The sequence below is a fragment of the Papaver somniferum genome, unplaced genomic scaffold (genome assembly GCF_003573695.1).
Source record: "Papaver somniferum cultivar HN1 unplaced genomic scaffold, ASM357369v1 unplaced-scaffold_10, whole genome shotgun sequence".
In the NCBI taxonomy this organism is placed as follows: domain Eukaryota; kingdom Viridiplantae; phylum Streptophyta; class Magnoliopsida; order Ranunculales; family Papaveraceae; genus Papaver; species Papaver somniferum.
The window spans coordinates 7,043,718-7,115,806 of NW_020618825.1; the positions used below are offsets into that span (position 1 = coordinate 7,043,718).

The 72,089-nt window shown below is 35.7% G+C and overlaps 2 protein-coding genes, 4 long non-coding RNA genes and 1 pseudogene across 7 annotated transcripts; 3 read left to right on the forward strand and 4 right to left on the reverse strand.

Moving 5' to 3' along the window:
• The first annotated feature begins 3,503 nt into the window (after positions 1-3,503).
• On the forward strand, positions 3,504-11,732 carry LOC113326246 (annotated as a pseudogene).
• Positions 11,733-14,663: 2,931 nt separating this feature from the next.
• Positions 14,664-15,082, reverse strand: LOC113326790. Its single transcript, XR_003348532.1, has 3 exons — positions 14,994-15,082; positions 14,817-14,918; positions 14,664-14,712 (listed from the first exon to the last, which is right to left on the reverse strand). It is a non-coding gene; the product is annotated as an uncharacterized LOC113326790 (long non-coding RNA).
• A 1,945-nt stretch (positions 15,083-17,027) lies between these two features.
• LOC113326247 lies at positions 17,028-18,517 on the reverse strand. Its single transcript, XM_026574010.1, has 3 exons — positions 18,421-18,517; positions 17,680-18,029; positions 17,028-17,222 (listed from the first exon to the last, which is right to left on the reverse strand). Exons 1-3 carry the CDS (start codon positions 18,515-18,517, stop codon positions 17,028-17,030), a joined length of 642 nt encoding a protein of 213 aa, XP_026429795.1.
• A 3,474-nt stretch (positions 18,518-21,991) lies between these two features.
• Positions 21,992-23,224, forward strand: LOC113326248. Its single transcript, XM_026574011.1, has 2 exons — positions 21,992-22,442; positions 22,686-23,224. The coding sequence occupies exons 1-2, from the start codon at positions 21,992-21,994 to the stop codon at positions 23,222-23,224; spliced, it is 990 nt and encodes a 329-aa protein (XP_026429796.1).
• Positions 23,225-28,063: 4,839 nt separating this feature from the next.
• LOC113326667 lies at positions 28,064-29,219 on the reverse strand. The gene is made up of 3 exons (XR_003348464.1): positions 29,147-29,219; positions 28,982-29,059; positions 28,064-28,277 (listed from the first exon to the last, which is right to left on the reverse strand). It is a non-coding gene; the product is annotated as an uncharacterized LOC113326667 (long non-coding RNA).
• A 4,872-nt stretch (positions 29,220-34,091) lies between these two features.
• Positions 34,092-37,252, forward strand: LOC113326010. 2 transcript variants are annotated; one of them, XR_003348227.1, is made up of 5 exons: positions 34,092-34,313; positions 35,066-35,182; positions 35,433-35,521; positions 36,288-36,360; positions 37,083-37,252. It is a non-coding gene; the product is annotated as an uncharacterized LOC113326010 (long non-coding RNA). The 2 variants fall into 2 exon arrangements; XR_003348226.1 differs by lacking the exons at positions 36,288-36,360; positions 37,083-37,252 and having other exon boundaries at positions 35,433-35,631.
• A 9,550-nt stretch (positions 37,253-46,802) lies between these two features.
• On the reverse strand, positions 46,803-48,097 carry LOC113326557. The gene is made up of 3 exons (XR_003348397.1): positions 47,889-48,097; positions 47,724-47,801; positions 46,803-47,016 (listed from the first exon to the last, which is right to left on the reverse strand). It is a non-coding gene; the product is annotated as an uncharacterized LOC113326557 (long non-coding RNA).
• Positions 48,098-72,089: the final 23,992 nt, after the last annotated feature.

Here is a 72,089-nt window from a genome sequence, read left to right on the forward strand (position 1 = left end):
ATGTATGAAAAAATTCTCGTCCCAACCAATATCCCAGCACCCAATATTGGTTCAAAGACTCGCACTGAACACGAGAAACATGTCATCCATTCCTATAAACGAGCACTACAACCTTTTTATGTTACGAGAAAAAAATACTTGAGCCACAGCCACAAGTGTACTACATTCTTTACAAGAGTACTCGACTATTTATCAAGCATCAAAAGTCTATTACTTGCCAAAGATTCTTACCTATCACATGAGAAAATTTATCGCAAATTACCACAGTTGGGGGCGTCTTTGTGATGTCTCTACAAACAATGGGGGAGTTACGTTTTACTAATACATCAAATACTCACAATTGAGGGCGAGTTACGTTATCAGCGGTCAATGCAGAAGGTACAACAACCTTCTTAGCCCCCAAAAAGTTGGAGGTTAAGAGGGGGCGATGTTTATAAATTTGTACCATTTATAAAATAGATGGAAAGCCTTCCTAGCTAAGCCCGTATAAAAGATTTCAGGAGTTTCTATTAGTCTTACTTCCCATGTAACTTGATACACAAGTCTACAAAACTATATAAATATACGAATCTGAAACCCTAAGGAGATATGGAATTTTAGGATAGCTAACCATATAAGAATTATTGAATCCACGTATCAATATGATATTTCTCCCTAAGGGACTCCTCCGTGGATTTAGGCACAACTCGATAAACCACGTTAGATTCTTGTCTCCTCTATTTATCTTTAATTCGTTTTCTAATCATATTCTACATCATCATCATCATCAAATCAACTGTATTTTTTTTGCCTGGAAATAATTCCTGGTACAAACAAATTTAACAACAAAATTAGTTTTAATTTTAATTGTGCAATTGCTAGGCACGTCAAACAACCAGAGATACACTTATCAACTAATTAATGTCTCTGTTAATTACGCGAAGCCACAAAATGTGGTAACCTTTTATTTATTTATTATATTTTTTTTTTCTTTCTTTTCTTCTTCTTTTTTTGTCTCCAGTAACGATTTGGTACAATCGATAGAAAAAATAATTAGTTGTATCAGTAAAGTTTAAAGAAGTATGTATCCTTCTTTCCTTTCCTCTTCTCCCAAGGAAAAAACCTTAGTCTCAATTCATCTAATTGCTCATATTTGGTCTTTTTTGGACCAGATCTGAGCAAGATTTTTTTTTTTTTTTACTTTTAATCGAATAAAGGTATTTTTATTTTTGTTTTTGATGTCATTTGACATATTTCTTCGCTAGTTGGTGCGATTTTTCTTTGCCATTTGGGACGAGTTTCTCTTTGCTTTGAGGGTGATTATTCAAACCTTGATCGCTGGTTCATGACTTGCTATTCTTGATTCAAGAACATCAACAATCCAACACGGTATTGCTTAGAATCCATATTCAATCAAAGGGATTTAGGGCATCCGGGTTCGTTTTGATTTATAAGATTTTTGAAAATAACTCATTTCTTATAGGAGTATGTCTTAGTGAAGAAGAAAAAAATCAAATTGAATGATCGGAATCGATTCCAAATTATACCATAATGCATCGCTACTACATTTATAAAAATTGGGTATCTTTAGGGTATATGGCTTTTTCTCTACTCGATTCACCTGTAATTGATATCTTCAATTGTATTAGTGTTCTTATTATCTTTTAGTTTGATGTTTTTATTATTTTTGTCAATGATCATGTAATCACATTTTGATTTTAAATAAATTAAAATTGTTAATTGACAAAAAAAAAAATGTATCGCGCCTCGCACGAACACTTTCGTGTTATTTCAACTTGGTCATTCAGTTGTATTCTAAACAGCAACCCGCCGGAGACAATTAGGGGTGAGCATGGGTTGGTATGGACCGGTTTTTACCTCATCGCATCCAATCCAATTCACTACGGATTTCAAATTTGGCATCCGCATCCAATCCAACATCCAACGAATTTGCATCCAATGGATGCACGGATGAACGGATTGGGTGCGGATAATCCAATGGATTTGTGTTAGTTAAAATTTGTAATGAAAAAAGTAAAACCAATATAGATGAATTCTTATAGAACCTACACATTTTATATATGTATATAAATATAGAAGTGTCATGGACAACACTCCAAGCAAACACCTTAAAAATTCCAAAACTATCTATATATTTTCTAGAAACTATATAGATGCCCTTAATCTAACTGATATGGATGTCCAACGGATTTTCAAGGTTGCATGCATGCCCAATCTGTAATCCGTTGGATTTTAAAAATCTCATCCGCGTCCAACCCATTAGCGAACGGTCCGGACATTCATCCACAACAATACGATTGGTCCCGATTAAATCCGCGAATTACGGGTAAAATGCTCACCCCTAGAGACAATAGGGGTGGGTTATGGCCCCACCAGAATTTGTCTTAGTCAAGATTTATGGTCGGGACAAAAAATCGGTAGGGGTATCATTTTCGTATTGAAAACATATCATGTGAATCATGCACTAGACATTCAGAAATGATAAATGATTAGCTTACCGCAACTTTCTCCCGATAGAATATCCCGTGTGAGATAAAGAACGGCCCCCACTTTAACCCTTTCTAATTCCAGTGTAGACAAGCGCTGTCTTAACCGCAGGATCCCTTCGCGGGATTTATTCTCGGTAGCTTTGTCAGTGAGTCTATCATTCCCCTAGACATACTAGATGACTTCTCGGTGGGGCCGGAGACATAAATATATAACGACTTTCAGTGTATTAGGCGATGTTGACTGGTTTCATTAGGTGAACGAAGGAATATGCATAAACTTGTAGGTCTTCTATATTTTCATCAACTTGTCGGTCATCATTTGAAGCAATTCTAGTGAGGGAAAAACAAATAACCGTGATTTTATGGCAAGTTGAAGGATATCATCAGAAGTATGAAGAAAATTTGATTGACCTTGGAAGATATTAGCAATTATAAAGTAAATTGAAGAAAATTAGAGATCGACATTATATATTGAATAGTTTTATGAAAATGTTTGAACAACTATGTACAGTAATCTTGAAATTTCAAAGAAATTTGGTATCAAAATATTATATTTGATCGGGTTTGGTAGAAATTGATTCAGTTGAAAACACATATATAGTTGTATGTTGAGGGAGTGAGAAGCGTTTAAGGTTTTACTGTCATATAGTCACAGGAAAAAGAGTCTTTATTCAACAGCTGCCTTGCTTCAAAAAAATAAAAATAAAACCAGCTGCCCTGCAGAGCATAGGCACACCCCTTGTTAACGTAGCCCCACCAAGTACATGATTCCCATTTCAAGACGATAATTTAATATTTTTGCGTTGTCCTCAGAGCGTAGATATTATATATTTAGCACATATCCCTGCGAAGAATGAGTATATACATATATTGATCATCATTTATGCTTCAGAAAAAAAAGAAAAAAATATTGATCATCATCGACCACTACATGTGTTTATATTTCGTTCTGTTAATAAAATATATGATCATCCCCCTTTCCACTTTCAGCAAGAAAATCTAATTCAAGCAGTTATGTGGAAACTAAAATTTGCTGATAATGGAGGTCCTTTTTGTGAATGGCTTTTCAGCACTAATAATTTTGTGGGAAGACGGACTTGGGAGTTCGATCCAGAGGCTGGAACTTCAGAAGAACGAGCTGAAGTCGAAAAAGCTCGTCAGGAATTCTATGAAAATCGTTTCAAAGTCCGAGCTTGTGGGGATGTTTTGTTACGCTTGCAGGTAATGTGATTAGAAAGATTAAGCAGAATTTAAAATTTTGGCGTTGTATTTAAACGGTCTGTAATTGTATATGATTGCAGCAATTAGGAAAAAACAAAGATGAATTTGATCTTAGGATACCACAAGTGGCGAAGAGTGGGGACGACGATGAAGTAACTATTGAAGCAACGACAAAAACGTTGAGGAGAGCCATTCGATTTTTTTGTGTCATGCAAGGAGATGATGGCCATTGGGCTGCTAATATTGATGCACCTTTATTTCTGATGCCACCTTTGGTTAGATTTTTTCCTTTCTCTGTGTTGTATATAGTCGAACTTCTAGGTGTATACGCTTACCTAGATACGTCCACGGAAAAAATATGCAGGTTTTCACCTTATACATAACAGGAACAATTAATACCATTTTATCGCATGAACATAAAAAGGAGACACTGCGGTATATGATTGCCATCAGGTATGTATATGTTGGGCTATGCGTGTACATTTGTCATCCTAATTGTACAAAAATAGTCCACATATTAAATAATTACGTAATTATATTTTCCCAATTAATTATCAATGGGAAAAACAAAAAACTTGTTTTCTTAGAATGAAGACGGAGGTTTCGGGTTTCATATAGAGGGACACAGTATTATGTTCAGCACTGCGCTAAACTATATTTGTATGCGCATACTTGGAGAAGGACCAGATGGTGGTGACGACAATGCTTGTGCTAGAGCACGAAAATGGATCCTTGATCATGGTGGTGTAACATCCATACCTACATGGGGAAAGGCTTGGCTTTCTGTAAGATAAATAAATCATTCAAATTTGTTAACTGTAAATATTTTAAACAGTTCAAGATTATTATTTTAAATCTTCATCCTTTTTCATTGATACGGTGTATATGTGCAGATACTTGGAGTTTATGACTGGTCAGGTTGCATTCCCATGGTTCCAGAGTTTTGGTTTCTTCCTTCGTTTCTGCCTATGAATCCTGGTTCGTGCCAAGATGTTTAGCATATCTTTGACCAAGATTTCATTTCAGATCGACTATCATATACCCTTTTTTACTACTGATGTATATGATTCTCTATGTGTTGAATATTACAGCTAAGATGTGGTGTTTCTGTCGGTTGGTCTACATGCCGATGTCATATCTATTTGGTAAAAGATTTGTCGCACCCATTACGGATCTCACAATATCGTTAAGAGAGGAACTTCATGTGCAACCTTACGATAAAATCAACTGGGGGCAAATGCGCCATCTTTGTTGCAAGGTGATCTTTTTTTTTATCGTAATAAAAAAAGATGATTTTATTGTTGCAAATCTTTTTTTGTTGCAAGGTAACCGCAATAAAATATAAGCATATGCACCAATGCGCAATCTAATTAACTGTTTTTTATTTGAAACTGCTTTCATCTCTTTCAGGAAGATCTCTATTACCCACGTTCTTTTGCTCAGAATCTGCTTTGGGACTCTGTCTACATGTTTATGGAGCCTCTTTTAAAACGGTGGCCATTTTCCAAGTTGGTCAGAGATAGGGCTCTGAATCTAACGATGAAACACATCCATTATGAAGATGAAAACAGTCGCTACATCACTATGGCTGCCGAAGAAAAGGTATGCAGATTATTAGACTAAATGGATGCAAGCTTTTGAAGACGCCCAGTCGCCCACAAAAAAAACTGGAAGTTCCTGTTTTACTAAACTGATCATATTCAACACAGGTCCTCAAAACGTCCACTTTCAAAAGAAAAAAGAGAGTCCAATACCGCTCAAATACTGGATTAGTCCTAACCCCATGCACCGGTGCATAATTATTTTAAAAAAAAGATCTATCTAGTAGTTTATTTTTAGAAAAGTTTATATGGGAAGTGTATCGGGTGAATCTTTTTGTTTTTAGTGACATATAGGATTTTAGATCTTGGTTTGGTATAAGAGCATCTTTAATATAGGGTGAATTTTTTTATAGGGACACATAGAATAAACTCACGTTTAAAATTTTCACTATTGGAGATGATTTTTTAGATATGAGGTTATATATTTACTCTATGTCTAGACCACATAAATAAAAGGACTACATTAAATCCACGTAGGATTTTTTGCACCTTCTATTGGAGATGCTCTAAATCCATCTCCAATAATAGGGTTCTACAAATTAGGAGGGACCAATTCCAAAATATGAAGGTGTTCAAGAAAGTGTTATCAACACATCCGACTTCACCTTCACGTCTTATTTTTCACTAATCCTTTGTTGCAGATGGTTATTTAGATATAAGGTCCTATATTTACTATGTGTAGATGCCATAAATAAAAGGACTAAACAAAAAAGCCACGTAAGAATCTTTGCACCTTCTGTTGGAGATGCTCTAAACTTGGTCAAAATTACCGTTAAGGTTTCAACCCGAAAAAATTGAAACTGATTTACAATTGCATTCTCTTTTTTATCTATAAATATACTATATACCAAACTAGCAAATTCATTCATAACAAAAAAAGTTTACATGGCCTTCAATATAAAGAAAAGAAAAAAAAATTTACATAGTTACTTTTAAGAGCAAATATATCAAATAACAAGAAACTCGAAAACCAATTACAAAGAAAAATAAGTAATCCATAAGAGAAAGATTAAAATATCACGACTATACTAAAATTTTCTTTGGAAGGTAGAGATAAAGAATGGTGCTAGGAAATAAATCCAACCAGAGTATAACTTCTTTAAAGTAATACTCGATAATATAATATTTTCGTTAAAATAATAAAAATTCCTGGTCCCGAGTCGGGCCCTTAATTCTAAAATAATAAATCCGATAAAATCATAAAATAATACATTTCAAAAATGATTATTAGGTCCTAAATAATATATAAAATAATAATGCTACTAGAAAAATAAAAAATTAATTTCTACATATTAAAATTTTCCAAAATATGATTTAATATTGGTTTGTTTTTCTTTAAAATTCAAATAAAGTTGTATTTCATCCCCAATAATTCGTAACGCAATCAAAGTACCCAGGGCCACGTTGTTATACTGCAACAGGAAGTAATTTTGAAGTGTCATTAATACTTGGAGTGCTGGTAATTCTATTGCGATTAGTCAATAATATAATACTTTTACAAAATTAGTTGATATTTTACTTAAGCTATAGGTATTATTCAACCTCCAAGCTAGGAATTGCTTTTTAAAATAATTATATATTATCTAATTATAAAAAGTAATAGTTTATTATATTATCAGTAAAACAATATTTTTTGAAAATAATGTTAGTGGATATTTTACTTAAGCTACAAGTATAATTCAACCTCCAACCTAGGAACTTTTTAAAATAATTATATATTATTTAATTATAAAAAAATAATAGTTTATTATATTATCGCTAGGCCACCCACAATTTCTTGTAACATTGATCTTTCCTTTTAATAAATAAATTTTTTAATAAAAAATAGTCATTATTATAAAACAATGATTGTTATATTATCGATAAATAATATTTTTTTAAAATATTGATTTTTCTTGGTCACTGATCTATTATTTTATAGATGTTATACTGCATTTTGAATGTGTTCTTTCTGAGGAACAAATGCTCTTGTGAAATAGGAGCAATTTTCCCAACAAGTTGATGTATTACATAGTGTAATTAAGAGGAATCTTGTCAATTTCCACTGTAGTTGAATCCAAATCGGAAACCATGAGCAAAACTTCAACCATAAAAAGAATCCTACAAACAAGGAAGGATAAAATTGCACAAAAGCGAAAACTTAATTAAATAAAACAGCTACCATTACTAAATCTAATTTAACTCAAAAAACTAGAAGTCCTAACCATCAGTCCCAAATACTCTAGATTTGAGCAACAGGTCAAAAGGAGCTAGGATATGGTTCTATTTTGTATTTACGAAGGAGAGGGGAGAGAAATTAATCTACAATTCTAGTGTTCAAAACTAAAGGATGAAAATAGTACAGAACCCAGGAAATACATCAATCATTTAGTGGTCCAAGGCTAATCAAATCTAGCTAGTTCCGGTTAGCTATGCATTACACAATTTTTAAAAGAAAATATTGAGCACCGGGGTTCAACTTTTTTTTTATTCCTTTCACAATCAATCATCAGGATCCTGGTTCTTTTAGTAAACGTTTGTTTTTGTCGAGGGCAGTGAAAGCACCGACACACCAATATTGTCGCTGTGTCCGTGTCAGATGCACGGTGAACAGATGACGCACGTGGGACACCAACACGACACATACGTAGAAATTTATACTTCATTTTAATAGTTTGGAGACCTAGTTTGTCAAAGAAATCAGTATAATAGTTAATTTTTTTACATGTGAGCTAACTAATTAGCAGCATAAAATTGAGTTTATTCTATGTATTTGCGCGATTAATGTATTTGATATAATATAACACTATGATCTTAGTATATAAAAACCATTTTATTGATGTATATATATATATATAGTCGTGTCCATGTCCTGATGATTTTGGATTTTTGCCGGTCCTTATATCCGTGTCCCGTATCAATGTCTGCGCTTCCCAAATCGAGGATCATAGAACTAATCAAGTGATCTGATGGTTCTCAAACTTTCTCCAATAAAGAAGATTGGGGATTGAACCCATATATAATAGAATAAACATAAATAGGAGCTAAAGTGCTTAGTTGTAGTTCCAGATGCCACAGTTCTATCGTATCAAAGGAAAAAAATTGTCAAGGGCCAATGGGTCCGGAAAAGTCAAACACGGCATTGCGTTCTGAGTACCCTGTAGTGAATGCTCACTTTAGTAGGATCCAAACTCAAAATTACCTAAATCTCTTTTATTGATAATCACATCTCCGGTTTGATCCAAACTCAAAATTACATCTCCCGTTTGAAGCGTTAATGTTCACCACAAGGTTAATGTCACTTTTCACATGTCGACAGTTCGATTTTCTTTTCTTTTTCTTTTGGGGCCGACATTATTTATGTATGCTTGTTGCGGCACCACAGTCTTTATGCATGCTTTCTTGCTGGGTGGAGGATCCAAATTCAGATACTTTTAAGAGACATCTTGCCAGAGTACAGGATTACATCTGGGTTGCTGAAGATGGACTTCGCATGCAGGTTGTATATACGGGTTCATAGTCCAGAGTTGTAATTTACAATTAAATGAGATTTAGATGTAATATGAATCTTTTGATGAAGTGGCTAACTAGATATCAGTCCCATTTTTATCAATATTTTTCCTTCAGAATATCGGAAGTCAGACATGGGATGCTAGTTTAGCACTTCATGCGCTTCTAACAAGTGATGATCTTATTGGCGAAATAGGTCCTACCCTCAAGAAAGGACACTATTTCTTGAAAGTGTCACAGGTTTGACCTTAATTCTCTCTTTGATAACAAAATTTATATAACTGCAATGTAAAGACATCATCATTGTCCAGAAACAACTCTTAAATCAATTCAAAGCTAGTCTTCTTCTTTTCATCAGCCTCATACACAGGCACGAAATTTATAATTTATCTCTGATTACTCCGCCTTTACATGAATGAAGGTTAAAGATAATCCATCTGGTGATTTCCGAAGTATGTACCGTCACATAAGTAAAGGAGCTTGGACCTTCTCTGATCAGGATCATGGCTGGCAAGTATCAGACTGTACGTCTGAATCCCTAATGGTAATTTTCTATGCCGCTACTTCACTAAAAGGTTACAGGCAAATTATTTATTAGTTTATAACTTCACAGTTGTCAGTTCTTTTTTCACTGCTATATCTGTCATAATTGAGAGCAATAAGTCGATATTAACTCATCCACAAAAGAAACCTCAAATATGGTAACGATGTTGAGTCGGGTAAATGTTGCACCACAACTACAACAAATTGAAGCTAAAGTAATTTGAAAAAGAAAAATTACATACATTTGGGTAGCTGCGACTAAGTATATGCAACGAACACCTCCACCATCTCTAACTACGCTACAAAAAGTTGAATCTTAAATAGTTTAGAGCAAAATTTTCTCAGCTTCAATTAAATTCATCTTATTTTCCACATTAGTAAGTGTGGCATATATACAGCTTTCCTGCCGCATTTGATCCCCGGCCGGATTTCTCAATTTATCCTATTTTGAAATCTTATCGCCAATAATATTAACATTCACACTTGCTATCAGCAAGAGAGAAACACTTCATTTCCTTGCGATGTTCTGCTGCAATATTAAGTTAATTACATTTACAGGCTTACAGCATTTCATGATTTCGTTTACACAGCAACAAAAACTGTCATTTGGTAATCGGAAAAAGTACACAACCAATGATATGAAGTCATATGTTATTGCAGGGGTGTCTCATATTTTCCCAAATGCCATCACAAATTGTTGGAGATAAATTGCCAGTGAAACAGTTTTATGACGCTATTGAGGTCATTCTTTCGCTTCAAGTAAGGATCAATTTTGTCTAATATATTGAGATGCAAAATTATAGTATACAACAAGTATAATCGCCTAAAATGCTTCTTTATTTTAGGGTGCGGATGGTGGATTCGCTGCGTGGGAGCCTGCAACGTCACATGCATGGTTGGAGGTAATGTTCATTCGAAAAAAAATCACAAAACTAAATCGATTTCTTTTTGGGGAATTAATTCGTTCTTGTTTTCCAACGGTTTAAGCTTACTTATCTGATAGAGATGTTCCGATTTTACAAAAATAGGTTTTCAATCCAACGGAAATATTTGAGGATGTCTTGGTGGAGCATGAGTAAGATACTCAAACGCGTTGCTAAAAGTATATTCGCCGGAGTTATTTTCATATTACCAACAAACTAAGCATGCTTCATGATATACTACTACCTCTGGTGGTTTAGTGAAATTCTTTAAGCAGAAACGTTATTTTGAATCAAGATTAACAAAATAGGACCGAAATTATTTGCCTGTTTCCCAAGTGTTTAATTTTCAGAGCATTATTATTTAACGTCATACTTACAATTATATGTTAAGTCCAGATATGTGGAGTGCACTTCATCAGCAATTGAAGCCCTAGTTATGTTCAAGAAGATGTATCCTCATCATCGTACCAAAGAAATTGAAACCTGCATCGGAAAAGCAGTAAATTATTTAGAGTGCAAACAAGAGCCTAATGGTTAATGGTACGTTAAAAATTACTTCTCTTTGTGTAATCAACAATTTTACACAGTAACAAATGTCTTACTTATATACAAATGTACAGGTATGGAAACTGGGGAATATGCTATATCTATGGCACATGGTTCGCTCTGCGAGCCCTATCAGCAGTAGGGAAGAACTACTCCAACAGCTTGACTGTTCGTAAGGCTTGCAACTTTCTACTCTCAACCCAAAAATCAATAGGCGGTTGGGGAGAGAGTTATCTTTCATGCATGAAGAAGGTATATACATAGATACATAAAACATGACGAGTTCTTTAAGATCTTCGAATTTTCAATCTAACCTCTTGAACAAAATCAAAACAGGAATTTGTTCCTCTAGAAGAAAACCATTTAGTGCACACATCATGGGCTCTGATGGGTCTTATTCATGCTGGCCAGGTGATTCTTCATCTTTGAATTAACCTTTCCAATGTTTAAGTACTCTTCATCCGTTTGCAAAGTTAGAGACCAAACTAGCCAACAAATCTGTTGTCATTCATTGCTTAGCCATCGCTACATTACTACTAAGCTGTTGAATATCCATGTGGTATGCCAAAATAATTAATTTCTACATGATTCATTTATCTTTTAATTAACTCTTTGAGTTTTTAGGCAGAGAGGGATCCAAATCCTCTGCATCGTGCAGCTAGGGTACTGATAAATAACCAGATGGAAAATGGCGATTTTCCCCAACAGGTAAAATTCTTAAACTGATATTGCAATATTTATAAGCCGTATAAGAGAAATTGAAATTGAAAGATGACATTTATATGATTTTGCAGGAAATAACAGGAGCATCATTGAAGACATGTATGCTACACTATTCACTTTTTAGAAACACTTTTCCAATTTGGGCTCTTGGTGAATATCGTCGAAGAGTACTAAAAATTCCCTCTCGCGGAAAATAAATTAAGTCACTGCTTCATTATCATGATCAAATCTTGTTGGTTCAAAGAAAAAAAAAAGATCAAATCCTGTTGGTTAATTACATGGTAATTTTATTTACTATTCGAAAGAACGTCACAATATGTATTTCAAAATAATATTAATCTTCTATCTATTTATAAAATAGAAGTGTTTGGTGTTTCATTCAACGGTCTAGGTATATGTTGTCGGTCTTACTAGCGATTAGGATTGTGCTTTCCCGTCGCGTTGTAATCCCATAAAACAATGGCTAGGCGTAATGGTGTAAAACCAATGGCTAGGTGTAAAACGTGCCCACCCAGCACAATCATCCCACAAAGTCACGTGCTTAACGTGTTGTGTGCCATGTTAAGCTCTGCCGGAGATTAAGGCGTGTTGTGATGTGCCGTGTTAGACGGGATGTTGTGATGTGCCGGAAATATAAACGTGTTCTGTTGTGTTGTGCTGTACCGGCCACATTTATTTTATTTTTTCCAATATAAATACTTTTTAAATATTTAGGTGTTATAAGTGTTGTTATAAAAATAAGTCCAGATAAGGATGATAAAATGTCAAGAATTGGCTAGAACAAAGCCTCTTTTGTGAATATACATGACATGTGATGTATTGTACCATGTTATGTAGTTTTTTATGCATATTATGACGTGTTTTCTTAACGTTCGATGCTATGTTGTGTCACGTGCTTATACGTTTCGTGTGCTATGCTGGACTACTGTGCTGATTAGTCTAGCCCAATCCAACCCACGAAACTAACGTGTTGTGTCGTGCATATGCTTATGCATACTCACACTCTTATCATATGCTTATGCATACTCCCACTAAACAATAATTTGATGGTAGGAAGTAGTCTTTAGTGTGCCAACTTAAATCATTCAGTTGCACAAAATTTATTAATCAACAAGAGTGAACAAATAACGATATCATAATGCTACCAACAACATATTAACATCCAAGCTAATTAAGTGGATAAGCATCAAACCGACAACCGCCGATCTCCTTTGGGAAAAAGATTTGACGCACATAACATTCAATTCTATTGCCACTCAATTAACTTTAATTGTCAATGCGACATACACTCTCAAGACTAAAACGTCTTAACATACAGTATTTGATTGTCAAGGCCATATGGATAACATATACTAATCATTTCACATAGTGAATTTCTTTGGACAGATCACTAATATCATAGTTAATTAGGATATGGAGTTGAAAACTCACTAACCACGTCTCTTACTAAGTTCACTATTCTTCAAAAGATACTTTAGTAACCCAAATAACTGGTTAAAGTCGATGCTTTCAGATGACATCAACATGCAACTAATATGCCTACATTATGCACAAAAAAAATTAAATGTAACCAATACAGTGACAACACAAATGTCAGCTTGTCATATACATATTCTGTTTTGTCCATGCTATGAGCTTGACACTTTAGGGTATCAAAATCATCCTTAACATGGTTTTTTCAATGAAAAATATCGTCACAAATATTTGATTTACTGTCACAAATATATTTTTCTGACGTTTTTCTACTGTCGGGCGGTGTGTTATAAAAAAAGGTGTTGCAAATAATCCAACCAACCTAAAAGCGTCACTTATGTCGAAGGTTTTTTCAGTAGTTTTTTGTGTCACAAATAGCTTATGCGTCACAAATACTGTTTTTTTCATTTATACTGAAAAATCCTTTATGTGACATTCGTGTGTGTAACAAAAAGTTTGTATTTATAACGATTGAAAATGCCACAAACAATCCTTATTTTCAACGCATTAATGCGTATAAAATTGGCACATACGCAACGAATACACCCGTAGGTAATAAATGTTATGTATAACGGTTGAAGATGTCACAAACAATCCTTATTTTCAACGCATTAATGCGTTATAAAATTGGCGCATACGCAGCGGATACATCCGTCGGTAATAAATCTTATATATAACGGTTGAAGATGTCAGAAACAATCCTTATTTTCAACGCATTAATGCGTTATAAAATTGACACATAAGCTGCGGATACACCCGTCGTTAGTATATGTTATTTTCAACACGTAATAGCATCGTGAATAATAATTATATGCTACGTATTATTATGTCATATAAAGAATTATATTTGCCACGCGTAATTTTGTAGATACAAACATAATATGGGCCACGTTTATAATCGTGGAATATATATACACATTTGCAACGCAGAGCTTCAAATTTTTTCTGTCATGTAAGGGTCTCATTTGCAACGCGTTTTTTGATGTTAGAGTGGGAAGGAATTATCCATCGTATTACAAATTTATAAAAGTAGGTTTCATATTTTTCATATTTACTTAGAAATTGTAATTCATCAAAGTTAGACTACTAAATTTTTTCGAAAAGAAGCAAGTCATTAATAGAAAAGATCTACATTGTTCATTAAATGACACCACTAATTAAGAAACTTAACATTCTAAACTGAAGAAAAGAAACGATACCACTACAAATTTCAAAAGTGAAACATAAAGCTAATTATAAACTAAAGAAAAAAAATGATACCACTTGTTGAAACATAAAGCTAAAAAAAGAAACAGAGATGCACATCTCAACTATTGGTCCCTCAACAATCATCTCATGAGGTGGTTTGACGGTTCTCAGGAGTGCTTTGACGGTTCTCAGGAGTGCTTTGACGGTTTCCCTGCATTTCAAGCAACATTCTTCTTATATCCATTGTGTCAGTTACCAGCCCCTGTATTGTGAGATTTTTCTCATCAACTCTTTCTTCTAGTTCCTTATTCGCTTCTCTGCTTCATCTTCCCTCCTAAAAGCTTCGCCTAACTCCGCATTATATTCGATGCTAGACGAGCTAGGTTTTTCATACCCATGACCAAGACCCTTGACATAACCGGATGTTACACCTAGCACTTCCTCACATATTTGAACATCGGTAAAGAGTGTTGAACCTTCAGGTGTAGGCGCAGCTCGGAGTTCAAGCATTTTACCCTACACAATAATTAACAATAAATAGCAGAACATATGCTAAAACTAAATAATAACTCTCAGACAAAAAACTTAAAAGAAAATCACAACGAAAATCCTTGTATTACATAGTTTTCCTCCGCCGTATGACAGGTCCAAACATAATTTTTGCAGTGGGTTAACTTGTAGAATTCAATTTGTTCAACAACTTCACCTGTTTCTGGATCACACTACAGGTTTCCCCACAAAAAAAAAATAGATACAGTATTAACCATAAACTTGTATAACAGAGACAACACAATTACCATTTCCTCTCTATAGCGGGCAAAAGGTTTTGACCCCGTACAATGAATGGTTGTATTCGCTTCTCGACTTTTTTTACCTTGAATGCTACTTTTCTGCATTAAAATACAAAGAAGATGGTTCAATGCAGATAAATACTACATAGATATCATAAATACGACTAGTACTGAAGTCTGAATACCATCAATATGACTACCCAAAATCTTATAAATACAATAAGGATCGAACACCAATATTACCTGAAACTCATCAGACTCAAACCAAGTGCAAAGTTTCTCCCAATCGTCCTGCTTAACCTGATAATGCGGGTTTTCCCGTTCTGTTCCATCTTGTTTGTACTGCAGGTAGTGTTTGTGAAGTGTGCATATGAACTGTCTGTACTCATTTTCTAGCATTGTGTTGACCGCCTTCTGAATGCGTACTACATGTAGATCAATAGTGAATTTTTCCTAAGTTCATAATCACCAAACAAATTTCTGTTAGCACCAGCAACAAAGAAACTACGCAAAGAGAGTTCTAATTAATAAAGCCGTAGTCTGTGCAAGAAGAACATAACAGTAGGGACGTTAGAAGAACAGAGTAGTAGGGACACTAAAATGATTCAAAAATAAGTATATGATTACCAATATGAGATCATAAAATTTCTTCAGATCTGATTTTCCAATTGGCTTCCATTTGGGGCAAGTCGACCACGGTGCAAACTTTCTGACTATGATTCCTATTTCAGTTTGGAATTCAGTGGCCCAATCCCATGTTAGAATCTTTTTACCTGGTTTGATCGTTATTGTAGGCTTTTCGTTATTTTTCCTTATGTGATCATTAAGCTTTGCATTAAGAGCATCTCATCTTCCTCCTATGTTAATCTTTGGAAGATCTATTTGTAAAGAGATATGGGAGTTAGATAATACTGCGTCTGCCGAAAATGAACATAATAATTCCAAGAAAATAATTTGTAGGTATGTGATTAACTCAATTACCAGTACGTGACAACTGAGAGGCTGCATGTGATGTGCGAGGGGGTCTAACTCCACCTGGTGCCATTTTCCCTTGATTAAAATTGGTAGTACTCCTGATAATGAAACACAAAAAGTAGATGATCAACAAAATGTAAGGAAAATAAATCAAAAGCATCAAGGTTAACAAGAAAGAACAGTAGACACTCAAAAATCAAATTAATAAAAGAACCAAAAATAACAAAAAAGAAAACCAGAGACTAAAAATCAAAAAGTGAGAAATTAGTTCAAGGAAAAACTTTGATAAATCACCACAAGATTTTTTTTTCTCAAGTTTTCATCACAAAAAATTCTCCCAAATACCAGTTTTGAGTCACTAACCACAAACCCAAAACAGATCTCTGTTTTGGTATGAGAGATTAGGTATACTGATAGTTAGTATGAGAGATTAGAGATACTGATTTGCACTTACAATAATTAAGATGAAGATAAATAATTGAAGATCAAAATCAAAGGTCAAGACGGTTACCTCTTTCAAGTTCAGATTTAGGGTTTTGTACTTAAGTTTTTTTTTGTGATACATGAAAAGAGGTTTTGTTTCAGTATAAAAGGGAAACGTGATCATCCGAAGTTTATGGCCACAATCTAGACTAAATAAAAATTTTGGCGGACTTTTTGAAATATCATGAAAATTTTGGCGAAATATCTTTTTCTTTGGCGGACTAGTAAAAGACTTTTTCCACGATTAAAAAGATTTTATGCCCAATATTTAGGAAGTAAAATAAAATCATTAAACACAATCTGCATATATTTCCAGTATATACAATCTAAATATAGCTAAATATTTAGTGCACATCTAACAAAGTGCAGTAGGAGGGCGCATCTTTGACTTAAAAAATTCATCTCATCTTTACTAATTAGCACTTTTGGGGAAAACAAAAATCAACATAATAATTTTCAGAATATGAAACAAAAATTCATCGCATCTTTGCCATCTTCTGGTGGATCACTACCTGGTATTTTATTCTAACGAAAAAGTAGAAATAAAATCATGTTGTTCAGTCCTGATAGACCACCTTGCATTTATTGGGTCACATCGATCCCTACCTTCGAGATCAGAGTGTCTTCCTCCATCAAAATGCTTTCTTTCTGTAGATGACTAACTGGTCCTGCATCAGTCTGAAAGCACCGTGCCACATTGATCCTTTCATTTGAGGCTGGAGTGTTTTCCTCCATCACATTGCTATCTTTATGTGGATGATTAACTGATCCAGCATCCTATTGAACAAGTACATACAAATGAAGTCAAGCCTTGAAAGGGAGCTAACAAATTGCAGACAGCTCAGTTTGATCCTAATAGACCAACCAATCTACTTAATATTCATTCACTACATGAGCACTATAGAAGCCAAATAAACTCTAGACAGCTCAGTTTTATTAGAGAACGTGCTAAAGAAGCCAAATACTTAGTTCCAACACTCAGTGTAACATTAGAGTGGGCCAGTGTAGTAAACTGCATATATCCTGACTTTAAGAACTGTGCACCTATTAATATGTCCCTAGAAAAGAAACCCAATCACATGAATGAACAGGAATTATTACCATTAACACACGGAATACAACTTTCCAACTACGTAAAGTCTAGATGACACCACACGTTATCATGCAACTCAGCTGGATTTACATCTTTTCTCGGCACTTCTATGTAATAGTATTGGGTTGACGGCAAAATTACCTCCTGCGCCACTGACTTCCTCGCCACCTCTTTCAGTTTTAATTTTGACCTTGTGTTGTATATGGCACTTCCACTGGTACTCGCAAGACTTTCTTTGTTCTTCTCCTTCAATGCCTCAAGTACCTGTTGGGGACGAACACCACTTGCAGTCAATTTAACCCCTAGCTGCTCCTCATCCCGATTAAATAGTGGAACTGATGTGTTTTCAGCTTCGTGATTATGTCCTCCACAAAGAACCCGAAGTCTCCATTTATTTTCAGGAAGACAAGTACCTCTCACTTTAAAAGGGGAATCACACTTCTTGCTTTCTCCTCTGACGTTTTCTGGTATCTGGTGTGCAACTAGTGTACCTGTGAACACCACTTCGGTCACAAACAAACAGAACAAATATAACAGATGACATTGGAGAATAACAGCAAAGAATTCAAAATATGCGTCTAAAAATCAAAATCAATTGATTTTTACAGATGGAATGCATCCCAAAAGGCACTTACATCTCTGTCAAGCCAATGGTCTGATGCATTTGTGCAAAAGCCTTATTCGATTAGATGGCCCTTGGGCACAGCAAGCTATCTTTGACGTAACAAACCTTACACAAAAATAAAAATTATGCATTAATTTACCAATATCAGAAAATGTTGAGATCTTGTGATGGGCACACAAAGCACAAAACTGTCTCACTAATTATGGCAATTGATGAAGGGTGTACGATACTAAAAGAAGCTTTAGCTAGGCCTCTACCAGCTTCACTATCGAGTTCATTCAACATCCATTCTAGGACAGACATGCCCCTGATTGAGCTCAGAGTGACTGCAGGTAATACAAATCCAGACCCCATTAAACGATATCTGTCACTAAACGAGGATACCATTCATGTATGTGCTATCCTCCGTGTTCATCAAATCCAGACCCCACTCAACGATATTCGTCAGTCAATGATATCCGTGTCTGCCCGTCGTGTTCGTCCGTTCATGTGTCCTTATTTGCGTATATCATTATTTGTGTATCGTTTACACTTGCATATGCCATTCATGTATGTGTTATCCTCCGTTTCCATCAAAGGCATACCACACTCAACGAGTATACAATTCATGTATGTACTATCCTTCGTGTTCATCAAAGTCATACCCCACTCAACTATATCCGTCACTCAGCGAGTATACCATTCATGTATGGTATTGCTTAGAATCCATATTCAATCAAAGGGATTTAGGGCATCCGGGTTCGTTTTGATTTATAAGATTTTTGAAAATAACTCATTTCTTATAGGAGTATCTCTTAGTGAAGAAGAAAAAAATCAGATTGAATGGTCGGAATCGATTCCAAATTATACCATAATGCATCGCTACTACATTTATAAAAATTGGGTATCTTTAGGGTATATGGCTTTTTCTCTACTCGATTCACCTGTAATTGATATCTTCAATTGTATTAGTGTTCTTATTATCTTTTATTTTGATGTTTTTATTATTTTTGTAAATGATCATGTAATCACATTTTGATTTTAAATAAATTAAAATTGTTAATTGACAAAAAAAAAAATGTATCGCGCCTCGCACGAACACTATCGTGTTATTTCAACTTGGTCATTCAGTTGTATTCTAAACAGCAACCCGCCGGAGACAATTAGGGGTGAGCATGGGTTGGTATGGACCGGTTTTTACCTCATCGCATCCAATCCAATTCACTACGGATTTCAAATTTGGCATCCGCATCCAATCCAACATCCAACGAATTTGCATCCAATGGATGCACGGATGAACGGATTGGGTGCGGATAATCCAATGGATTTGTGTTAGTTAAAATTTGTAATGAAAAAAATAAAACCAATATAGATGAATTCTTATAGAACCTACACATTTTATATATGTATATAAATATAAAAGTGTCATGGACAACACTCCAAGCAAACACCTTAAAAATTCCAAAACTATCTATATATTTTCTAGAAACTATATAGATTCCCTTAATCTAACTGATATGGTTGTCCAACGGATTTTCAAGGTTGCATGCATGCCCAATCTGTAATCCGTTGGATTTTAAAAATCTCATCCGCGTCCAACCCATTAGCGAACGGTCCGGACATTCATCCACAACAATACGATTGGTCCCGATTAAATCCGCGAATTACGGGTAAAATGCTCACCCCTAGAGACAATAGGGGGTGGGTTATGGCCCCACCAGAATTTGTCTTGGTCAAGATTTGTGGTCGGGACAAAAAATCGGTAGGGGTATCATTTTCGTATTGAAAACATATCATGTGAATCATGCACTAGACATTCAGAAATGATAAATGATTAGCTTACCGCAACTTTCTCCCGATAGAATATCCGGTGTGAGATAAAGAACGGCCCCCACTTTAACCCTTTCTAATTCCAGTGTAGACAAGCGCTGTCTTAACCGCAGGATCCCTTCGCGGGATTTATTCTCGGTAGCTTTGTCAGTGAGTCTATCATTCCCCAAGACATACTAGATGACTTCTCGGTGGGGCCGGAGACATAAATATATAACGACTTTCAGTGTATTAGGCGATGTTGACTGGTTTCATTAGGTGAACGAAGGAATATGCATAAACTTGTAGGTCTTCTATATTTTCATCAACTTGTCGGTCATCATTTGAAGCAATTCTAGTGAGGGAAAAACAAATAACCGTGATTTTATGGCAAGTTGAAGGATATCATCAGAAGTATGAAGAAAATTTGATTGACCTTGGAAGATATTAGCAATTATAAAGTAAATTGAAGAAAATTAGAGATCGACATATGTTCACTGCACACATTCAAGTTACAGGAAAATCTTCATCATCTTCCTGCAATTACCTAATCTCACCTCCTGTGAATAAGGAAGCTGCATTCAATGGGATACCCATTGTACCTGATTTAGTGGAAACCAGTAGGGTCAAGAAAAGAAAATTTCCTCACAATACCTACAATGTAGCTGGCACATGCAAATCAACTGATATTGCAGCTGATATTCCGTCGATATCTACATCATTTTTAAAAGGAATTTTACCTCAATAGTTACGGTCAAAGAAGAAGAATAGGAAATCCAGAAAGAAGAGAAAGAATAAGTCCAAGCCCGTAACACAGGTATGGCAGAAACTAAACCCAAGTCTTCTGACTCGTATGTCTTCTCTTTCCGTTACACCTATGAATATCACAGATACAGTGGCATCTGACACATCATCTGAAATGGAAATAGAGATACTGACTCAGCAGCCTGGTGCATTCAGAATTTCGGTCCCAACATGTCTGGAGTTTGACAGTAACAGTGATGAACCCATACAGAACCCTGAAATCATATAGAACCCTGTAGTTCCACTAAACCCTAAAACCCCACAAAACCCAGAAATTCCACTAAACCAAAAAACCCCGCAGAACCCTAAAAATCCGTTGTCAAAACCACCTTCCATTAAACATATTTCAATCTCACTTTAAATCCCACAGAACCCAGTCTCTCAATATATCTCAATCCCACTTGAACTTATTACTGTTTCCACACCTGCATCCATCAATACACCTGCACCTACATCTGTAACCCTTGCAGTTCCAGAAAATATCCTAGCTGTGCACAGTAACAACCCAAAAATCCATATATCTACCCAGTCCAACAAGGCAAACCTACAGCCTATATATTTCCAAAAAAAATAACAACTTCATTGTACCGTCTTGGGTATTCAAAGAAGTGAACATGTTTTTTGATCTTGGTGTTAATCTGGGCATCAGTTTTTCAACAATGCCAAACCATACATTGAAATTCTTAATCTCTAAGGTTTCTACTTCAGGACCCATCCTCAAACCCATTCCCATTCTCCCAACAAAAAAACCAGCATCTAAGGATTTTGCAGTTCAAAACATTGTATGTGTTGATGACAAAGATAACATCTCTGTGCATGAGAAACATCAAACAGTACTGCCTTTAATGGGTCTAGAAGACTCATTCTTTGTGAATATGGATAATGCTCAAAGTACCAGCTGTGCTGAAATTGAATATCCCCTGGTTTTGAACCAACAGCATAAGTTAATGCAGATGATATCAGTCCAAATATATGTACTGACAGTAACACACAGCAAGTTATACCTCTAAGACTGCGGAATGAATTAAGAAGGCTTGGTCTCTCAGTTGAGGTTATCACCTTACCTTCTTCAAGAACTAGAAGATCAGTCACATCCAGGGGTAAGTATTTTTCCAAATGAGTTTGAAGATCCTAACTTGGAATGTTAGAGGTCTTAACTCTAGCAGCAGAAGAACAATAGTACATCAAATGATTCATATGATCAGGGCACCAATTATACTCCTTCAAGAAACAAAAATGATGCATTGCTCTTCTTGGGATATTAAGCATATTTGTGGATATAAGAACGTGGGTTGGACTTCACAACAATCTGTGGGAAGCTCTGGTGGTATGTTAACCATCTGGGACAGAGATTATGTGGAGGTTAGTGACTCTTTAGTTGGTGATTATAGTCTGTCGATTCTTTGCACAATTAAGATTGACAACTTCCAGTGGGTTCTAACAAATGTTTATGGGCCAGATAATCCTGTCGATAGAACAGATTTTTGGATTGAGCTTGACAATGTTTGTAGATACTGGACTAATACTTCTTGGTGTATTGCTGGTGACTTCAACACAATCACCAAGTGTGCTGAGAAGAAGAATTGCAGGAAAATAACTAGGAGCATGACAAAATTCAATGAGTTTATTTTGGAGCATGATCTTATTGACTTACCCCTGAAAGGGGCAAGATACACCTGGTCAGATGGTCAAGCTAACCCAGTTATGTGCAGATTAGATAGGTTCCTCATCTCCCTATCCTTTGAACAACACTACCCATTTGTTACACAATTATCCAAAGCTAGACCTACCTCTGATCACATACCACTCCTTTTAGATATTTCCGATCCATCCTGAGGACCTAGTCCTTTCAGGTTTGAAGTTATGTGGTTCATGGAGAATGGATTCTTATAAATTCTAGAAGATTGGTGGCTCTCTTTTTGTTTTGCAGGTACCCCAAGTAGTGTGCTTTGGCAAAAATTACAAGCACTTAAAGAGAAGCTAAAGGTTTGGAACAAAGATGTTTTTGGTCATACCAAAACTAAGTTGAATGCAATTCTCTCGGACATACAAGCACTTGACGGATTTGCGGAAGATAATACTCTTACTGAAGAGGAGCGGAGTGTGCAACTCCAAAATAAGATTGAGTTTGAGAAGATTTCAAAGATGGAGGAGACCTCATGGAGGATCAAATCAAATATCAAATGGATGCAAGAAGGTGACCGGAATACCTCTTTCTTCATCAGTAATGCTTCGGCAAGAAGAAGATACAACAGAATCCAACAACTTTACATAGGTAATGAGTTAGTTTCTGATAGAGGAAGGCTACAAGATCATATTGTGGAGTACTACAAAACTCTTTTTATTGAAGAAGAAATGGTAAGACCTCTTTTGGAGGGAATTGAGTTCGATACCATTACCTATACAGAGTCCACTATTTTAGAATCTGATTTTTCTGAAGAGAGGTTTTTCAAGCTATCAAAGATTTAGCTATGGATAAAGCCCCGGGTCCAGATGGCTTCCCAATCATGTTTTTTCAGAAGTGTTTCATCAAAGAATATTTTATGAGTACTGTGAATGAATTTTTCACTACAGGTATTATCAATTCTAAACATAACTCTACTTTCATCACTCTTGTGCAAAAGAAGGATCATATTGAAACAATAAAAGATTGTAGACCTATTTGCCTTCTTACTAGCGTTTACAAAATCATAGCAAAAGTGCTAGCTACAAGGATGAAACTTGTTATGGATAAACTTATTTCGCCAATGCAAAGTGCATATATTGAAGGCAGACAGATGATTGATGGTACTTTAATTGCTAATGAATTGGTAGATTCTAGACTTAGGTCTGGAAAAGCTGGTATCGTGTGCAAAATTGATCTTGAGAAGGCGTTTGACAGAATTAATTGGAATATCTCGAATTTATGCTTCTTCAAATGGGTTTTGGTAGGAAATGGTGTAATTGGTTAAGGTTTTGTTATTCTACTTCTTCCTTCTCGGTTCTTATCAATGGTTCTTTTTTTGGTTATTTCACAAGTACTAGAGGTGTTAGGCAAGTTTGTCCGGTTTCTCCACTTTTATTCAATATTGCTATGGAGGGTTTTTCTAGATTCATGGACAGAGTGGCTAATCAAGGCTTATTCAGTGGCTTCTCCGTTACACCCATTAGTATCATAGTTAATCACCTACATTATGCGGATGATACTATTTTCTTTGTCGATAACAAAAAGGAGGAGTTACACAATTTGTTTTCTGCTCTGCAATGTTTTGAGTTTATTGCCGGCCTTAAGGTAAACACTTCTAAAAATCCCCTAATTGCTGTTGGAGATGTTCCGTACCTAGCGACTTGGGCAGCAGAATTCAATTGTATAACTGATTGTTTGCCTTTTATGTATTTGGGAATGCCACTTGGTGCTAAGTCGGGTTCGAAAATAATTTGGGATCCAATAATAGAGAAGTTTGATGCTAGATTATTTGTTTGGAGAAGAATTTCTTTGTCCAGAGGAGGTAAACTTGCTCTTTTAAAATGTATATTATCTTCTCTTACCACTTATTACTTTTCGTTGTTCAAGGCTCCTATTTCAGTTATTAAGACTTTGGAAAAAAAGATGCGCAACTTTCTGTGGGAATACAAGGAGGGTGCAAAGACTTCACATTTGGTTAACTGGGAACTTGTTCAAGCAACATTATAATGTGGTGTCTTCTTCATGGGAAGCTTAATACAATTGATGTGCTACAACGTAAAGGTATGGATCTTTATAACTCATGTGTTTTATGTGGAGTTGGGGTGGAGACGCAAGACCATCTTTTTCTTCATTGTAGAATTACATACAAGATTTGGTCTGGCATATTACCTAATACATGTTGGTCTTGGGTTTTGCCAAGCTCGATGATAAGTCTTGCAAATATGTGGCATCACAATAACTTTTCAAGTTGGAATTTTATTTGGGGCTTAATCCCTGCGGGAATGATCAACACCATTTGGAAAGAAAGGAATTGCAGACGTTTTGAAGAGAATTATCTTTATAAAACGGATGACGACCTGATTCAAGAAGTTAAAACCTCTGTGTTATCTTGGGCAGCAGCGGCAGGTCGCCGTGTCCATCAAAACTTTTCACATTCTGTGCTCTCTTCATGGGATTCAATCCTTTTGTAATCTTTTGTTTTGTTTTTTGGTATTTCTTCTACTTCTTGTAGATTTGATGTAAATTCTATTTCCTTTAATAAATCTTCTCTTCTAATCAAAAAAAAAAAAAAAAAAAAAAAACAAATGGTCATTGGAACAACTATTGACGTGTAAAGGGCCTTTGGCTACTGACAATGCATTTTTTCTACACAAAGAAACTCTTGTTGTTTAAGGTCTACATGTTCAGCAAGTAAAAGCGACTTAAATGAGTTAGAACACTGATTAGCGACTTAATTGAGTTAGAACACTGATTAGCGACTTAATTGAGTTAGAACACTGATTAGCAAGTTCGATATGAATATGAAATTCAAACTAGAAAAGATATCTTCTTAGGTAGAATCCATAGAGAACTGAGGTGCCATACCCATCACCATCGATATCAATCAAAATGGAGGTTTCTGATATATTTTTCAGCTTGCTTGAAATCATTACAAACCAGAGGAAAGCCCAGTTGAAACCTACACTTAAGAAGCCACTACATCATAATACGAAACTACAGGTTTTGTTCTTGTGGTTTAGTTGTTTGCAACGATTAAAAAATCAAATAAAGAGGTATATGTGTCCCACGTGTAACAACATCGAATAAACTTCCATTTATCGGTGAAATTCTTGCACTCACATCCCCTTGATTAGTGTTTGTGACAATAATAGTCTTACGAGTCAGCATAATAACCCGGCGGAGAGTGCTGCAAAATTCCTCCGGGTTCAACATCAATCTGTACGCATGCTCATCATCTAGTCACGCACTCCTTAATACTAAGTATGTCCTGCTGCTGACAAAATAAAACAACAAACAAAACTTAGCTCATATGCTTAACAAAATAAAAAATAAAAAAATTGAGCTCAACAAATTAATAGAGCAACAACTTTGCGACTGAAAATATAGAAGAAAGGACACCAACGACAAGAAACCATTACCCAGTAAACCCCACTAAGCATCGAAATCAATCTACAAGTTTCTACAACCCAAATCAATGTATATCCCGTGGTATATACTGGTGTTATCCTTGATGGTAAGTGGTATAATATGTGAGAACTTGCACAAGCAAATAAATCAAGTCGATCGGATAATAGTGAGAAACTAAACTATCAGAAATTGCTCCTTGGATCCACTGGTATATTTCTAGTCAGTAAAATCTAACAAACATGATCAATCATGTTGAATAAAGTAGTGTCGCACACATCAAAAACATCCTTAACCAATTTTCTTAATAATGGTCTACGGGTGCTAGACAGAATCTAAAATCAGACTCGGAGCCTGAAATGAGTCGGAACATTTGGTAATGTTAAAGACCTTGTTTGCCAAGAAGAAAAGACTAATCAAACAACAACCAAATCTAGAACAACAAACTTGGCAAGGCAACAAACTTGTGGGTGACAAAACTAGAAACAAGAAAAGAATACCGTACCTATTTTTCAAGGTAAATCCTCTCAGTGTCGTAGTTAATCTTGGATGAAACTTTGGAAACAACTCCCAAGTTTGAAGTTTCAAATATGTTATCTCTGACAGTTTGGGTTTCTGGGTCATCATACAATAACCCAAACTCTCATATACGGGACATACGGAAGAGCCAGCTGTATTATCTGGTTCATCTCCCTCCGCAAATCTCCCTACGCAAACATAAAAATGAAAATTCATGAGCTTAAAATCAAACAATTGAAACAGTAATGAAAAATAAAAAATATGATAGAAAAGAAATTACATAAGGACACATTAAAATGGAACAAGCTTGACTTTTGAGAGAAGAAATCGTCAACAACAAGATTAAGAAGGTCTCGTCTTCTTCTTCTGGCTGTTTCAGATAATGTATGATGATATAATTATTATTCATAATAGTAGAAATGGTTATTGGTTCGGTAAAAGTGAAAAGAAATCTAAATGGAAAGTTTGTTTTATAGATGTTTCAACGCTAACGGCTAAAGATACCTTTAAGAGAGATAGATCCAATCCAATGGTCGGAGAAGTTTTTGAGGGTAATGGATGCCCTAACAGATACAGATATTTTTATGGGCCATAAAGTCTGATCGGATCCGAATTACTTTGGTTTAGCCCGTCCTTGTTATGCCTGTTAGTCTTTGTTACCATCTAATATCTGTACGAGTGTCAGTGTCAAACGTTGATCGGCCAGTTAATACTTTGTCTAAATGTTTTTTACTTGTAAATAAATTACATTTCCTATAATTTTTGAATCATCCCAATTACCGGATGTTTGTTCCCCTAAGTTGTAAACCAAACACACAAGTTTGATGAATCGTTTTTGTCGGTATCCCACCGTAAAATGGTCATCTATCTAATAAACTAGTGGGATTGAACTCACTAATTTGTGGACGTATTCAAACAAAACCTCAGTGGTCATAGATTTTCCTAATTCATCAGGTAAAACACTGCTGTGAATTGTTGAGGTAATGTAGTATTACCATGCATTAACGGAAGTCTTTCACCGACGACAAAACCAAAAAGAATATCGTAGCAAGAGGTGTAGCAAAAACTGAAACAACAGATAAGCTAGAAAAGTATATACCACGGAAATATGTTGTTATGAATATAAGTTGCATCCATATATAGAAAAAAAAAGAGCTCACAATGTTATAGAGATCGATACATGCTATGTGACTATCACTACTTCGTGAAAAGCTCACGTGCTTTCGTGAAGTCTGTCATTCGAACCATTTGAGTATACACCTGAACACGAAGGAGTAAATGAAGCAACAGCTAGTCATCAAAATAGCTATTGATGTTTAAAGTGCCTTGGCTAGCTAGTGAAGCTGCATCTATTGGGACATCATCTGACTGACTTAAACCAGCAGGAACAGATGTGGTGTATAACCAAAAATATGCTAGGATAAAATGCGACTGTTGGAGGGGCAAAAGAAGCTAAGATTCACAAAGGCATAAATGCATGTCTGGGATTTTCCAGGGACTTCCTCTGCAAATATTAGACTGCATACAACATGGATGGTAAAATGCATGCTTGGGATTTCCGGGGACTTTCTCTGTAAATATTAGATGGATAGTAAATGGTACATCAGCAATTTGGCAAGTAATAAAATAAAGTTGATCAGATTAATAAAAAAAATCAGCTTTCTGATTTTCTTTTTAATTTGAATTTGTTACAAGCAAAGGGAAAACACCCACACGATAGAAACATATGCCTGGAATGTCACTACATATCAAATACAAAACTGCAGGTCTTCTTTCAATGATTTAAGTTGATTGAAAAACCTACAAATCAAATAACTATAAGCGATCACATCGGGCTGCAGTTCCATTTCACCTTTTGCATCTCCAACATGTAGCAACATCGAGTTGAATTTCCTTTCTCATCTAAATTCTTGACATGATGAGATCATAACCCTATAGAGACCTGAAAAATTAAGTGGATGTGCTATGCCAACAAGAATAACATTGCTCCAACGTCAGTGCTAAAGAGCTATGAGAATTGTATATAAACACTCACAATACGTGAAAATCATCTTACTGCACTCATGAATCTATCTTAATTTCTTGCAAAAATTTCACAGGCCTGGCAGACTAGCAAAGTTCCAAAAGGATGATCCATTGATAAGAAGAAAAAATGCTCCAGAAAATACGTCTTAATCCAGAAACTAACGTTTTCTCCAAGTTTATTTGTAGCTTGCTAGAAGTATTTGCATCATTTATTCATTTAACAAAAAAGCCTAGCCAAGAACACGCAAACAAGAGAATAAGGATGAGAATGCCAATCCTTTTCTATGTATGGACTTTGCCTGCAGTCCCCATACCGATTTACCACTTGCTTCAACTACACGCTGATTAAAATATCTTAAAAACGAAGTAAGGACCTTTACAGCACAATTTACTTTTATTCAAGATATGCTACTCCATATGAAAATAAAGATGCTTTTAACGGTAAATTAGATTAGGCAAAGACGCAACAGGTAAGCTAAAAAGAAAATATATAGGAAACTGAAAGATCTAGTATTCTCTCTAAAGATTCGGAAGCTAAAAAGAACCGGCAACCAAATTAATCGTCAACTAGAAAAAGGAATAAATCTTGCGTTCAACAAGAGTTTGCTTACATCGCCAAATGGCAGTCCATGGTTAAACAAGAGTTTGCTCACATAATGTAGCAGTGCAAGAGCAAATTCCCAAATACCCTGCACAAAAAAAAACATTCATAAGCTTAAACTCAAACAATTGAAACAGCGATAAATACTAAACACCGTACAAAAATAAGAACTTACCTAAAGAAACCAAAAAATGGGCAAATCTTGAGTTTTGAAAGGAGAAATCATTGTGCTGCTAGTGAATCATCAAAACAAGATTAAGGTTTCATCATCTCCATCTTCTGGGTCTTTCAGATAATGTATTATGATAGTAAAAATGGTTATCATATCAGTAAGAGAGAAAACATGTTGAAGAATCCATATCGTGTGAGAAGAAATTTGAGATCTGAATCTGAACGATGAGAGAAATGAACCAGGAAAGCTTTTTATAGGTCTTCCTGACGGCTAAAGATACGATTTAGGGTGAGATAAATAGATCCAATGGCTGGGGATGTTCTTGAGGGTAATGGATACCCTAATGGATATCTTCTTCATGGGCCGCCCTTATTCTCTCAAGTGTTACGTTGTCGGCCCGTGGGTCTTTGTTTCCATCTGACAATTTGAGTGTCACTATCAAATATTGACCGGTCAGTGAAATAAGAACCTTTTATATTGAATCGTAAACCAAAATTGTTATTTACATGAGTAGATTTCAACTTGTAAAATTGAATACGACGCAAAAACTCAATCTAAAAACTTACGGAGGATGAATCACCGGTAGATCATGTTCATTTCCCTAAGTTCTAAATGAGGTTGAATATCTGGAAACACACAAGTTTGATGAGCCATGCATGAGTCCTTGCAACGTATGTGCACCATACCGAGAGCATAGCTAAAACGAATTCACTGATATACTATCTTTATGCATGGGTCAATCCTGCATATGATACAAACTCCTCTGCAACTTGAGCCCAATTTGCCTCAGGGTATAGAACAAGATGAGTGCTGTAATTATCAGAAGGGCAAATAGATAAAATGCCCCAAAATAGGGTGCCACCTTGTTAAAAAAGGCCCGGACGTTTAGAAATAAGTCAAAATGCCCCAATCTGTTAGTTTAAACGTTAAAGACAGTTAAATGGTCAAATTTCCAAGCGTGCGAAATCTCACGTGTGAAATAATTACGTAATTAACCCTTCAGACTTAGATTAAATTCACACGCGCCACGTGTACTTGAATCTAACAGCTACAACAAAAAGACTGATGCATGTGATGTGCACGTGCGACATATTATATTACGGAGTTAACCTTGTCTTCATCTAAAATGACTGACGTGTCCAAAGTAGGGAGATTGCAACACGTGTCTAGTTCAACAGATGTACGGTGAGATTTTTTAATCCATCTTTTTACAAAAATTCCCTTTTCATCAGTAAAAATGACCAGTCTCAGGGCTGTACATGGTACAGACCAGAACCAAAACCGTCATATATAGTTTCTGAAAATTCCATTAAACCACGGTTTGGTAAAAAGCAACAGTTTACCACTGTCATCTGTTACTTCCTTCATGCTTTAGAATTCAAAATTGTGAAAGAGTGTCAAAAATGTAAAAGTGTAAAAGTGAGTGGCACATTCACTTGTATTTCAAAAAGAGAGTAATATTTCTTTAAGTCATGGACAAAATCCGTATGAAAATGATACAGCAATGATTATTAAAAAAAAAATGCATAACAAGCATCGAACAAGCATCTCCTAGCTCTCATAAAATAAGAACAGTTGCACCCTTTGGCCTTCTGTAATCTAGTATCCAGCATCTCCCCTCACAACATAACCTCGCATCCTCATGGTACCTGCAACGCTAAGCCGTAAAATGAACAGCAAAGTCCACAAAATAAAGCTAATAATACATAAAAAGCATCACCAGAAAGAGATGGATGTTTCAAGTTCAGTAATCTCAAGTACAAAAAGTTCAGTAAGCACCACCAGAAAGGGATGGACATTTCATTTCCATTTCACTACAGGTTGATAAAACCCACATCAAAGTACCTCCAAATACACATCCCCTACTACACTAAATAACCAAACATCCTTCCCAATAGAAAAACAATCCCGGCAAAAGAACCCCCTAATCCTAAACATTTAATCTCCCCCATAATGCCATCAAATTTCATTACTAACTACAGGAAAGACTAAATTTCTCACACATTTAAGACTTTTCTACTCCACACTTAATCAAAGAACACCTAAACCTTTAGAATCGGAAGATGCATTATACAAGAAAGACAGCCAATATATTAAGTTCAAGCGTCAAAAATTCAAGTCAGTTTCATTTGGATTCTCTACAAGCTTGTAAAAATGACAACACAAACTCAAACATCAAGATTCAAGTATCCCTAGCACACCAACTCCAATTAAATCCATTTTTGTTTCATTTCCGCCGGATACAAAATGGTAGTACAATGTCGCAAATGGAAGTAACCTCTAGACTAAAATCTACAACATACTTATATTCAGACCCCAAAACTGATTCCCAAAACAGTAACCTAGCAACGTCCATGAAAGTGAATTTCCAAAATTATGATCCCCCACACACCATAACCTCAATCAAGGTTCATTTTAGCTTTGATTTATTCTGCTATACCGCAAGCTCATATAACTCATACTAAATTACCCCCAAATACCTAATCCTTTGACATATAATCTCCAACCACCCTACTCACCAAAAGAAACTAACCCGAGAAAGGACCCCCCTGATCCTAAACACTCAATCCTTCAGATGAAGTCATCAAATTTCATATATCTCATATTTAACCACACAACATACCAAGTTCTGACCATTCTAATAAAAAATTAATCAAATAACCCCAAGAATGAACGCAACAAGAATTTCAACAGAGAGATAGGGAGAAGTAAATACATAAGTTTAAGGGTTTGAAAAACGAGAGCGAAAGTTGCTTTCTTGTTTCTTAACATCTCCTTGGAATACACCTTTCAATACTTTTGTTGCTTCTCTTCTACCAAGTGTACTATGACATGATTCCCTGAGCCAGCCAAGGGCAGCCACAAGAGCACAGGTGAGGACAAGAAGCGAGAAAGTGTCTGCATGAAAAAACAAAGACAATAATGAACAACATTACCGGTTACCCCTTGAATCAATATACTTAAAACATAACAAAAGACATGGTATGTAGCATGGCTGCAATCTTTAAATTTAATTCCTCAAATGTTATTGCTCATCCCAAAGCCGAAGAGACGAGCACAAACATATGACAAATAATGTTTGTTTCTGTCTGCCAACAACAGGTTGGACAACCTAAAATATGGAACTGCAGCAAGCTAACTGAATTTTCTCTAATGCTCAAATAGGTGATAAAGAATTTTGTGGTTAGGTTCATTGCACATTTATACTCACTTCCTTTGGCAAGAGAGAAAGTATGCGTTACTGGTCTAGAAAACATACGGGAAGGATAAACATAAAGACTGCAAAGGAAATGATACACATAAGGGAAAACTTTGCGTAGCTGAGATATTATTTTTTTATGACATGCATCAGTATGATAGAGGTTTATCGTAATTAAGTATGAAAGAGATTCTGCCATTCATGTTTCTTCTCAATCTCAGATGAGACAGGTATAGTAGTGAATCGTGTCAATGTTGCATTAGAGTTTCTCCTCTTTTCACGCATATTTATGGATGTTGGTGATGGTCAGTTGTTCATTGTATGTCCAGAATCCTTGCAGTAATTGCATTGATATGGGGACGGATCTTGTGATGTGCCTGATGATATTGTTGAGGTAGGTTGTTGAGTACAATTTCTGGCAATATGTCCATGCTGTTTGCAATTGTGACATTGAAACTGGGACATGTCACGACTTGTTGAATTTGTCTGGCTCTTATAAGTATTATGATTTGATTGTGAAGAAGCAGCAAACACAACTGAGATATCTGGTTTAATCATTTTCCTTGTTTCTTCATTGATAAGTTCTGACAGTTTGAATTCTACTGTAGGAAGAGGTGTAGTGTGCAGAATAGATGCTCTAATAGATTCATACTCATCTTTCAAAGCCATAAGAAGTTGAACTAACCTTGATTCTTCTCGATATTTCTCCCACAAGTGTGCATCAGTAGTCCATTTTAGCTCCGTCAATGCCAGCTGATTCCACACAACAGACATCTCAGAGTGGAAATCTGATATTGTCTGATCATTTTGTTGTTTCAGGGATCTGATGTCTTGTTCGAGTTTGTAACGTTGAGAAAAGTTAATTTGCGTATACCTGTTGGAGAGAAAATCCCATGCTTCTTTGGAAATTTCAAATTGGTCAAGTTACATGCTGATGGATGTAATCACAGTGTTTCCAATACATGTAATTATCTTATGGTTATTGATCTCCCCATCATTGAGACGATCACTGATTGAAGATTCAACCTTATCTGTTTTCTATGGCACAGTCTCAATAGGGAACTTTTCAGTACCATCAACATATTTCCATAAGCCTTTACCTTTGAGAAAACTTCTCATGAGAAAGGACCAGTGATTGTAGTTGGTTCCATCGAACTTCGTTGTAATGGGTTGATAATATTCTCGAGACATGGTGGCTGAAAGACAAAGACAGTAAAGGGAATTAAGATTTCGAGAAACAACAGGAAGGTTAATAGGATTTCAGTTTCTTGACAAGGGATCTGTTTATTCATTGTTTGCAGCGAAAGTTTGGATCTTGGTTGGCTCCGATGCCATGACAAGAGTAGTCATGGAATCGACAGTTTTTATATTGATCAATGTGTTTATTACAATGGAACACAGTTCCTACTTATACAAAGGGTAAGAAACTAGAAAGTAAATGAGAATATTACCCAATATGTTACATGGAGGGAAACTAATATGTACACGTAGAGGTATGTTCTCTGTTAGTTCTTGTTATGCTTGGCTTATGCATGATCAAGGACAAATCACACCTCCAAAATTTCCATCTAAATACATTTGGAACAAGACAATCCCTCCTATGGTTAGTTTCTTGGTTTGGGCTGCTGCAAATAGAGTTGTTCCCACTCTTTCTATGTTGTCGAGAAGGGGTATGATAGTGGTGAATTTATGTGGGTTCTGTGATAATAATATCCGACCTCTATCTCATATTCTCAACACGTGTCTCTGAAGATATCGGGGGTAAAAAGTGAGCCTGTATTTTCTCTTCCTTCTTCTTCTCCCAAGCTCAAGACTTCGCACATCAAACTCAGACCAAATCACCAAATCTAGCAGAAGAAGTGGATAGCTCATTCAACTGGATTTTTATCGAAACCCTTTGTACCTGCAACTGCATCTAAAGAGGAATTACAAAATCAAACCATACTCTGGATTTTGAGCAATCCATCTAAGGTAAATTGGATTTTGTTCGATGTATCAGTAACTCTGATCCATTTTCTAATTTCATACTCTGCGTGTTGATTTTACAAAGGAAAGAAGACTAGTCTGAATCATCAACCCACTTTCATGCTTTTACTCTTTGTACTATGAAATGAAATCCTAGTTCCCAAATAAATGAGATTTTGTGAAACTTAACATGCATGTTAACTGATTGATGAAATTGTTCAAAGGAATTTAGTTTTCAATTGCTAAAACTCATGATGAAAGAGAATACTTTTTGCTCTTGTGATGAATGAGAAATTCAGGGTTCAATTCTAATCATCCAAAAAGAGACAAACATGATTGAAACACTAAATCAAATTATAACAGATGCCTGTATTCAGAGAGAGCAATCTGAACAAGATGAAAGAATGAAAGATTATGGTAACTAAATTTTCTTCTCAAACAATTACATGCGCATCTTTTTTTTTTTTTTTTTTTTAAAGTCTGGATTGGTTGATTACCTGTGGCTTAAAGTTAAGTGTCTGATTGGTTTCCTAATGTTAAAATAAAACAAAAAATTGGAACACTTTTGCTTTCCTTGCAGCAGCATAAGTAGTTTCAAAGTCTATATTGCATTCTTTATTAGTTATCACAACTTGTTGGCTCAACTATCTGCGGAATTTGCATACCGGGAATATGTTCTCGTTATCAAGCCAAATTATTTTGCAAGTATGAATCAATTGTGTGGAATTGACTATTCAGAGTGTTCATTTTTATTCTAGTTGCTGCTGGATTGACCTTGGAACAAGCTTTATCAGCTGAAAAAGCCTATTCAAACAGAAGAAAAAGACATCCCAATGGATTTATTGGGCGTTTAACCACTGTAGCATCTCCAGATGGTAAATATCTATCTTGTGAACTCTATGTGGTGTGGATGATATTCGGCACCAATTACTGATTAAACTTGATGAATACACAACTTATGATATGTCTGGTTTAGGAATTTTAAATTGATATGTAGACAGTAGTTAATGTTCAGACTCCAAAATGGAGAACAAAAATGGTGACCTGGAATCTTTGGTCTTCTTTTTGAAATTACGATTTTTGCAGTAAGAAATTCTGAAATATACTGCGTTTTGCTTTGGTCAGGAATGCAGGAAGAGCGGTAGTGAGGGAAAGGATGAGAAGAAGGCCGAGACATCGGTGAAGGAGAAGTTTGAGGATTTGCGCATCATCTCGTAGATGCTACTCCCTTTCCTATTGGCTAATTTTCTAACTAGGTTATTTGCATTATTAATTATGTTGAATATATAAACAGCTAATACATTGGAAATTGTTGAGAACCAAAGAATAAGGAACGCATTCCAAATGTCATTTATACCTCTCGTTTCCCTTCTCTGATTTCTCTTTTTCATTTTTTAAACAACAAAATGTCTCTAAGTACCAGTAGGATGTTGAATCAAATAATTATGGAGAAGTCTTATTGGACGAAGATGTTAAGAAGTACTTAGTAAACAAATACAGAACTGGTAAGGGGAAAATAAGTTGAGAGGGAAGAGGGAGAGAAAGAGTATCTGCAAGTTGGAAATGAAAACCTTCCAGAAAAGATTTCCTATTTTCAAAGCTTTTTTACTCATTGTCTTTCGTTTCAGCTAACCCTCTGTTGCTTAGTTGTTAGTCCTAACTTAATCCATTTAGATTTTAGTTAGGTATGAATGGTAGTGATTGGCTATTAGTACAAGTTAAACCGTATGATCCTACACAATAAAATATAATTCGATTATGATCTAGACTTCTAATGATTATGCCTCCATTTTGTTTCATTTTGTTCTTTTTGTTTCCTTGTTAATGTGATCGGAGACTAAATATTTTTTATTTGGAGATTGTAATTATATTTATGCTTCCAAGTGAACTCTCTTACTGTTTGTTATCTTCAAGTTGTACTTGTATTGTTACGTAAATTTTAGTGGAGTAGGCTAACCATATATTTTCCTAGTTTTTCAGGTAAATCTAGCATAGTTGAAGACGAAGTTGGAAAAGGAGAATATCATGTTTGGCTCGAGTAAGTGTTTCCAAGGTAATCTGTTTGAGCCAAATATATAGCTAGAAAATGTTGTCTCTTTTTGTTTGTTCCGCGTGTGCAACTTCCTGAAGAAATGTTGCAGATGCTATGTTCTTATATACACTTGTACCATATTTTCTGAATCAAACATTACACATCAGCTGCAGCTTGTATTATTTGATCCAATATATCTTGGCATACAAACATTACGCATGGTGTTTTTGGTCGCAATGCTAATTTTGCAATCATTTTGTTTAAAACTAGCTAGTGGATGCTATGGGATTGTGTGATTTATGTTGCCGAAGAGTGTCATATAGGTGCAGGATTCAACAAAGAAAGTAGATTATTGACTTCAAGCTCTGCTTTCGGACAGGCAGGGTCGTATTTAGAGACAAATCAAAATAAAACCTTGTCGTTTGAAGGTATTTACAATAAACTCCCTTTTCAAGGGCTCAGGTTTTGTTAGAGGATCACATTCCTTACTTTCACCGGACCCGTATTCTGACTTGATTGTATGAATTTAGCACTTGTATATGTGCTTAAAATATGAAAATGTTGTTACATTAGGTGGATAAGGATATCAATTTGACTATTTTTGCAGTGTCTAAGGTCATGTACTGCGCTAAGGCACAATCTGCCTAGGAGTTTAGATTATTTTTTTAATTTTATACAAATTTTGTTTTATTATATACCTTACTTGTGATTTGGGTGCATAACAATTGCTCAATGTATCGCAGGATGAAATTATACATTGTCCGGTGCCCTAAATAGAGATATCAGATAGCAAAGGAGAACCATTTACTTTTAATGTCTCTGTTAATTACGCGAAGCCACAAAATGTGGTAACCTTTTATTTATTTATTATATTTTTTTTTCTTTCTTTTCTTCTTCTTTTTTTGTCTCCAGTAACGATTTGGTACAATCGATAGAAAAAATAATTAGTTGTATCAGTAAAGTTTAAAGAAGTATGTATCCTTCTTTCCTTTCCTCTTCTCCCAAAGAAAAAACCTTAGTCTCAATTCATCTAATTGCTCATATTTGGTCTTTTTTGGACCAGATCTGAGCAAGATTTATTTATTTTTTTTAGTTTTAATCGAATAAAGGTATTTTTATTTTTGTTTTTGATGTCATTTGACATATTTCTTCGCTATTTGGAGCGATTTTTCTTTGCCATTTGGGACGAGTTTCTCTTTGCTTTGAGGGTGATTATTCAAACCTTGATCGCTGGTTCATGACTTGCTATTCTCGATTCAAGAACATCAACAATCCAACACGGTATTGCTTAGAATCCATATTCAATCAAAGGGATTTAGGGCATCCGGGTTCGTTTTGATTTATAAGATTTTTGAAAATAACTCATTTCTTATAGGAGTATCTCTTAGTGAAGAAGAAAAAAATCAGATTGAATGGTCGGAATCGATTCCAAATTATACCATAATGCATCGCTACTACATTTATAAAAATTGGGTTTCTTTAGGGTATATGGCTTTTTCTCTACTCGATTCACCTGTAATTGATATCTTCAATTGTATTAGTGTTCTTATTATCTTTTATTTTGATGTTTTTATTATTTTTGTAAATGATCATGTAATCACATTTTGATTTTAAATAAATTAAAATTGTTAATTGACAAAAAAAAAAATGTATCGCGCCTCGCACGAACACTATCGTGTTATTTCAACTTGGTCATTCAGTTGTATTCTAAACAGCAACCCGCCGGAGACAATTAGGGGTGAGCATGGGTTGGTATGGACCGGTTTTTACCTCATCGCATCCAATCCAATTCACTACGGATTTCAAATTTGGCATCCGTATCCAATCCAACATCCAACGAATTTGCATCCAATGGATGCACGGATGAACGGATTGGGTGCGGATAATCCAATGGATTTGTGTTAGTTAAAATTTGTAATGAAAAAAATAAAACCAATATAGATGAATTCTTATAGAACCTACACATTTTATATATGTATATAAATATAGAAGTGTCATGGACAACACTCCAAGCAAACACCTTAAAAATTCCAAAACTATCTATATATTTTCTAGAAACTATATAGATGCCCTTAATCTAACTGATATGGATGTCCAACGGATTTTCAAGGTTGCATGCATGCCCAATCTGTAATCCGTTGGATTTTAAAAATCTCATCCGCGTCCAACCCATTAGCGAACGGTCCGGACATTCATCCACAACAATACGATTGGTCCCGATTAAATCCGCGAATTACGGGTAAAATGCTCACCCCTAGAGACAATAGGGGGTGGGTTATGGCCCCACCAGAATTTGTCTTAGTCAAGATTTGTGGTCGGGACAAAAAATCGGTAGGGGTATCATTTTCGTATTGAAAACATATCATGTGAATCATGCACTAGACATTCAGAAATGATAAATGATTAGCTTACCGCAACTTTCTCCCGATAGAATATCCCGTGTGAGATAAAGAACGGCCCCCACTTTAACCCTTTCTAATTCCAGTGTAGACAAGCGCTGTCTTAACCGCAGGATCCCTTCGCGGGATTTATTCTCGGTAGCTTTGTCAGTGAGTCTATCATTCCCCAAGACATACTAGATGACTTCTCGGTGGGGCCGGAGACATAAATATATAACGACTTTCAGTGTATTAGGCGATGTTGACTGGTTTCATTAGGTGAACGAAGGAATATGCATAAACTTGTAGGTCTTCTATATTTTCATCAACTTGTCGGTCATCATTTGAAGCAATTCTAGTGAGGGAAAAAAATAACCGTGATTTTATGGCAAGTTGAAGGATATCATCAGAAGTATGAAGAAAATTTGATTGACCTTGGAAGATATTAGCAATTATAAAGTAAATTGAAGAAAATTAGAGATCGACATATGTTCACTGCACACATTCAAGTTACAGGAAAATCTTCATCATCTTCCTGCAATTACCTAATCTCACCTCCTGTGAATAAGGAAGCTGCATTCAATGGGATACCCATTGTACCTGATTTAGTGGAAACCAGTAGGGTCAAGAAAAAAAATTTCCTCACAATACCTACAATGTAGCTGGCACATGCAAATCAACTGATATTGCAGCTGATATTCCGTCGATATCTACATCATTTTTAAAAGGAATTTTACTCAATAGTTACGGTCAAAGAAGAAGAATAGGAAATCCAGAAAGAAGAGAAAGAATAAGTCCAAGCCCGTAACACAGGTATGGCAGAAACTAAACCCAAGTCTTCTGACTCGTATGTCTTCTCTTTCCGTTACACCTATGAATATCACAGATACAGTGGCATCTGACACATCATCTGAAATGGAAATAGAGATACTGACTCAGCAGCCTGGTGCATTCAGAATTTCGGTCCCAACATGTCTGGAGTTTGAAGTAACAGTGATGAACCCATACAGAACCCTGAAATCATATAGAACCCTGTAATTCCACTAAACCCTAAAACCCCACAAAACCCAGAAATTCCACTAAACCAAAAAACCCCGCAGAACCCTAAAAATCCGTTGTCAAAACCACCTTCCATTAAACATATTTCAATCCACTTTAAATCCCACAGAACCCATCTCTCAATATATCTCAATCCCACTTGAACTTATTACTGTTTCCACACCTGCACCATCAATACACCTGCACCTACATCTGTAACCCTTGCAGTTCCAGAAAATATCCTAGCTGTGCACAGTAACAACCCAAAAATCCATATATCTACCCAGTCCAACAAGGCAAACCTACAGCCTATATATTTCCAAAAAAAATAACAACTTCATTGTACCGTCTTGGGTATTCAAAGAAGTGAACATGTTTTTTGATCTTGGTGTTAATCTGGGCATCAGTTTTTCAACAATGCCAAACCATACATTGAAATTCTTAATCTCTAAGGTTTCTACTTCAGGACCCATCCTCAAACCCATTCCCATTCTCCCAACAAAAAAACCAGCATCTAAGGATTTTGCAGTTCAAAACATTGTATGTGTTGATGACAAAGATAACATCTCTGTGCATGAGAAACATCAAACAGTACTGCCTTTAATGGGTCTAGAAGACTCATTCTTTGTGAATATGGATAATGCTCAAAGTACCAGCTGTGCTGAAATTGAATATCCCCTGGTTTTGAACCAACAGCATAAGTTAATGCAGATGATATCAGTCCAAATATGTACTGACAGTAACACACAGCAAGTTATACCTCTAAGACTGCGGAATGAATTAAGAAGGCTTGGTCTCTCAGTTGAGGTTATCACCTTACCTTCTTCAAGAACTAGAAGATCAGTCACATCCAGGGGTAAGTATTTTTCCAAATGAGTTTGAAGATCCTAACTTGGAATGTTAGAGGTCTTAACTCTAGCAGCAGAAGAACAATAGTACATCAAATGATTCATATGATCAGGGCACCAATTATACTCCTTCAAGAAACAAAAATGATGCATTGCTCTTCTTGGGATATTAAGCAGATTTGTGGATATAAGAACGTGGGTTGGACTTCACAACAATCTGTGGGCAGCTCTGGTGGTATGTTAACCATCTGGGACAGAGATTATGTGGAGGTTAGTGACTCTTTAGTTGGTGATTATAGTCTGTCGATTCTTTGCACAAATAAGATTGACAACTTCCAGTGGGTTCTAACAAATGTTTATGGGCCAGATAATCCTGTCGATAGAACAGATTTTTGGATTGAGCTTGACAATGTTTGTAGATACTGGACTAATACTTCTTGGTGTATTGCTGGTGACTTCAACACAATCACCAAGTGTGCTGAGAAGAAGAATTGCAGGAAAATAACTAGGAGCATGACAAAATTCAATGAGTTTATTTTGGAGCATGATCTTATTGACTTACCCCTGAAAGGGGCAAGATACACCTGGTCAGATGGTCAAGCTAACCCAGTTATGTGCAGATTAGATAGGTTCCTCATCTCCCTATCCTTTGAACAACACTACCCATTTGTTACACAATTATCCAAAGCTAGACCTACCTCTGATCACATACCACTCCTTTTAGATATTTCCGATCCATCCTGAGGACCTAGTCCTTTCAGGTTTGAAGTTATGTGGTTCATGGAGAATGGATTCTTACAAATTCTAGAAGATTGGTGGCTCTCTTTTTGTTTTGCAGGTACCCCAAGTAGTGTGCTTTGGCAAAAATTACAAGCACTTAAAGAGAAGCTAAAGGTTTGGAACAAAGATGTTTTTGGTCATACCAAAACTAAGTTGAATGCAATTCTCGGACATACAAGCACTTGACGGATTTGCGAAGATAATACTCTTACTGAAGAGGAGCGGAGTGTGCAACTCCAAAATAAGATTGAGTTTGAGAAGATTTCAAAGATGGAGGAGACCTCATGGAGGATCAAATCAAATATCAAATGGATGCAAGAAGGTGACCGGAATACCTCTTTCTTCATCAGTAATGCTTCGGCAAGAAGAAGATACAACAGAATCCAACAACTTTACATAGGTAATGAGTTAGTTTCTGATAGAGGAAGGCTACAAGATCATATTGTGGAGTACTACAAAACTCTTTTTATGAAGAAGAAATGGTAAGACCTCTTTTGGAGGGAATTGAGTTCGATACCATTACCTATACAGAGTCCACTATTTTAGAATCTGATTTTTCTGAAGAGAGGTTTTTCAAGCTATCAAAGATTTAGCTATGGATAAAGCCCCGGGCCAGATGGCTTCCCAATCATGTTTTTTCAGAAGTGTTTCATCAAAGAATATTTTATGAGTACTGTGAATGAATTTTTCACTACAGGTATTATCAATTCTAAACATAACTCTACTTTCATCACTCTTGTGCAAAAGAAGGATCATATTGAAACAATAAAAGATTGTAGACCTATTTGCCTTCTTACTAGCGTTTACAAAATCATAGCAAAAGTGCTAGCTACAAGGATGAAACTTGTTATGGATAAACTTATTTCGCCAATGCAAAGTGCATATATTGAAGGCAGACAGATGATTGATGGTACTTTAATTGCTAATGAATTGGTAGATTCTAGACTTAGGTCTGGAAAAGCTGGTATCGTGTGCAAAATTGATCTTGAGAAGGCGTTTGACAGAATTAATTGGAATATCTCGAATTTATGCTTCTTCAAATGGGTTTTGGTAGGAAATGGTGTAATTGGTTAAGGTTTTGTTATTCTACTTCTTCCTTCTCGGTTCTTATCAATGGTTCTTTTTTTGGTTATTTCACAAGTACTAGAGGTGTTAGGCAAGGTTGTCCGGTTTCTCCACTTTTATTCAATATTGCTATGGAGGGTTTTTCTAGATTCATGGACAGAGTGGCTAATCAAGGCTTATTCAGTGGCTTCTCCGTTACACCCATTAGTATCATAGTTAATCACCTACATTATGCGGATGATACTATTTTCTTTGTCGATAACAAAAAGGAGGAGTTACACAATTTGTTTTCTGCTCTGCAATGTTTTGAGTTTATTGCCGGCCTTAAGGTAAACACTTCTAAAAATCGCCTAATTGATGTTGGAGATGTTCCGTACCTAGCGACTTGGGCAGCAGAATTCAATTGTATAACTGATTGTTTGCCTTTTATGTATTTGGGAATGCCACTTGGTGCTAAGTCGGGTTCGAAAATAATTTGGGATCCAATAATAGAGAAGTTTGATGCTAGATTATTTGTTTGGAGAAGAATTTCTTTATCCAGAGGAGGTAAACTTGCTCTTTTAAAATGTATCTTATCTTCTCTTACCACTTCTTTTCGTTGTTCAAGGCTCCTATTTCAGTTATTAAGACTTTGGAAAAAAAGATGCGCAACTTTCTGTGGGAATACAAGGAGGGTGCAAAGACTTCACATTTGGTTAACTGGGAACTTGTTCAAGCAACATTCTAATGTGGTGTCTTCTTCATGGGAAGCTTAATACAATTGATGTGCTACAACGTAAAGGTATGGATCTTTATAACTCATGTGTTTTATGTGGAGTTGGGTTGGAGACGCAAGACCATCTTTTTCTTCATTGTAGAATTACATACAAGATTTGGTCTGGCATATTACCTAATACATGTTGGTCTTGGGTTTTGCCAAGCTCGATGATAAGTCTTGCAAATATGTGGCATCACAATAACTTTTCAAGTTGGAATTTTATTTGGGGCTTAATCCCTGCGGGAATGATCAACACCATTTGGAAAGAAAGGAATTGCAGACGTTTTGAAGAGAATTATCTTTATAAAACGGATGACGACCTGATTCAAGAAGTTAAAACCTCTGTGTTATCTTGGGCAGCAGCGGCAGGTCGCCGTGTCCATCAAAACTTTTCACATTCTGTGCTCTCTTCATGGGATTCAATCCTTTTGTAATCTTTTGTTTTGTTTTTTTGGTATTTCTTCTACTTCTTGTAGATTTGATGTAAATTCTATTTCCTTTAATAAATCTTCTCTTCTAATCAAAAAAAAAAAAAAACAAATGGTCATTGGAACAACTATTGACGTGTAAAGGGCCTTTGGCTACTGACAATGCATTTTTTCTACACAAAGAAACTCTTGTTGTTTAAGGTCTACATGTTTAGCAAGTAAAAGCGACTTAAATGAGTTAGAACACTGATTAGCGACTTAATTGAGTTAGAACACTGATTAGCGACTTAATTGAGTTAGAACACTGATTAGCAAGTTCGAATATGAAAATTCAAACTAGAAAAGATATCTTCTTAGGTAGAATCCATAGAGAACTGAGGTGCCATACCCATCACCATCGATATCAATCAAAATGGAGGTTTCTGATATATTTTTCAGCTTGCTTGAAATCATTACAAACCAGAGGAAAGCCCAGTTGAAACCTACACTTAAGAAGCCACTACATCATAATACGAAACTACAGGTTTTGTTCTTGTGGTTTAAGTTGTTTGCAACGATTAAAAAATCAAATAAAGAGGTATATGTGTCCCACGTGTAACAACATCGAATAAACTTCCATTTATCGGTGAAATTCTTGCACTCACATCCCCTTGATTAGTGTTTGTGACAATAATAGTCTTACGAGTCAGCATAATAACCCGGCGGAGAGTGCTGCAAAATTCCTCCGGGTTCAACATCAATCTGTACGCATGCTCAATCATCTAGTCACGCACTCCTTAATACTAAGTATGTCCTGCTGCTGACAAAATAAAACAACAAACAAAACTTATGCTCATATGCTTAACAAAATAAAAAATAAAAAAATTGAGCTCAACAAATTAATAGAGCAACAACTTTGCGACTGAAAATATAGAAGAAAGGACACCAACGACAAGAAACCATTACCCAGTAAACCCCACTAAGCATCGAAATCAATCTACAAGTTTCTACAACCCAAATCAATGTATATCCCGTGGTATATACTGGTGTTATCCTTGATGGTAAGTGGTATAATATGTGAGAACTTGCACAAGCAAATAAATCAAGTCGATCGGATAATAGTGAGAAACTAAACTATCAGAAATTGCTCCTTGGATCCACTGGTATATTTCTAGTCAGTAAAATCTAACAAACATGATCAATCATGTTGAATAAAGTAGTGTCGCACACATCAAAAACATCCTTAACCAATTTTCTTAATAATGGTCTACGGGTGCTAGACAGAATCTAAAATCAGACTCGGAGCCTTAAATGAGTCGGAACATTTGGTAATGTTAAAGACCTTGTTCGCCAAGAAGAAAAGACCAATCAAACAACAACCAAATCTAGAACAACAAACTTGGCAAGGCAACAAACTTGTGGGTGACAAAACTAGAAACAAGAAAAGAATACCGTACCTATTTTTCAAGGTAAATCCTCTCAGTGTCGTAGTTAATCTTGGATGAAACTTTGGAAACAACTCCCAAGTTTGAAGTTTCAAATATGTTATCTCTGACAGTTTGGGTTTCTGGGTCATCATACAATAACCCAAACTCTCATATACGGGACATACGGAAGAGCCAGCTGTATTATCTGGTTCATCTCCCTCCGCAAATCTCCCTACGCAAACATAAAAATGAAAATTCATGAGCTTAAAATCAAACAATTGAAACAGTAATGAAAAATAAAAAATATGATAGAAAAGAAATTACATAAGGACACATTAAAATGGAACAAGCTTGACTTTTGAGAGGAGAAATCGTCAACAACAAGATTAAGAAGGTCTCGTCTTCTTCTTCTGGCTGTTTCAGATAATGTATTATGATATAATTATTATTCATAATAGTAGAAATGGTTATTGGTTCGGTAAAAGTGAAAAGAAATCTAAATGGAAAGTTTGTTTTATAGATGTTTCAACGCTAACGGCTAAAGATACCTTTAAGAGAGATAGATCCAATCCAATGGTCGGAGAAGTTTTTGAGGGTAATGGATGCCCTAACAGATACAGATATTTTTATGGGCCATAAAGTCTGATCGGATCCGAATTACTTTGGTTTAGCCCGTCCTTGTTATGCCTGTTAGTCTTTGTTACCATCTAATATCTGTACGAGTGTCAGTGTCAAACGTTGATCGGCCAGTTAATACTTTGTCTAAATGTTTTTTACTTGTAAATAAATTACATTTCCTATAATTTTTGAATCATCCCAATTACCGGATGTTTGTTCCCCTAAGTTTTAAACCAAACACACAAGTTTGATGAATCGTTTTTGTCGGTATCCCACCATAAAATGGTCATCTATCTAATAAACTAGTGGGATTGAACTCACTAATTTGTGGACGTATTCAAACAAAACCTCAGTGGTCATAGATTTTCCTAATTCATCAGGTAAAACACTGCTGTGAATTGTTGAGGTTATGTAGTATTACCATGCATTAACGGAAGTCTTTCACCGACGACAAAACCAAAAAGAATATCGTAGCAAGAGGTGTAGCAAAAACTGAAACAACAGATAAGCTAGAAAAGTATATACCACGGAAATATGTTGTTATGAATATAAGTTGCATCCATATATAGAAAAAAAAAAGAGCTCACAATGTTATAGAGATCGATACATGCTATGTGACTATCACTACTTCGTGAAAAGCTCACGTGCTTTCGTGAAGTCTGTCATTTGAACCATTTGAGTATACACCTGAACACGAAGGAGTAAATGAAGCAACAGCTAGTCATCAAAATAGCTATTGATGTTTAAAGTGCCTTGGCTAGCTAGTGAAGCTGCATCTATTGGGACATCATCTGACTGACTTAAACCAGCAGGAACAGATGTGGTGTATAACCAAAAATATGCTAGGATAAAATGCGACTGTTGGAGGGGCAAAAGAAGCTAAGATTCACAAAGGCATAAATGCATGTCTGGGATTTTCCAGGGACTTCCTCTGCAAATATTAGACTGCATACAACATGGATGGTAAAATGCATGCTTGGGATTTCCGGGGACTTTCTCTGTAAATATTAGATGGATAGTAAATGGTACATCAGCAATTTGGCAAGTAATAAAATAAAGTTGATCAGATTAATAAAAAAAATCAGCTTTCTGATTTTCTTTTTAATTTGAATTTGTTACAAGCAAAGGGAAAACACCCACACGATAGAAACATATGCCTGGAATGTCACTACATATCAAATACAAAACTGCAGGTCTTCTTTCAATGATTTAAGTTGATTGAAAAACCTACAAATCAAATAACTATAAGCGATCACATCGGGCTGCAGTTCCATTTCACCTTTTGCATCTCCAACATGTAGCAACATCGAGTTGAATTTCCTTTCTCATCTAAATTCTTGACATGATGAGATCATAACCCTATAGAGACCTGAAAAATTAAGTGGATGTGCTATGCCAACAAGAATAACATTGCTCCAACGTCAGTGCTAAAGAGCTATGAGAATTGTATATAAACACTCACAATACGTGAAAATCATCTTACTGCACTCATGAATCTATCTTAATTTCTTGCAAAAATTTCACAGGCCTGGCAGACTAGCAAAGTTCCAAAAGGATGATCCATTGATAAGAAGAAAAAAATGCTCCAGAAAATACGTCTTAATCCAGAAACTAACGTTTTCTCCAAGTTTATTTGTAGCTTGCTAGAAGTATTTGCATCATTTATTCATTTAACAAAAAAGCCTAGCCAAGAACACGCAAACAAGAGAATAAGGATGAGAATGCCAATCCTTTTCTATATGTATGGACTTTGCCTGCAGTCCCCATACCGATTTACCACTTGCTTCAACTACACGCTGATTAAAATATCTTAAAAACGAAGTAAGGACCTTTACAGCACAATTTACTTTTATTCAAGATATGCTACTCCATATGAAAATAAAGATGCTTTTAACGGTAAATTAGATTAGGCAAAGACGCAACAGGTAAGCTAAAAAGAAAATATATAGGAAACTGAAAGATCTAGTATTCTCTCTAAAGATTCGGAAGCTAAAAAGAACCGGCAACCAAATTAATCGTCAACTAGAAAAAGGAATAAATCTTGCGTTCAACAAGAGTTTGCTTACATCGCCAAATGGCAGTCCATGGTTAAACAAGAGTTTGCTCACATAATGTAGCAGTGCAAGAGCAAATTCCCAAATACCCTGCACAAAAAAAAACATTCATAAGCTTAAACTCAAACAATTGAAACAGCGATAAATACTAAACACCGTACAAAAATAAGAACTTACCTAAAGAAACCAAAAAATGGGCAAATCTTGAGTTTTGAAAGGAGAAATCATTGTGCTGCTAGTGAATCATCAAAAACAAGATTAAGGTTTCATCATCTCCATCTTCTGGGTCTTTCAGATAATGTATTATGATAGTAAAAATGGTTATCATATCAGTAAGAGAGAAAACATGTTGAAGAATCCATATCGTGTGAGAAAGAAATTTGAGATCTGAATCTGAACGATGAGAGAAATGAACCAGGAAAGCTTATTTTATAGGTCTTCCTGACGGCTAAAGATACGATTTAGGGTGAGATAAATAGATCCAATGGCTGGGGATGTTCTTGAGGGTAATGGATACCCTAATGGATATCTTCTTCATGGGCCGCCCTTATTCTCTCAAGTGTTACGTTGTCGGCCCGTGGGTCTTTGTTTCCATCTGACAATTTGAGTGTCACTATCAAATATTGACCGGTCAGTGAAATAAGAACCCTTTATATTGAATCGTAAACCAAAATTGTTATTTACATGAGTAGATTTCAACTTGTAAAATTGAATACGACGCAAAAACTCAATCTAAAAACTTACGGAGGATGAATCACCGGTAAATCATGTTCATTTCCCTAAGTTCTAAATGAGGTTGAATATCTGGAAACACACAAGTTTGATGAGCCATGCATGAGTCCTTGCAACGTATGTGCACCATACCGAGAGCATAGCTAAAACGAATTCACTGATATACTATCTTTATGCATGGGTCAATCCTGCATATGATACAAACTCCTCTGCAACTTGAGCCCAATTTGCCTCAGGGTATAGAACAAGATGAGTGATGTAATTATCAGAAGGGCAAATAGATAAAATGCCCCAAAATAGGGTGCCACCTTGTTAAAAAAGGCCCGGACGTTTAGAAATAAGTCAAAATGCCCCAATCTGTTAGTTTAAACGTTAAAGACAGTTAAATGGTCAAATTTCCAAGCGTGCGAAATCTCACGTGTGAAATAATTACGTAATTAACCCTTCAGACTTAGATTAAATTCACACGCGCCACGTGTACTTGAATCTAACAGCTACATCAAAAAGACTGATGCATGTGATGTGCACGTGCGACATATTATATTACGGAGTTAACCTTGTCTTCATCTAAAATGACTGACGTGTCCAAAGTAGGGAGATTGCAACACGTGTCTAGTTCAACAGATGTACGGTGAGATTTTTTAATCCATCATTTTACAAAAATTCCCTTTTCATCAGTAAAAATGACCAGTCTCAGGGCTGTACATGGTACAGACCAGAACCAAAACCGTCATATACAGTTTCTGAAAATTCCATTAAACCACGGTTTGGTAAAAAGCAACAGTTTACCACTGTCATCTGTTACTTCCTTCATGCTTTAGAATTCAAAATTGTGAAAGAGTGTCAAAAATGTAAAAGTGTAAAAGTGAGTGGCACATTCACTTGTATTTCAAAAAGAGAGTAATATTTCTCTAAGTCATGGACAAAATCCGTATGAAAATGATACAGCAATGATTATTAAAAAAAAAATGCATAACAAGCATCGAACAAGCATCTCCTAGCTCTCATAAAATAAGAACAGTTGCACCCTTTGGCCTTCTGTAATCTAGTATCCAGCATCTCCTCTCACAACATAACCTCGCATCCTCATGGTACCTGCAACGCTAAGCCGTAAAATGAACAGCAAAGTCCACAAAATAAAGCTAATAATACATAAAAAGCATCACCAGAAAGAGATGGATGTTTCAAGTTCAGTAATCTCAAGTACAAAAAGTTCAGTAAGCACCACCAGAAAGGGATGGACATTTCATTTCCATTTCACTACAGGTTGATAAAACCCACATCAAAGTACCTCCAAATACACATCCCCTACTACACTAAATAACCAAACATCCTTCCCAATAGAAAAACAATCCCGGCAAAAGAACCCCCTAATCCTAAACATTTAATCTCCCCCATAATGCCATCAAATTTCATTACTAACTACAGGAAAGACTAAATTTCTCACACATTTAAGACTTTTCTACTCCACACTTAATCAAAGAACACCTAAACCTTTAGAATCGGAAGATGCATTATACAAGAAAGACAGCCAATATATTAAGTTCAAGCGTCAAAAATTCAAGTCAGTTTCATTTGGATTCTCTACAAGCTTGTAAAAATGACAACACAAACTCAAACATCAAGATTCAAGTATCCCTCGCACACCAACTCCAATTAAATCCATTTTTGTTTCATTTCCGCCGGATACAAAATGGTAGTACAATGTCGCAAATGGAAGTAACCTCTAGACTAAAATCTACAACATACTTATATTCAGACCCCAAAACTGATTCCCAAAACAGTAACCTAGCAACGTCCATGAAAGTGAATTTCCAAAATTATGATCCCCCACACACCATAACCTCAATCAAGGTTCATTTTAGCTTTGATTTATTCTGCTATACCGCAAGCTCATATAACTCATACTAAATTACCCCCAAATACCTAATCCTTTGACATACAATCTCCAACCACCCTACTCACCAAAAGAAACTAACCCGAGAAAGGACCCCCCTGATCCTAAACACTCAATCCTTCAGATGAAGTCATCAAATTTCATATATCTCATATTTAACCACACAACATACCAAGTTCTGACCATTCTAATAAAAAATTAATCAAATAACCCCAAGAATGAACGCAACAAGAATTTCAACAGAGAGATAGGGAGAAGTAAATACATAAGTTTAAGGGTTTGAAAAACGAGAGCGAAAGTTGCTTTCTTGTTTCTTAACATCTCCTTGGAATACACCTTTCAATACTTTTGTTGCTTCTCTTCTACCAAGTGTGACTATGACATGATTCCCTGAGCCAGCCAAGGGCAGCCACAAGAGCACAGGTGAGGACAAGAAGCGAGAAAGTGTCTGCATGAAAAAACAAAGACAATAATGAACAACATTACCGGTTACCCCTTGAATCAATATACTTAAAACATAACAAAAGACATGGTATGTAGCATGGCTGCAATCTTTAAATTTAATTCCTCAAATGTTATTGCTCATCCCAAAGCCGAAGAGACGAGCACAAACATATGACAAATAATGTTTGTTTCTGTCTGCCAACAACAGGTTGGACAACCTAAAATATGGAACTGCAGCAAGCTAACTGAATTTTCTCTAATGCTCAAATAGGTGATAAAGAATTTTGTGGTTAGGTTCATTGCACATTTATACTCACTGCCTTTGGCAAGAGAGAAAGTATGCGTTACTGGTCTAGAAAACATACGGGAAGGATACACATAAAGACTGCAAAGGAAATGATACACATAAGGGAAAACTTTGCGTAGCTGAGATATTATTTTTTTATGACATGCATCAGTATGATAGAGGTTTATCTTAATTAAGTATGAAAGAGATTCTGCCATTCATATGCAACACTAATAAGGAAAAATTAGTACGAAAAAAAAAGCAGGCCATGGAATACACAAAATACCCAATTGAGGGTACAACACCGGATTGTTAAACTACCCTAATATCTGAAATTAAAAATACTCAAATAAATTGAAACCCTAATTTCTGTTGACCAAAATTGAAACCATAATCGATCAACGCTAATTTCAGAACAACAATCATATTACGAACTCAACAAAACCATAATCGATCAACCCATCAGCTTTTGTTTTAATCTTATACACCCATCTGAATCCTATCACAGACTTTACAGGTGGTAAGTCTACCATGTCAAATGTTCCATCTCAAATGTTCCATCTCTATCGAGTGCTTTTAATTCTTTCTTCATTGAACACTGTCATTCTAGAATAGTTGATGCTTCCCTGTTAGTTTTAGGTTCATATAGTGGAAAAGCAGTTTACAACTAACAATGGTAATCTGATAACTTAGCTGGTGGACGCCTTTTTCGAGGAGCCAGAGTAACCTCTTCAGGTGCAGGATCCTGTTCTGGAGAAGCAATGTTAGGATGAAGCATAGAGTGGTCAGAGAGAGAATCATCCACAATATCAGTTGGTTCTAGGATAGGGGACATTTCTAAGATAAGAGTAGTGATCTCAGGGCTAGAAGAGGACATGACATCAAAAGGATCAAGATACGTAAAAATCTCAGAGTTTTTACTTTTTGGGAGAGAGTAATATGGTATTTTTACCCCAGAAGGTTACATGGCGAGATATACGCAATTTTTGACTGACAGGATCAAAACAACGATACCTTTTTTGTTCCATACCATAACCGAAAAACACACAAACTACATTCTTTTTACTAAGTTTGTTACGTTATCATTCTGGAAGGAGAACAAAACAAGTTGAACCAAAGACACGAAGTTATGAGTAGTTAGGTTTCTCTCCATAAAGTCATTCATATGGAGACACTCCCCCATTAACAGCTGTTGGACCACGATTTATTATATAGACAGCAGTGAGGACATATTCTCCCCAAAAATTGGAGGGAACAAATGCAGAAAGTAATTGGGTTCTAGCAGTTTCAACAATATGACGATGTTTTCGTTATGCAACACCGTTTTTCTCAGGAGTTTCTGTGCAAGAAAATTGAAGAAGAGTACCTTCGGATTTGACAAAATCTTTAAATGGATTAGATATGTATTCCACCCCTTGATCAGCACCGAAGATTTTAATGGTTTTTGTAAATTGGGTTTTGATCATGGTAATGTATCTTGAACTAAAAACTTGAACTGAAGAGATAAACCCAAGTGTATCTTGTATAGTCATAAATAAAAGACACATAATATATAGCTCCTCCTTTAGAGACAACATGTGACTTTCCCCAAACATTTGAATGAATTAAATCGAAAGGTGCAGCTGAAGAAGTGATACTCTTGTTAAAAGGGAGTGCCAGTTGTTTAACCAGCTTACATGTAATGCGTCAAGGCTCTTTTTCTAGCTGAACTGACCCTAAGAGACCTTTATTAATCATATATGTAAGATGGGAAAACGAAATATGACCTAACCTAGAATGCCAATACATGAATGAAGAAATGGTGGATGATACTGCAGATGTTGCAGCAGCAGCAACATGACTTTTCGACTGTGGAGAGATAATGAGAGATTCAAGAAGGTATAGTCGACCCACTCTACGGCCTATCCCAACTAGATTCTCCGTCTTGGGATCTTGTGTAACACAGCCAGCAAGAAAGAAGTAAATATTAAATCCTTGATCACATAGTTTTCCAATAGAAATAAGATTCATGGTAATCTTTGGAACTAAAAGTACATCTGGGACACACAGTTTGTTTGAAGATTTAACCAATCCAATGTGAGTTGCCACTAATTACAAACCATCATCAGTATGTATTTTAGGAGTTATTATTGAATGTAACTTCTTAAAGTACTTTGAATTAAATGTCATATGGTTGGATGCACCTAAATCTAGAAACCATCCAGTTGAGTAAATACTTGGGGGAATTGCAAGTGAAGAGGCTACATTAGGATTATTACCGACAGGTAAAGCTTGTTTAATCATCTCTTGGATATCAGCTAGAGATGGTTCATGTTTCTTCTCAATCTCAGATGAGACAGGTGCAGTAGTGAATCGTGTCAATGTTGCATTAGAGTTTCTCCTCTTTTCACGCATATTTATGGATGTTGGTGATGGTCAGTTGTTCATTGTATGTCCAGACTCCTTGCAGTAATTGCATTGATATGGGGACGGAGCTTGTGATGTGCCTGATGATATTGTTGAGGTAGGTTGTTGAGTACAATTTCTGGCAATATGTCCATGCTGTTTGCAATTGTGACATTGAAACTAGGACATGTCACGACTTGTTGAATTTGTCTGGCTCTTATAAGTATTATGATTTGATTGTGAAGAAGCAGCAAACACAACTAAGATATCTGGTTTAATCATTTTTCTTGTTTCTTCATTGATAAGTTCTGACAGTGTGAATTCTACTGTAGGAAGAGGTATAGTGTGCAGAATAGATGCTCTAATAGATTCATACTCATCTTTCAAAGCCATAAGAAGTTGAACTAACCTTGATTCTTCTCGATATTTCTCCCACAAGTGTGCATCAGTAGTCCATTTTAGCTCCATTAATGCCAGCTGATTCCACACAACAGACATCTCAGAGTGGAAATCTGATATTGTCTGATCATTTTGTTGTTTCAGGGATCTGATGTCTTGTTCGAGTTTGTAACGTTGAGCAAAGTTAATTTGCGTATACCTGTTGGAGAGAAAATCCCATGCTTCTTTGGAAATTTCAAATTTGGAAAGTTACATGCTGATGGATGTAATCACAGTGTTTCCAATCCATGTAAGTATCTTATGGTTATTGATCTCCCCATCATTGAGACGATCACTGATTGAAGATTCAACCTTATCTGTTTTCTATGGCACAGTCTCAATAGGGAACTTTTCAGTACCATCAACATATTTCCATAAGCCTTTACCTTTGAGAAAACTTCTCATGAGAAAGGACCAGTGATTGTAGTTGGTTCCATCGAACTTCGTTGTAATGGGTTGATAATCTTCTCGAGACATGGTGGCTGAAAGACTAAGACAGTAAAGGGAATTAAGATTTCGAGAAACAACAGGAAGGTTAATAGGATTTCAGTTTCTTGACAAGGGATCTGTTTATTCATTGTTTGCAGCGAAAGGTTGGATCTTGGTTGGCTCCGATGCCATGACAAGAGTAGTCATGGAATCGACAGTTTTTATATTGATCAATGTGTTTATTACAATGGAACACAGTTCCTACTTATACAAAGGGTAAGAAACTAGAAAGTAAATGAGAATATTACCCAATATGTTACATGGAGGGAAACTAATATGTACACGTAGAGGTATGTTCTCTGTTAGTTCTTGCTATGCTTGGCTTATGCATGATCAAGGACAAATCACACCTCCAAAATTTCCATCTAAATACATTTGGAACAAGACAATCCCTCCTAAGGTTAGTTTCTTGGTTTGGGCTGCTGCAAATAGAGTTGTTCCCACTCTTTCTATGTTGTCGAGAAGGGGTATGATAGTGGTGAATTTATGTGGGTTCTGTGATAATAATGAGGAATCGGTTGAGCATTTGTTTCTCCACTGCCCTTTCATTTGGAATATTTGGGAACATTTTCTTCAACAGCTGGGTGTTGCCTGGGTGCATCCCACAACCATTATTGATTTCTTATGGAAGTTGAAATTGAAGATTTCGACCAAACCCCTTGTGTTCTTGCGATATTGTCTTCCGTTTGCTTTGTGTGGGTGGTGTGGTTGGAAAGAAATGACATTCAAATAGCGAAGAAGCAAGGGAGGAAAACCTTAAACTCTCTTATTATAGATATAAAGTTGTTGTTGCTTAGTTGGTCTGTTAATGTTGATTCATTCAAAAACATGAAGTTAGATGACTTCGTTTTTGATTGGAAAATCTTGTTTAGAAAATAGTCAGTTGTAAGTTCTTTTTTCTCTCATGTATCTTTCGAGGGTGCTATCTTGGCACTTTCTTTTCTAATTCCATCTTATCTTTTTCAAAAAAAAAAAAGATATATTGTATACTCTAGAGTAAAGATAGAAGATATGCAGAGATATCCAATATACTCTATCCTAGGATGACAACACTATGTCTTTTAACAGTATGAACCTCCAATTAGGGTTTTTTCTTTTTTTTGGTTGCCGTTAAATACTGATCCGCGTGTACTCGAATTGCCAGGGTACCTGAATGTTTTGAAGAACCTGAATACTTTCAAGACTTTTGGGATCCTCCGATTCCTACCCCACCTGTATGTTGGGATGGCAGATACCGATACAATGGCGATGGTGACTTCAAAAAAACATGTGGTGATGTATATTGGAAACATTGTTCTAAATATTTAAACTTGGACGATTGGAAATCCGTAGATTCCAACCCTAATGAATTTATTTTCAAGCGGCGAGTTCAAGATAAAGAAAAATATGCAGCAGCAGTAGTTGAAAAGCACTCGACAAGGAAAACTTCAATTCCTTCAAAGAACACATTCTCAGTGATGAGATGGTGGTGGTGGAAGATGAAAGTGATTGGAAGGTATATCAGAGTATATATGCCAAGAAAAGTACTAAACAAATTAAGATCATTGAGAGTGAGAGTGCTGCTCATAAATAAAAACTTGTGGACACGCAGAAGTGGGTAGACTCATGGCATAATGATGAAACAAATACCATTGGGATTGTGGCTAGCGATGATGAGTGTTTAATTATAAACACTGATGGTTTCTTTAGAAGGAACAGAATAGCAGATATGGAGTTATCATACGTTATGCTTCTGGTGTCCCAATACTTGCTTCTGCTGGGGTTTATAATCAAGGAAAGCCAGTTTCAGCGCTTTATCATGAGTTGCAGGGAATAAATAGAGGTTTCGAGCTTGCAATAAAGTATGGACTTTGTCATAATGTTATCGTTTATTGTTCTTCGTATATTGCAGCTGATCTTGTCGAATCAATGTTTAGATGCCATGGGTATGGTAACTATGGTTATTTTCACGGTTATTACTCAGTAAACGGTGTTTGAATGGAATGTGTAAAGAGTCATGATCAATGTGGAGAATTCCTCGATGTTTATCTTTTTTAAAATTTATGAGATACAGAGAAGAAAAAATAATGTCGCAGATTATCTTGCAAAACTTCGGTTAAATAAAGATGAGATAAATCCTCATGATTTCCCAGAGGACCAGAAAGTTATGGTTTACGAAGATGCGCAAGGTGGTGATCTGATTCCTGGTATTCAGCGTCAAAGGCCAGATTGGTTCCCTATGTGGTAACCAACTAACCATAAGCTAGCGTTCAAAGTAAACATCATATATCGCTGTGGTCAGAAGGAATCTTTAACTAGTGAACTGAAGCACATTGTTTTATCTGTATACTGCTACTACGTACTTGACTGATACAACTTACAAGCGCTGCACTGGATGCACTGCTGGCGCTCGATTGGGTGGCAATTGCACATTAAAGCTCCACCAAGAAATGTACTTACGGTTTAATGGAGCCTAGGTATTAGGAGATATGCATATTTGTAAAAATAATATCTTTCTTAACTAACATATTTCCTAACCATATATAGAATATATGTACAAATATGCATATCTCCTAATACTAGGTAATAAATTTCCTTTTGCCATTTTATGTGAAATTTTACGTTTTTTTTTTGATCGGTTATGTGAAATTTACGTTATCAGGAAATGAAGGAATTTTTTTTGATCTCTCTTAGAAACCTCCAACTAGCAAATATCTATTTGGAGCTATGAGGTACTCCGCATTTTAGGACTAGGTATTTGCAGGTCAAACCTAACCACAGTTAGAGCATAGTATAATGAACACTTACGACGTAGCCAGAGGTCAACTCTCAGTAATCTGAGCGTAATCGTTTCCAAATTAGTATATGTAAATGAAAAGATACATGAAGTGTTGGTAGATGATGAAAAGTATGCTTTACTCACTCTATGGAATGTGTTTTTTTCTTTATCAGTAGTTTGGTTCTATTGTTCCTCATGTTGGGTTGTTATTTTAAGAATAAACTTACCCCTAAATCCTTATAATGTAAATGACTTTCAATTTAGCCTTGTGTTTTATAAATAATCTGTGGTGTTGGTATATTATGAATAATTTATCTACGCCAAACAGATCTTTGCGACAAGCCTAGACCCATCTGCATCCATACCATACTCAAGCCATGTTGTGTTATTTTATTCTACACAAGGGATACCAAGCCCATATATCTTTTTTTTTTTTCCCGAACATGAATATGGTGGTTATGGGAATGCATAGCATTCTTAATATATTTTCTTATGAGCGGGATCCTCGACTTCTTTATCTATGTTTGAGTTGTATTGCTCTTAGTCCACTAGGAGATTTAGATATGACTAGATTTGTGCCCGTGCTATGCACCGGGCAGATCCAAAAATCATCCACTATCATTTCTTTTCTTTTTTAACCATTTTTGGTTTGGTGTGGCTCCGCCTCATGCCCGTCCCGATGTATTTTTGATTTGGTGTGGCTCGGCTTCGCCTCGCACCCGTTCCGATGCATTTTTGATTTGGTGTGGCTCGGCTTCGCCTCGCGACCGTCCCGATTCATTTTTGATTTGGTGTGGCTCGGCTTTGCCTCGCGCCCATCTTGATGCATTTTTGATTTGGTGTGGTTCGGCTTACCCACGCGCCCGTCCCGGCACATTTTTGATTTAGTGTGGCTCGCCTCGCCTCGCTCCTGTCCCGGCGCATTCACATCACTGCTACCTGCTCTATTTCATGTACATCACTGCAAACAACAATAATCGAACTTAAAAACTTCCCTCTGCCTATATGCCCAAGATGTCATTATAAGCTTCTCCCATATATGAGATATCAGCAGTAAAGGTTAATTTCAGAAAAAAGAACATGTTACCATTATATGGGAGGCACAATCACAAAATAAAAAACAACCCAAATGCACCAAAAATATGTAAGATTGCTGAATTTACTCTAACTGTAACAGGGCTTCAATTCTTAACCCTAAACTCACAGCCATTGCACATAATCCTTGGCTAAATCAACTTATTAGCACCATCTCTTCTTGAAGCTCCTCCATCCAAAGCGCATTTGAGATTGAATTCACATCTCCAGCATCATCAATTCCTTCTCTATATCATGTACATCACTGCAACCAACTTATTTGTAATCTTCTACCAATTTCTTCATCCCTTTAAAACGGACCACATCCATTATTTACCTCAATAAACAGACCACATCTTCAATTTGACTTTCCATCAATTTATTTCCCCCGTGAATACCATTTTTCCATAATGAATCAGTTTCATCAGTAACCCTAACTTCAATGTCTGCCATTAATCTATCACAGCAATATATCTTGTTTTTCAGTTGCAGATACCGAAACCCTAATATATCTTCAATATGTCTGCCATTAATCCATCACAGCAATATATCTTCAATGTCTGCCATTACGGAAATTTTCCTGTAAATTTTGTGTCTCATTCTTTGATTTTTTACACAAGCTTTTATGTGAAAGATAACCAAGTTTCTAGATACAAACTACGAAACATATGTGTGCAACGTTCATAAATGTTCTAGCAATCAGATATCGTCAATATAATATAACATTTCATGTCTGACAAGGTCACCGAACAAGAATAAGTTCATAAAGGAAATCTGTAGCTATGAAAAAATAATGGGATATCTGACGTCTCTTGGATTTAAGATATTAGGATTTGAGAAACTCGCATTACCTTAGCTCCGCTCTTAATATTAGAACCTCGAAGATAACCATAAAGACTTAAGTTCCTGTAGCAATATGCATCTTTATGCAATTCTTCTGGAGGAATAACATCTTCAAAATGGTCTACCAGCACATAAGGATGTGCCGCTCGCCATGACGAGAAAATGAATTGGGGCATCAATATGTCTTTTGCTAGTTTCTGTACTCCGCACCTTTTGTACCTGTTTTAATCATAGATTGGGAAAGAAACTGAGACGATGAGTCTGTCAGGTTCAACGTAAGGGAAACACTATCAGTCAATGAGAAAATGATTATAACATAGGCACATGAACTACAGGAAGCGCCTTTGCATTACTAATCAAACGAAACGTACAAGTCATGCTCAAGACCTGATAGATACGATACTGTTGCTCCTTGACATATTTCAGTCCAGTATTGATCCTAGAGACGCACTTTGATTTCCTTCTATTCTATTTCATCTTTGAACTCGTCAAGATGGGTAAGAACACCCATAACATTTGAAAATCCGTGCGCTTGTAAAAGGTTAAGAAACTCAATGTTTCCTGAAATCGATAAAATCAATTATGATCAAAACTATAATATTTTCCCCGCTTTTACATACAGTATATTGGAATGTAGTTATCGACATACAGAAACTAACTAACCCACCGCTTCAAACCCATAACTCGCATCAACCAGTAGCAATACTAGAGCAGCATACTTTGCAGCATCGACCATGGCATTAATATCATCAGCGTATTCGACAAACTGTAGCCTTCTTCTTTTGTCACCTAGAGAAACATACGATTTCGGGAAGCACAACCAATAAGCTATCCAACGACAGACCTATTGAATAATTAAGGTATTCAGTAAGCAAAAAAAGTAAACAAAATTGCACAAACCTGTTCTGATGGTGATGGGGCTTCGGATATCATCCATATTATGTTCTTCCACATTAGTAAAGTAATTTACTAAAGATTTAATCAGCATAGACTTCCCAACCCACAACAGCATTATCAATTAAAACAGCGCACACAATTGATTAACATTAATCTGAAGGTATGACTAAAAATAACACAAAATCATGAAGAATTTCCAAACTAATTCTTACTGACATTGGGAGGTCCCTGAACGACAACAATATGAGGTGGAGCTGGTTCATCAATTTCACGGGCATGTAGTGTTTGATTTGGATACCCAATTGTCTTCGCACTTGTATTTGTAGTTTCTATAAACTTTGAAAGCTGGTGCTGGAAGATCAACTTGAGAAGAAGTGGAATCGGAAGAAGCAATTGATGACATTTCAAAATCCCTAAAAAAAATAGCCAATTTTTTTTTTTTGAGAATTATTGCTTGGTAGATGAAAAAACAAAACCAAACAACATCTAATAGCTGATAATAGTATGAAGAAAAGAGAGAAAGCTTAGAAGGAGTAACCAACTGGAGCGAAAATTTCTTCTTCGTTTTTGCTGAAGGTTAGATTTTACAGTATATTCTATCACAGACAGACAGAGGAAAGAATCCACGCACGGGAAAAGTATGTTGGTGTAAAGGATACGCAGCCCAATTAGAAGGGCTTTTAGCTCAAAACCAATTCATAATGGGTGGAGTAACCCTTTAATGTTATACAAGCCTCTAATTAGGTGCATACGCACACCGTATGGATAACATAAGTGGAACATATACTTATTGCAGCGGCTGAAATCTGTTTTGTGAAGGGGAATTTGTAAGTAATATCATAGTAATAATGATATACACTTTATTCATTTTGGTCATACGAAGAAAAATAAACATTCCAACAATACTATTGGCTACATTCCAATAATAATATTGGCTTCTGCAAGTGTTAAATAATTAAAAGGAAGGGGAAGTGTTAAATACTCAAAGAAATACTAATGTCATACGTACATCAATAAAATTTGTCCCTTCGGGATCCATCCATGGGTGTAGGGTCACTCGCCGAACCATGTTGAATTCTTTATTTCTTTAAATCATCTTCAATTTATTTCTAACCCTAATTTCGCATCATCATCATCACCAAACAATCGTTTTTAGTGCCTAAAGTAATTTTAGGTACAAATATTGGCTCCTACTAAGGTGATTCATGTAAAATGATCTTGTTTTTCCATTGAGAAAGGTGTGGAAGAATTCATGTCGAGATTCCACGCAGAAATCAACGAAGTAAAAAAAAAAAATCATTAATGCTCAGAAAAACTGTTGGGAAATAGTTGAAGACACCATTACGAACCAGTTGAGGAAAGTGTTATGAAACGGACGCGAAAACCGTGGTGAAACAGCAGCAGAACTGAGGGAAAAAGAGCTACAAAAGAATTCTAGTAATAAGTGTTACATAAAGGGTGACAAAAAGTCATACCCACCAGTTGCTTCAGTGGATGATCCAATTTTTCCACTCAAGTTTGGTTTAGATCCAAGCACTCCAGCAGCTGGTCCAACTCGGTTCAGACCGTTCGGCTCCAACCACGGCAGCAGTTTTTGTACAGTCAGCAGATCCCCATATCAGTGACTTTTCTGCCACGTCATCATGTTTAGTCCAGTCATCAAAGTTGCCACATTAACAAGTTTTCCCACGTTATCACCCGCGTAGTGGTTCTATAACACATTGCCACATCAACTCTTTTAGTGCCATGTCAGAAACCTAACCCAGTTAGCGACCGCCATATAGCAATTTTGATTCAATCCCTATCACGTCTACAATAGCACGTGCGCTTCGTGAAATCTTGTTCCGTCCATAACTTCTTCGTTTTATGTCTGAATTGAGTGATTTTTGGCTCGTCGGAAACGTCCTTCAATTAGCTACATCATGGAAGAAAAAATTCATGTGTTCAAGGATACTTAGGGAACTAAGTAATTAGGGGTTGATTACTAGGTCTCAACTATACGAAGTTGGATTTGTATTTTGTATAACAACTTAATTATGAGAATATTCAAAACTGGACTAGGTCCCCGGGTTTTCTGCATTTGCGGTTTCCTCATTAAAAAAATCTTGCAATATCATTGACTTTACTTCCGTATTATAATTGTTTTATTCTAATAAAGTAAATCATATATGTACGTTAAATCATAATCACTAGACCTTGATCCTATAGTCAATCGGTTTTTCATCATACTTTGCAGCATCGACCATAGCATTAATACCACCAGGGCATTCCAAAAACTGTAAACTACTTTTGTCACCTACCAAAACAAGATTTAAGCATAACCAATACTTTTTCCTTGTGAAACATTACAACATTCTGTAAGCAAATAAAAGAAGATTTTTGTTAGAGGGAGAACAAAATGTGATCTGAGGAGAGCAAAAGTCATAGTCCACTCACTAACTAGGCCAAACTCGGTATATATTTTTAAGTCGGTCCAAAATATCCTTGCTAACAACACGCATTGTTCGCACGAGTTAGAAAGAAAATTAAATTTATCATCTTTGTTTTACGAACAATCCATGACCCTAAAAATTTTACTTTAAATTTTTTGGAAAATATAACTAAAAGATATTACAATCAGTAGTACAATTTGGTTAGCTGTTAATTAGTGCTTCTATCTTCCTTGGTCCGTTCGTATCATAGCATGGCTAAACTGATTACTTGAGGTTCTTTAATATCTTTTTTCATAATTAGTTCTCATATTACAAAATTCTATCTTAAAAGTTATACGTCTGATGTATAATTTCTCGTGGTAACAAGCATCTAACTCATAGGCAAAAATGATAGGAAAAATTAAATCGTAGACGATGTTGGAGTATACAGTTTCCTTTCTCACTTCATCTTCTACCTTACTGCAGATCGGCAACTGATGGATTATGTATTAAATATTAATGGTCGGTGTATCTTTTTTTTTTTTTTGAAGGAAACATCTTGATTTCATTAACATAACAAGAACGAATATATCATGTTCAAGTACATCAAAGACGAAAACAATAATAAAATACATATATCTCGTTTCAAAGATGAAACATATATTTGAAACATGGCATATGAAATTATATTCTGTCATTTGAATTCTTCTTCTTCATTAAGAGTAACATGTCCCAAAGGGGAGTAACTTTTGCATCCCATCGTTATCACGATCACCTCTACTAGCCATTGATCTTCCTGTAACTGGAGAATTTCGATCACTTCTGGTAAATCGTCGCCGATGATGTTGTTGATATGAATGATACATTCAATAGAAACGCCAAAAAGGATATTAGAAACATCTAATTGGAATTCATAATCCATTAGCAACCCTTAAGAGAAATCACTCGACAGAAATAAAAACTCTTAGGGTTTTAAAAAAAAATTATTACAAAAAGACTGTGAATAAGAAACGAATTTTTTAGTACCCGGGCGAAAAATTTGTGTGATCTATAAGCGTTTTTTTAGACCAAGTCAGGAAAATATATGAGTTGGTCCTAGTTATTGAGTCAACTACGATCTTTACTCTCCGCGGGTGACAATTTGCTCTCCCTTTAACAAAAATCATAAAAGAATTACACAAACCCGTTCTGACGGTGATGGGCCCTCAAATATCATTCATTTGTTCCATAGTAAAGTAGTTAATTATATATTTAATACCTACAATACACACAGATGACCACCTTCAACCTGAAATTTTAAAAAAAAAAATCATGAAAAATACTAGCTAATTCTTATGACATTGGGAGGTATTTGAAAGAGAACAATATGAGGTGGATCTGGTTCATCATCAATTACACGGTCAAATATCCTTGGACATCCGTCACCATCCCAATCATCTTCACACTTGTCTTTGTAGTTTCTATAAATTTTGAAAGTTGATATTGCAAAATCAACTTAAGAATAAGTTGAATTGGAAGAAGAAATTGATGGAATTTTTAAATCCCTGAAAACAAAAGCCGGAAAACAATCAGTACTATTGGTTGTTATAAATAAATAAAAATAATAATAAGTAAAAAATCGCAGAAGAACAAGCCACCTTGCTTAGACCAGAGTAAAATTTATCCCCCTTTCGGTGATAAACCTATTTTTCAAGGAATTTTTTCTATTTTCAGCGATAAAACTATATTTTGAGGAACCCACATTTGGGGAATCCTCCATACTCACCGTTATATAAGGTTGGATGTTGGCTATAGGGGTACTTTTCATGATGAATTATCAATACTTCCCTTTGCCCTAATGAAAACTAAGAAAAAAATACTAAAAAACCTAAATTATATAATCTTTGGCATGCCGTTTAATCACACAACTGCCGACTTCCTATTTTCTTAACTATATGTTCTTTTTCCATAACTTCCTCAGTTGCAGTTCTCTATCGGTATTGATTGCACGACGGCTTTATGCTGACTGATCTGTCGATATAGATACTTATGACAAGTTGAATATCAATTCTCCTGTCGATATAGAAATTAGGTTGAATATAGTGCTGACTTATGAGTCAATATTGAAATTTTAGGTTAGGCTCTTTATTTTCCGACACATACACCACTTCTCACCAATTATCTTTCGCTAAATTGAGTTGTGTCGGCATAGTCGAAAAAAAGTAAAATAATCCCGTCTCAATAATCGACATGCTCGCGAAAAACTTAACAATGCTGATTCCAGAGAAGTCACGTGAACAACAACATCAACGACTCTTTATGAATGTCTCTGCCCCAATATCAATAAACAATCAACATTATCTTCATCACAAAAATCAAATACACAAAAATGACAAAAATCGATGTAAGCACGTTAGGGTTTGGTTTGGGGTATTTTCATGGGTGAAAGATCGAATCTCTACAAACGTTGTAAGTGGGAGTCATTAAAATCAATGTAAGCACCTTCAATTTGGTGAGATGAGGATTCCCCAACATCAAATCTCCCAAAATCCTTCTTCTTCTACTCTCTCTATATAACTAGTACTTAGAAAGATAAAATCAAAAGATAAATATTAATCTTAACACACTTGGAGGGAGACTAAAGGGTAATTTATCCATAATAAAAATTATTTGGGTAAGGGTTCTTCGAATTACTTCGTAATCCTTTTATCTTTTTTAAGTATTCCGAAATTTGTGAGAGTATCCCCAAATTTTGCTTTCCTTTTAAAGACAACCTGAAAAAAATTAACGCTTAAAAAAAATCACAATCCAATACCCAGACTTCTAATAATCAAAACATATAAAAAACAAAACAAAATTTTTACACAGATATACTCACTATTTTATCCTTCCTTTGATATAGCAGCTCGTCGTCCTATTTCAGTTTAGCACAAACAATAATAACTATTGGAGTCCCCCTTAATTCAATACTCAATAGCTAAACTTCCTCTTCCTCCTCCTAGTTTGATAAATAATGAATGGGTCTTATTCTTTGTGGTGATAGTTGTTGACGGGGATAAGAATATGCACTTGTGGGGAAGGAATTAAGATTAGAGAGATTCAAAAGGGTTAGGGTTATAGTGTCCTACAGAAAGGTATTTGTGCAGGGGGATTCATTATGTCGGTGTAAACGTGGTGTATATGGTTATAAATTTCGGGGCATGACGTAGAGGTGTAAAACGTGTCGTCTCAGCACAGGACAACCCATAAGTCACGTGCTCAGTGCGTTACGTGTCGTGTTATGCAGTGCCAGAGATTAAGGCTTGTCGTGCTCGAGGAAGTGACTTGATGTGATGTGCCAAAAAAATAAATGTAATATTCCATGCCATGCTATGCTTTATTTTATGTTTTCCAAAAAAAATATTTTCCAGATATTTATATATTATATGTGTTTTAAAATAGGTATAACTTCAACAACAACTTCGTTGGTGCCTTTAAGGAATATATAATTATCCATTAGATTGAATTATAGGTTGGATTTATTTTTATTTTTTTGTTAAACCACACATTTATTGAAGATTAAATGTCTCTACAGATGGTAAGAAAACTACGTGCCTTATATCTATCCTAGCAAAAAAAGGAGGATTTTACTTCCTTCGATAGATTCTCAGACGAGAAGGCAATTATTGCTTTTTTTTTCCTAGCGTCCTTCTCTAACTTGTCTACCACAGACAAGCACTTCTATGAACAAACTTAAGCACACAATTGTTTAGAAATTTAAACACACTATTACAATATATAATATTGTTCTCTCGCAGGGGATCTTCCAAGTTGGATATAACACCATGTACTTACAAGGTGCTGATTTTGGTGAAAAATGGAGAAACTGAATATAAAGTTTAACTCAGGGGGATTCACTATCCCCATTCTTCTTCATTCTAGTGGCAGAATTATTAACAAAATTTTGAAAAATGAGCTGAAGAATTGAATATTCTAACTGGATTTCAATCTTAGACTAATCTTCAAGTGTCTCACTTGCAATTTGTTGATAATATACCTATCTTAAAAATGCAAAGGAACAGGAAGCTAAGAATCTACTTATGATTCTGGAAATTTAGGAGGCTACCACTGGGCTAAGAGTGAATCGAGAAAAGAACACTATAACCAACATTGGTGCATATTACAAAATTCATGACATGGCAAAAAAATTGAATTGTAAGGTGGAAGTTTTACCAATCAAATATCTTGGTATGCCTCTTGGAACTCACGTGATGTGTCACGCTACGCTCGAATTTTAGCATGATGTGCCATAAACGTGCTGAACCGGCCCAATTGACACATATTGTTTGGACTTTGGACTTCAGCCTTGTATTTATGGGAAGTGTGATACTAAACCCGAATACTCTTTTGTTTTATCAATAAATTTTAACCCTTCGCTTCAACAAAAAAAATGTTTGCCTTTACTTTAAGCCTGACATATTCACAAATTGAGATATCTACAAATTTGTCGATATAGTAATGGACTTGACAACAATATGTTGGAAGTTTCTAGTGGTATTCTCATACTAATACAAGAATTTGTCTTATTATTGTAGTCTTTGATGAAAGTTGGATTAGAAGATTAATAGCGCGTTTGGATATCAGAGGCGATTCTGTAAGATAATTTATTATGAGATTAATTATCTTTATTTGTCCCATGTGAGAATCTTGGTTATAACTAGGATATTGCTAAATATCTATCATCTGGTTTATATAAGGAGTCAGATTCCTAATATATCTCTTCTTTGATGGACGATCGAGATCTAATGTTATAACTAAAACTCTAGGAACTTGGTCCTCTCTCTACCTATGAAAGGGAAACAATAACCATCACTATTGTATCCTAAGGAATGAACAAATCATTGCGCCAAAGGTCAAGAGAGAGAAACCAAAACCTCCACAAGGTATTACGGCTGCAGTAAGATGATCGATCCTGTACGATGGATTAAGGATATAAGGTATTTCTCATAAACCATTCTTGTATATTGATTGTGTGATTATCATGAAGTTCAATGATCCTATAATTATATATCTATAAATTAAAACTTGTAGTTGGCATCTAGAGCATACGTTTTAGAATTCAAGATTGTCCGTTCATGGTGTGCAATAATGGTTATTTTTTTTTCGTTCGTTATTATGTACCAAAACTTCAAGCTTGGTTTTATACATCTCTTTATCATAACATAAAATGGGCTATATAGCCAAAATGGCGAGTTTTCTAGGCCATATGGACAGTTAGAATTAGGCCTGGGTCAAATGTCCAAAAGAATCTTTTTGGGTCAAATAGACGGTACTACCCTTGTGTAACCGTTCGACCACCACATTCTCCTTCTCTCTTTTATCAAAACAACCCCGTACTCCTCCTTCTTCAACAAAAAACTGAACCCCAAGTTCATCTTCTTCTTCTGAAAAACTCTGTGAGTTTTCAAACTCTGTGAGTTTTCAAACTCTGTGAGTTTTCAAACTCCTCCACTGTCTCCCCACACCAGAAACTAGTTTCATCCACCATCTGCTAACAATCTTCACTACCAGAAACTCATTTTCCTCCACCGTCTACTAACAATCATCACCAACAGAGATCAGTTTCATCAACCGGTTCACCACCATCAACACTACCAGAAATTTGTTTCATCCACAGTCTGTTAAAACACCATCAACACTAAAAGAGGTTTTTTTGAGAATTAGGGTTCCGATTATTTCAGTTTATTGGAAGAGTTAGGGTTTCAGAATCGATCCACAGAATGTCTCCTAGAACTCGTAATTTTTCAAACCCTAACTCTGTTTTGTTCTTAATTTCAGAATTGCATGATTAATTTGTTGAATTTGTTGTTATTATTTTTATTTCAATTAGATTAATATGTTGAATTGCTTGTTTTATTTTCATTTTAATTGGATGAAACTAGGTTGCATCTGGTTATTTAAGTATTTCCACTGTAAAATTGGTTGAAGTGAAATTGGGCCATCTGGGTATCTGATTTGTTTCAACAGGTTTAAACTAGGATGTAACCGGTTTCATCGAGTGTTAATCTACATTGTATATTGTTTCAGAAGATTAAAACTGGATGAAACCAGTTTCGTTCAGGTTTAAAGATACATCTGCGGTTAATATAAGACTATTAGTATGTTGTGAATGGGATGTATGAAAATCTATGTTATGGATTGAACGAAATTGGTTTTGCATTTGGCTACGAAGTGATGCTCAGCAGGTGTTTGAAACTGGGTTTCATCAAATTTTAAGTTAGAATGTAAATGACTTGTTGGTGGTATTAAATGAATGATTAAATGGGTTTGCATCTTGTTATTTAATTGTTTTTAATTGTTAAATTGCTTGAAGTGAGATTGGATGTAATTTGGTTTTCATCTTCGATTGAATCTGGTTATATCAACTGTTTCAGCAGGTTTACACTATTATGAAACTGATTTCATCCAGGTTTAGTTTGCAGTGTATGTTGTTTCAGCAGACTAAGACTGGATGAAATCAGATACATCCAGGATTTTGCTACTTTTTAAAGTTAACTTTTGAAGATATGTATTAAAGTTAGGTCCTTTTTTAGCTTCATGCCATAAATCAGTTATTCTGAAACCTGCTGAAACTTGGTTTCATCCAAATTGTTGCAGGAAGCGGTAGCAAGAAAAGTAAGAAGAGTGTTGCTGCTGAAATTACATCCAAGAATAAGCATGATGTGAAAGTGGGCGGAGAATCTAGCACAGGGGATATGAAACTCGTGGATGCCGAAATGGATGAAGACAAGTTAGAGAAAAAGGAAGGGAAGAAAACGTTCCGATCAAACCTGAAACCGACAGTTGAAGTGCTGGAAAAATTGGTATGTGCTGAAGCACAAGAGGCTGTGTTAAGGAAGACTAAATTCTGGAACTTTATTGAGGCGATCAAACAAGGTAAGGTGGGAAAGGCTGAATGTAGCAAATCTCCAAGGGCATTAGAGTTCATCATAAGAAATTTTGACCCGTTTGAGTTGGCATTCAAGATTGGTGATCAAGTTTTCAAGACCGATGCAAATCATCTTGTTGTTATTTTCAAAATACAGAGAATACGTATCAGTGAACAAGATAAGAAACTTTATGGACCAAAAGAAGACCCAAGTTTGAAAACTTCTGAATTTTACAATAAGTACTTTCTTGAGCCAATTGAGAAGGGATGAAGAGGAGAAAAAGAAAGATGAAAAGAAGAAGGATGGAGCCAAAGAGAAGAAAAGGAAAGAGAAGAATACTGGGGACAAGTTGGATAAGAAATACATTGTCGAAGGAATACATACGGCTATGAATGAAGAAGGAATAGAAGAAGACTTGGCGAAACTTTTGTTGTTGTTCATGTTCTGTACAGTATTCTTCATAAACACTGGAGGTATGTATGTCCACTACAAGTATTTGAACTGCCTACAGTAAATCGACACCATTAACAAAGTATCTTGGCCCGATCTCATTCACGAGCATTTAATGCAAAGTGTTAAAGCTGTATACGAGAAACCATACTCTATCAATGGTTGCAGCTTCTATTTGCTGGTGAGTATCGTCTTCTATCTTTTGAATATATTTTTTTCTTACGTTAAATGTATCATGCAGTGAGTAACATCTTATATATTATATTTTGAATATATTTTTGTTTTTGCAGTTATGGATTTTTGAGCAAATGAAAGGCATTAACAGTAAAGACAATAGTGATTCATGGCCAAGGTTTGCAAGATGGGACTTGTTTAAAGTATCTTGCGAAATTGAGGGGAAGCTTGAAACTTTTTCAAGCAGTGAGGTAAAAATCTTGTTGTTATTATAACTGGATGAATCCAGTTACATCTTGTGTTGATGTTGTTTAGATTCATTTTTAAAATTCTATCCCCTATTATAACTGGATGAAACCAGTTACATCTTATGTTATAAAATGATGAAACGAATTATCTCCAAAGATTTATCATGTGTTATGATAAGATGAAACCAGTTACATCATGTGTTATGATAAATTTTATGTGTTTGCAGGTTGTTGACTTTGTTGGTAGCTGGAGTCAAGAGGAGAAACAACTATGCTTGTTTGGTGATGAAGAAGAAAACACAGATGAAGATGATGTTTCCAAGTTGAAGAATGAACTAGATAAGAAGGAAAAGATTATCCGTCACTTCAATGACGAGTTGGAAGCAAGGAATACAGAGTTGGAAGCAAAGGAGGCTGAGTCTGAAGCAAAGGATAAGACAATCTCAGACTTGCAAAGTGAAGTGGAAGCCTTGAAAGCGCAACTCACACTAGTACAAAAATCTCCTTTAGTCTCGGTAATTTACCGTGTCCAAATGTCTATCGTCGCGGTAATCCATTTTTGAAAAACCGTGACTAAAGCCTGCGAGGCCAAAAGTCAACCTTTTTGGTCACTGTCTTTTTCGTGGCTATATCATCAACTCCACCGTGATCACAACTTCAATAGTCACGGACTTTCATTGTACACCATGACAGGTCTTCCCTTTAGTCACGGGATGCTGAGATACACCGTGACCAAACTTGATCTTTGGACACGAATCCTTTATTATTACAGTAACCAATAGACAATATTCAGAGTCCAAACTGTTTAACATATATAAGATACTGGGAAGTTTAGGCATATCTTTATGCCTTACAAAACAGAAAATGGCAATAAGTGAAATAATCTTAATTAAAATTACTAAACAAGGCTTTGAATCTGATAGATAATAATATCTTACAAAACATAGTTTACATTTATCTTGATATATGGATTCTACAGGAGTTAACAAGGACATCTCAATAAGTATCAAAACAAGTAAACACGTTCGAATAGAGGGGCATGAAGCCTCAACAAAGTTTCGTAAGGACAACTGCATTTCTATTGCGTGCTTAATCCAGGTCTTGTTTACTAAAGATGCCATGCATACTCACACCGCAAGAGCTCCTCCAAACTCTGCCGCTGGGATTTTCCTTGGCTGCAAAACATAAAAGTAAAACATAGTGTATTCATCAAGTTACGGTACAAGATCCTACATTGTGCAAGTGCCAGATCATCCTACACCATAAGTATAAAATAGGGAAAGCAACAACAGAAAATATCATGAATTTATACATCAAATCAAGCAATTTATACAGAGCATGCAGTTTTTAGATTGCATGTCAACTATCAAGTGTAAAGGTCTACCAAACTAAACAAAAAAGAATGAGGAGATAACAAGCTAGTTAACATGGGATCACCTGTAGGAAATAGATATTCGGTTAGATATAATTATTTAATTTTAGTGAGAGTCCATACAAAAGATATTACCCTTACCCAGGAAAGTAATTTAACTTGCATATAAATTTGTATTGAGGTTTAGCGCTAGATGAGAGTATAAGTGATTACGTGTTGCTTCTAAGGTGGGAAATTATTATTCATGGAAGTTAAACTAATAAAAAATAAAGTATAACAAACTATTGTCTGATATAGATTCATAGTATGTCAACTTACTGCATCGGACCCTGAGACCAAATTGCAGAATGCATCTCAGATAGATCTCTCGTAAACTGCTTTTTTTTCCCTATGCAGCAGATACCTGTGGTTCGCAGGAAATTATCCCGAAAAAATAGTTTAATGCCTAACGATTTACATGACAAAGAAACAGAAAAGGGTGATGATTAAATCCCTCATTCAAAAGATTTCTAAAGGTCGTTTTCCATTTAGTTGAGAAACCAATCTCTTACCATTGAATTGAGGATCTTTGGTGTTGGGGGTGCCTGGATTGA

Excerpts from the sequence above, each read along its gene's own strand:
- LOC113326247 (XM_026574010.1), bottom strand. The coding sequence starts at position 18,517 with ATGGGGTCTGGATTTGTATTACCTGCAGTCACTCTGAGCTCAATCAGG. Across the intron at positions 18,030-18,420 it reads TGAACTCGATAGTGAAGCTG|GTACACTAGTTGCACACCAG; the intron begins GTAGAGGCCTAG and ends TGGTGTTCACAG. Across the intron at positions 17,223-17,679 it reads GGAAGTCAGTGGCGCAGGAG|GATGCTGGATCAGTTAATCA; the intron begins GTAATTTTGCCG and ends CTTGTTCAATAG.
- LOC113326248 (XM_026574011.1), top strand. The coding sequence starts at position 21,992 with ATGATGCATTGCTCTTCTTGGGATATTAAGCATATTTGTGGATATAAG. Across the intron at positions 22,443-22,685 it reads AAGATACACCTGGTCAGATG|GTACCCCAAGTAGTGTGCTT; the intron begins GTCAAGCTAACC and ends TTTGTTTTGCAG.